We start from the raw sequence: 72,089 nt of genomic DNA, 5'->3' as shown, positions 1-72,089 counted from the left end.
GATACAAGCTATTTTTTTCATTGCAACAGATCTGTAATGGCTTCACTTCACAGCACTAATGGGAATGTTCATGAAGGGAGGTGAAGCAAATGATAGTTAATTACTCATTGTCTGAAAATAAAGAGTATTACATTTGTATTGTAATATATTTAGTAACTTTCATCCAAAAAATAGGACAAGCATTTGAAGCTGTACAGATGTGTTGCTAGGGCAGAGATTTATGGTTAGATATTATACTTTTTCTGCTGTGAGATAAATCCTCTGTTGTGGGGACTGTTGAGCTATTTTAAACCTGCAAGTGCTTTAGCCTGACAGACAGAACACAGCCCGGCATCCTCATTAAAATTCTACACCTCAAGGTGTCTTAATCTACTGATAAGGCAAAGCTCATAATCCATTGAAGGAGATTGTAGGGCTAAAAGTCCCATTTACTGTTGAGGAACCATCTCCTTTACTGTTTCCTGTTTTCTTCCTTTTTTCACTTTTAAAGTTTGACTTTCCAAACTTCGTATTGAAGTGGATCACACCCAGGATTTTCAACAAGGGGTTCGAAAATGTACAGCATATGTGTGTGTGTGTGTGTATTATCGAATATGATTGGCTGATAAGAGTGTGATATTCAAGCGATACTGGAACTCCAATATTGAGAAAATCGCCTTTAAAGTTGTCCAAATGAAGTTTTTAGCAATGCATATTACTAATAAAAAATTAAGCTTTGATATATTTATGGTAGGAAATTTACAAAAGATCTTTATGGAACGTGATCTTTACTTAATATTCTAATGATTTTTGGCTAACAGAAAACTTTTTTTTACTTATACAATGTATTTTTGGCTATTGCTACAAATATACCCGTGCTACTTATGACTGGTTTTGTGGTCCAGGGTCACATGTGTGGTTTGTTAACAAAAATAACATCTATTTAAAAATTTGCTTCGTCATTTTCAGAAATGTGAGCTCCAGGCCATCAGCAGCCGTTCAGCGCTCATGAACCTGCTGAGAGGAGCCTCAGCCAGATCTTCTGAAATTTGCCGTTGGTTCTGATGTCTCTAGTTAACATGAGATATAATTTGTTTTAGTTAAATGTAATGTGCAGTCTTTGGTCTCGTGAATCTATTATTTGTTCCATTTTAAAGATATTTTTAAATGACTATTACATTAACAATTTAATACATAAATTCACAGCATTTTTTACATTATTGGTCTGTGGGTTTTCTAAAAGTCTGGCTGAGGTCTCAGAAATGTTTTACTTGCACATCTTTACATTAATGTTTTTGCATCTAATCTCACAAATCAACAGCTGTTAACAAGATACACAACACCCCTCTCCTATAATACCGTTCACGTCTATTGGAAGCAAAACGGTGCTGTGAAATCATAATCGCATCAAATGCAGAACAGGTGTAACCAAGGACCCATATGTCAGCTATCCTGACATCTGCAGAAAATTATCATAGCCATTCTTTCATGCACACGATATCCATGAGATGTTTTGACAGCTGTCTAAGCCCACCTCCACACATCATCAATGGACCATGCAATGAAATTTACCAGATAATTTATCAGAACTCAACACCAAGTAACTCAAGTGGTTAAGTGTTTTAAAAATCAGCCTGTGAACATCATTGCTATTCCTTCAACTGTTTATAACTGTGGATTTAAAAATGTATGATAGTGTGAAAATATGTTAATGTTTTATGACTCAAATGACCACAAAAGATGTCTGAGACAATCAAGTGTTTCTACACAAAAACATATACATATGTATAAGAGTGGACTAGATGGTTTCGGCTCTGAAATGTACTGTAAAATGAAATTTGTGAGGCCCTTAATTTAATTAACAACTACAGATGTCCAAACGTGACTGTGCATTTGGGGGATAAGTAAGGTATTGCTTGTTAAAAGAAAACTATGTAATCTAAAAACTTTTTTGCACTTTGATCACTTATCAGCAGAGAGATGTCAGGAGTCTACGTGTAATTGCAAATTGCGAGAAAAAAAAAAAAAAAAAAAAACGTTGAAAAGTGACAGGCTCTCACACTAAAGATCTGAGACTGGGTAAGAGGAAGATATATAGACAGCCTGCAGCTGATAATATATCACATTCTCCCAGAACATTTCTCAGCTAGTTAGCTCACATACTTACAGTACTATGTCAAAGTGCTTCATCTTACTAACAGTTCATTTGATGAGAGGCTGATTTTAAAGCTTTATGGGTTGGTATGTCGTGACAATACATTTTGTAATACTGCATACTCTGGTTTTGATGAACAGCTCCATGCATTTAGAAATTTATAGCATTATAAAGCTGTAAACTTCACACTGGAGCACTTGTGGTTTTGATAATGTATACTCTTGTTAATGAATAGAAGGTTGTGAATTCATTTCACAGCATACAGAAGAGACTTTAAGACTATATATAAAATTGGTCGTTTTCTATAAATGTCACATATATTATAAACCTATATCAAAACCTATATTAAAACATATATGTTTATATAGGTTATTTCCGTGTGGGTAAATTCCATAACATGCCAATTACATGTGATACCAATTTCACGTGTTCGCACATAAGTTTTTTGCATCTTTTTTTTTTTAGTTAGTTCTTAGTTATTGCCTTGATAATAGAAAATATGAGCTAGGCATCATGTATGACAGTTGCCAAAGTGAGATATGAGCTAAAATGACCAGATCCTGCTATGAGCTATATAGGAGACATATCTTGTATGTACATATAGGGCTTTTTTGTGGATATAAAGAAGCAATACAGGAGACCTATATGGCCTATATATGCACATATATGCACCTCAATTTTGCCTATATGTGGCATATATACGCATATATGCAGCATATATATTATCATATATGTGCATATATACTGCATATAGGTTTCATATATGCGCATATATCCTCATATAGGTTCTTTCCATGTGGGATTCTGTCCATACTATATACTGGTGTGTTTTTGCATTAAAATGCTGGTGTGTTTGATGTCCAGTGTGCACATTGATGAAAAATTGTGAATCGTGACCACAAGAATCAATTTGAAAAGAATCGTGAGGTACCGTAAGATTCCTACCCCTAATACTTAACCCCCTGGCATGGGAATTTTACCTGGGGAACCCTGCCAAAAACCTATTTTACCACCCAAAACACGATTTTTCCTGGGGCACCCTTCACTGAAACACAACGGGGCTAGTTTTTAGTAGCAATTGGGTGGGTTTTGTTATGAAAACCTGGCAACCCTGTGAATCTGGTTCATTTGCATCTGAACAATCTATGACTATTATGATGTCATGCATTGGAACACACTAGAGTGCTGTTGTAGTCTTTAGTTCTTGTGTACGACTATAGTGAACAAAGTCTTCCCATGAAGGTAAATCTCTATAGAGATGCAAAAAATAATCATTTGCTTCTGTTTAAATTAAACACAAAAACATATTTTCATATGTTTCAATGTAAAATCAAAATGTGGTTCATTGAAATACACTATAAAATCCATGTATTTCTGATACTGGTCTTCTGTTTCTTTCTATGCTTTACTATCTTCATCTACGTGGCACTGTTTGAGCCCTTACCGTGGTAAATGTGGATCATGTGACAACATTAAAGTAACAAGGTATGTTCAGTAGCCCATGAGTTTAGTACAATATAAAATCAGAATGCTTTTCATCTGTATACACTACAAAATCAGTGTTTTTCTGATACTGGTCTTCTATGTTTCTTTCTATGCTTGACTCTCTTCATCTATATGTCACTGTTTGAGGCCTTATCATGGTAAATGTGGATCAGGTGACAACATGATATTAACAAGGTATGTTCAGTAACCCAAATATTTATTACAATATAAAATCGTAATGTTTTTCAATTGTATATTTCTGATTGTGGTCTTCTATGCTTCTATGCTTGACTGTCTTCAACTACATGCCACTGTTTGAGGCCTTAAATGATAAATGTGGACCATGTTATAACATGATATTAACAAGGTATGTTCAATAATCCAAATGTTCATTACTATATAAAATCAGAACACATTTAATTTGTATAGAAATCCATATATTTCTGATACTGGTCTTCTGTTTCTTTCTGCTTGACTCTCTTCATCTTCATGTCACTGTTTGAGCCCTTACCATGGTAAATGTGGGTCAGGTGACAACATGAATTAAACAAGGGAAGTTCAATGATTTAAATGTTCGTTAAAATATAAAATCACAATGTTTTTCATTTCTATACACACACACAAAAAAAAAAAGTAAAAGAAAAAAATCAATGTATTTCTGATACTGGTCTTCTGTGTTTCTTTCTATGCTTGACTCTCTGTATCTACTTGCCACTGTTTGAGGCCTTACCGTGGTAAATGTGGGTCAGGTGACAACATGAAATTAAGGTATGTTTAGTAACAAATATTTATTACAGTATAAAATTATAATGATTTTTCAATTGTATACATGTCCATGTATTTCTGATACTGGTCTTCTTTCTGTACTTGACTTATTTATTTACATGCCACTGTTTGAGGCCTTACCATGGTAAATGTGGACCATGTGACAACATTGAATTAACAAGGTATGTTCAATAACCCAAATGTCTAGTACAATATAAAATCAGAATACTTTTCATTTGTATACACTACAAAGTCAGTGTTTTTTTCTGATACTGGTCTTCTGTTTCTTTCTGCTTGACTCTCTTCATCTACATGTCACTGTCTGAGGCCTTACCGTGGTAAATGTGGGTCAGGTGACAACATGAAATTAAGGTATGTTTAGTAACAAATATTTATTACAGTATAAAATTATAATGATTTTTCAATTGTATACATGTCCATGTATTTCTGATACTGGTCTTCTTTTTGTACTTGACTTATTTATTTACATGCCACTGTTTGAGGCCTTACCATTATAAATGTGGACCATGTGACAACATGATATTAAAAAGGTATGTTCAGTAAATCAAATGTTCATTACAATAAAAAATCAGAATGTGTTTGATTTGTCAGTTGACAACATGAAATGAGCAAAGAATGTTCAATAACCTTGATATTTATTACAATAAAAAAAAAAAAAGTAAGGTGTTTAATTTGTGTACAAATCAGTGTATTTCTGATACTGGTCTTTTGTGTTTCTTTCAATGCTCGACTCTCCTAATCTACATGCAACTGTTGAGGCCTTACCATGGTCAATGTGGACCATGTGACAACATTGAATTAACAAGGTATGTTCAATAACCCAAATGTCTACAATATAAAATCAGAATACTTTTCATTTGTATACACTACAAAGTCAATGTTTTTTTCTGATACTGGTCTTCTGTTTCTTTCTGCTTGACTCTCTTCATCTACATGTCACTGTTTGAGTCCTTACCATGGTAAATGTGGGTGAGGTGACAACATGAAATTAACAAGAGAGGTTCAATAATTTAAATGTTTGTTAAAATATAAAATCAGAATGTTTTTCATTTGTATACACTATAAAATCAGTGTATTTCTGATACTAGTCTTCTATGTTACTTTTTATACTTGACTCTCTTTATCTGCATGCCACTGTTTGAGGCCTTACCATGGCAAAAGTCAGGTGACAACATGAAGTTAATGAGGTAAGTCCAATAACTCTAATGTTTATTACAGTATAAAAACTATGTTTTTCATCTGCATACATGTCAATGTAGTTCTGGCACTGATTTTCTATGTGTCTCTCTCCTATCAATTTACAACTTAAACTGTTTAACTGTGATCTGCATACAACATATTGTAGTATCTTTGTATTTAGTAGGTTGACACATACTGTACATTTATCAGAGGTGTTATAGCTAAAGTGCTTGTAAAATTAAATGTGTAGCTCATAAAATGTTTAGCTTGAATGCAATGTTCTATATGTTTGTTTGTTTGTTTGTTTGTTTGTTTAATTTAATTTGCTTTTAAATTTTAAGATAAAAGCATATGCCAGATATATAAACGAAAGGACCTACACTCTTAAAAATAAAGGTTCTTCACAGTGATGCCATAGAAGAACCATCTTTGATTCCACAAAGAACCAGTCAAAAGTTCTTTAAAGAACCATCTCTTTCTTATCTTCTTTTATGATCTGAAGAACCTTCTTTCGCCACAAAGAACCTTTTGCGAAGCAGGAAGGTTCTTCAGATGTTAAAGGTTCTTTATGAAATCATTTAGAGAAAAAAGATTCTTCTATGGCATCGTGAAGCACTGTTATTTTTAAGAGTGTTTGTGGAAACCATTTAACAGTATATTAAGTATAAAATTAGTGCATGAAAATAGAGCACTCTGAATACATTATGAAAGTGTGCTATGTGCATTTTAATGCAATTTTTTTCACCTGGGTGATGTACTAAAAAATCAATTTAAGAGCTAATTAGTATTATATCTAGTACATTAGCAATAGCATATAAAAGTCTACTAAGATTGAACAAATTTTGAAAGCATTCAAAGCACACTTTTAAGAAATACATTATTAGATAATTCCACGCAAATATCAAACTTACCATGGAAAAAAAAGTTTTTACCAATGGTTTTTACTATACTGATAGCACAGATGCCAACATTTGGTGGTTCATATACCCACGTAAGGTCTCTCTTAAAGTTTTTAAAGTGCATGATTTTCCATAGTCTGGTAAGTGCCATTTTCAGGCTTGTCACATCCGTAAAAGTACATATTCCTCATGAATAGGCACATCAATATTAAAATAAAGTAACAATTATATGTTCTGTGAAGAGCCATCGCTTCTCTATTTGTTGGGTATTATTGCGTCTGGTTTGTGCATTTTAATTCACCGAAATCCTACAAATTATGTAGTCCTTTTTTGTCACATCCATAACCCATGGTTATTTCCCTTTTTTAACAAAAAAATTATAGACTGCATAGACTGATATTTTTCTGATGTTTAGACTAAACTCAAGTGTTTATTTAAATATAAACAGATGGTTCGGTGTATTGATAACACATTTATTTTCTAAGTATTTATATGTCACATCCATAATGCAAAATGTCACATCCATAATGTAGGATTTGCTCTATTACAACTCCTCTGTATATTTTTGCAGTATACTTTAAAAATACTTTATACATTAAAAATCTTTAAGTATTAGTACTATATTTTTTCAAGTGCACTGAAGTACTACTGAAGTAGAAATATAGTTAGTGTATTTATAGTGTTTCATGTTTACAATTTTATTTAGTTGGCATTGAATTAAATGTCATGCATTTGGCAGATGCTTTTATCAAAAGTGGCTTAAACTGCATTGAAGTTACACTACATTTTATTTCAAATTTTAGTCCTTGCTTTTCTGTAAAAATCAAACCCATCATTATATGGTGTAACTCACACTGAGCCCTGCCCCATGCTAGGGATGGCCTTGATATAAATAATATTTCACTCATTTTAGAACGTAAGTTCAGGATCACATCGTTCAGGATCATTCTGGCCCAATTTAACCCCAGCTTCCAACCACAGCGCATGACATCTGTTAATGAAGGTTTTACAAGCTGCTTCTTTAATCGTACACATGTTAGCACTAACTTGGTTACAGTCTCAACCCTCCAAGCTCACTGCTTTTTGTTTATGATAATAAGGTGCAATGCTGCATTTTGCACCACAACACAAGACATTACTAAGAACAGTAACACCCATGGTGAAACTTCAAAGAGGCTTTATATTACTCTTCAGCTCATATGTCTCAACAGAAACGCTGCTATGTTTAGATATGTGCAACTAATTTTATTTAGTAGAACAACAGCCACATTAAAGGTGTAAACAGACCATAACCGAGTGAGGTCTTTGTTCACAGGGCTATGTGTCACACTGAACTTTATAAAGCATAACCAATTGTTCGCTGACTGAACCTTTTATTTCATTAGAAGTGTATAATGTCAGCCACTATATAATTTGTAACACACAGTAGTCCCCGGGTAAGTTTGATTTGTTGTTGCCCCAAGCCTTGTTAGTGTTGCCATTCATTTTACAAAGACATTTCTTGCCACCTCTCCGCCCTTATACAATATTCCTCTATGCACTTCATAGCATCTGCAGAGACAGTGACCGTGAGGCCAACTTTATATAAGTGGATTATTTCAAGATAAAATCTTAATTAAACCTGACAACAATAAACTGTGATTCTCACACCAGAGTTCCCCTATGCCCCACAGCACACGATCAGCTATCAACTCCTTAATGATCTTTGTTCTGAACTAATGAGCAATTATATAACTGTTTTCTATTAGTAAATTTAGAATAACGTGATTTTTAACAGCAGCTAATACATTTTATCAACAAAACCTCCAGTGACATATGCATAATAGATGTTCTGAAACAAGCTAAGAAAGTTTGGGCGTATATAAGGCTGAGGTTGCCTTAGACTTTAAAAGAGGAGTCCACTTTCAAAACAACAGTTTACAAATAATGTACTCACCCCCTTGTCATCCAAGATGTTCATGTCTTTCTGTCTTTAGTCGTAAAGAAATTGTGGTTTTTGAGGAAAGCATTTCAGGATTTTCTTCATATGATGGACTTCAGTTGTGCCCCCCGATTTTGAACTTCCGAAATGTAGTTTAAATGCAGCTTCAAAGGGCTCTAAAAAATCCCAGCTGAGGAAGAAGGGTCTTATCGAGCGAAATGATCGATCATTTTTCCGAAAAATAAATACGTGTATACTTTTTAAGCACAAAAGCCCGCGTAGCACAGGCTCTCGGATGCATGTCCACGGGTCGTTCTTGAACGATTCGTTCATTTTGAACGAATCTTTAATGTGACTCGCGAAGAACGAGTCGTCTCGGGGAGTGATTCGTTCAGTCGCGCATGCGCAACATCCTGTTAGGTTCTGTACTGGAATTAGTTCACCTGTTTCAAGTCTTCGGGTTTTTCGAGTCTTTCTTTCATCTTATGGGGCTGTCACGTGATGCTGATTTTGCTATAATTAACGAAATGACTCGAAAAAAGATTCATTCATTTGCTGAACAAGGAAGGTCTCAAAGGTCTGAGTCGGTAAAATGATCCAAACTTCCCATCACTACTACGAATCACATCTAAGTTCATCGTCTGTGTACTCTGGCTAAAAAAGGTAGAGTATGGCGAAAAACTCCATCTTATTTTCTCCTACAACTTCAGAATCATCGACACATTGTACCTTTTTGTTTGTAAACAGTGTTTGACTTACTTGCACTTTCTTAGTCTTTGCACGTTCGCTTTCTGTAGATCCGCTTACGTTCCGCGTGACCTTTCGACATGATTCAATAGTACGTTGTGAACACGCATCCCAGAACCTGTGCTACACAAGCTTTTGTGCTTAAAAAGTATACAAATTTTTATTTTCTGAAAAAAATTACGGATCATTTCGCTAGATAAGACCCTTTTTCCTTAGCTGGGATCGTTTAGAGCCCTTTGAAGCTGCATTTAAACGACGTTTCAGAAGTTCAAAATCGGAGGCGCAATTAAAGTCTATTATATGAAGAAAAATCCTGAAATGCTTTCCTCAAAAACAATCATTTCTTTACGACTGAAAACAGAAAGACATGAACATCTTGGATGACAAGGGGGTGAGTAAATTATTTGTAAATTGTTGTTTTGGAAGTGGACTTCTCCTTTAACATCAAAATGACGGACATGGTCGTAAAAAATTCCGTTATAATCTATCATTACCCGTCATTTTAATTTTCAGATTTTAATTATAACACATTTAATTGCTTTTATTTTTGTTCACATTTTCATTTTTCAATTCATTGAACCTACAGGACGATATAGGCCTTTGCATTTATTTTGAAGAGAACAGTGTAACTTTTCATGTTCAACAACACACCCTGGAGCAATTTTAATATATTCTCATTTTTATGAACCAATATCAAGTAGTAAATCCCAATCGATCTTTTTGTTTACTTTTCAGTTGATGAATGACAGTACATAGTGCACCTCCCATCCAATAAGTCATAATAGGCTAAGCTTTGTGTTACTTTTGATATGAAACAAAGTCTCAGATTTTAAATTCTGTCCATTTCATTCGGAGAGATTTTTTCCATCAATGATGGACAATTTTCGGTTATCGCAACCTCTGATATAAGGAATATGTTGGGTTCGATGTGAAAAGCTCTTTTGTTATCATAAAACCTGCAAAAGAAATAAGTTATTGACTTGCTTGCCTCTATGCTGCTAACTATTAAAATTACTGTTCAAAAGTTTGAAATCAGTACAATTTTTTCAGTGTTCTTGAAAGGAGTCTGTTATGCTCACTTATGTTTAATTCATTTGATAAAATACAGTAAAAACAATTAAAATATATATATATATATATATATAAAGCATGATTACTCCTGTCTTCAGTGTCACAGTGTCACATCCTGATTTGCTGCTTAAGAAACATTTCTTATTAATATAAATGTTGAAATCAATATTGCTTAATATGCTTGTCATACATTTCAGGATTCTTTGATGAACAGAAAATTCAAAAGAACAGCCTTTATTTGAAATAGATTTTTTGTAAAGTGGTAGTGAATGAATGGTAGTGTAATGACGTTGTCAGGTTATCAAGCATAGTCAACTTAAGATTATTTAAACACTGGGAAAGTGTATATTTCACATTGTACACAAATGTCTCTGACACTGCAGAAACAATGGAACAATTCATACAAGACTAACTAACACAAACAAAGAGTTCAATAACAGAAATCAAAAACTCTGGCAGAGTCAAACTACTCTTACTCCATAAAATTATATTTATAAACAACACAGACCCTCTGAAACACTTACAGGCATACCAATTCAAAAATGTGCATTAAAACATTAAGCTCTCTTTTCCAATCAGGAGTTTGCAGTCAAGAAACACTGTATGAATAAAACATTTGTTTGGATGAGTGAGGTTTCACTGGATGTTTCTTCACATTTTCCAAGACATAATGACAATCAAGGCTTTTACCAAACACTTGTTTAAATCTGATGAATATGAAACTGAATCACAGAAGCCATTAAATTATTCAAACCTTCTTTTTCATTGTTTGTCTGTTTTATGCTATCATACATTCAATAAATGTAAGCAACATTAGTTGTTACTACAACAGAATGTGGCCAAAATAAGGGTCATCACTCAGCACAACTCAATCAGTTCAGCCTCTCACAGAACAACAGTGATTAAAGTGCCAATTCTACATGTTATACAGTATATAATCCTTATGTTGCTGTACACAAAAACTATTTGCTCTGGAACAAATAACAGAATGATGAGTTGCCTGTTAGATTTACCCAAAATGAATTATATCTCATGTTCAACCACTATAGAGACATCAGAGCCAGCAGCAAATTCCAGAAGATCTGGCCAAGGTGAGGCTGGTCTCACACCCTAGAGCTCATATCTCCGGAAATGTTGAAGCAAATTTTCAAATAGACGTTATCTTTATTAACAAACCACATATTTGAAGTTTACACAAGTACATTCTCACATAAAAACCCTTAAAGGAGAAGTTCACTTCCAGAACACAGTTGTAAAGAAATTATGTTTTTTGAGGACAACATTTTAGGATTTCTCTCCATGTTCTATGGTGCCCCCAAGTTTGAACTTCCAAAATGCAGTTTAAATGTGGCTTCAAAGGGCTCTAAACAATCCCAGCCATTTATTTTCTTCAAAATCATCCTACATTGCTGTTTTACTTTTTTTTGTAAAGGCCGTTTGATCTTCTTTGCATGTTCACCTTGTAAACACTGGGTCAGTTACTTCTGCAGCGATGTAGGAAGTTTTGAAGTTAGAAGAGAAAATGAGATGGGAGTTTTTCGACATGCCCTTAAATGTCTTGAAACCAGAATATACAGAGTTCATGCAGAGCTAGGCAAGACAAGCATTTGAGGTTAAAAAGTATATAAATTGTCAATTTTTCTAAAAAAATAGCCGATTGTTTCGCTAGATAAGACCCTTTTAGAAGCATTTAGAGACCTTTGAAGCTGCATTTAAACTGCATTTTGGCAGTTCAAACTCAGGGGCACCATAGAAGTCCACTATATGGAGATAATTCCTGAAATGTTTTCCTCAGAAAAAATAATTTCTTTACAACCGAAGAAAGAAAGACATGAACATCTTGGATGGCAAGGGGGTGAGTAAATTATCTGTAAATTTTTGTTCTGGAACTGAGCTTCTCCTTCAAAACTACATTGCATGACACAAAAACAGCACTATTTATTAAATTACACTCTTAAAAATAAAGGTGCTTTAAAAGGTTCTTCACAGTGATGCCATAGAAGAACCATTTTTGGTTCCACAAAGAACCATTCAGTCAAAGGTTCTTTAAAGAACCATCTCTTTCTTGCCTTTTTACAATCTGAAGAACCTTTATTCGCCATAAAGAACCTTTTGTGAAACAGAAAGGTTCTTCAGATGCATCTGAATTGCATCATTTTTTGTCTAAATGGTTCCATAAAGAACCTTTAACATGTTAAAGGTTCTTTATGGAACCATTTGGACAAAAAAAAGATTCTTCTATGGCATCGCGAAGCACCTTTTTTTTTAAGAGTGTATAGTGGATTTGGGTGCCCGCTATGACAGCATCACCACAAATGGAGAGATATAAACGGTGAAACAATTGGAGTTCTGATATCACTAGAATATCACACTCCTCTCAGCCAATCAGATTCAAGGACCAGAAAAACCTGTTGTATACAGTAAGTACTAATAAACAGCCAATACGCTAGTAATATGCATGCTAGCAAGCAACTATTTAATAGTGATAATTGGTCCCTAAACTGAAGTGTTACAGATTTGTCTAAATCTAACTCCAGGATCTTCAGAATTTCTTCACTTATTTAGCGGTGACTCTGAGCGCTTATGTCCTAAAAAAGCTTGTTTTGCCTTATGGCATGCATGTCAGGGAAATGATAAATTAGCTTTGCAATGCTACTTCTTAACCATTGTGTCCCTTGCTATCTTATCTCCGCACAGGCTATTTGAGACTTGTAGCTTACGAATGTGTTGAAATTAATCATTTTCTTATCAATGCTCATAAAACACTTTGTCCCAGCTGCGGGCTCGTAGCCAGGAGGGCCTGTTTGCAAATAGCTGCGCTGTGATCATCTTTAGCCTTTGTTCAAAGGTTCAGTGAATACATGGCAGCGTTTTTAGTCCGCACGTCTTATTAATGAAGCGCGCTAAAAGATATCTGGAGTAAAACTAAAGATTCCACTGAGGAAGTTTGAATCTAGGACATACACAGAGGATGTGCTAGAGGGTTATTTCACTGATAAATGCTAATTTCTTGCCTTGATGAATGTCCACCCTCCCCGCTATGTGTATTTACACATTTACTTTGGGTTTGTGCATCTCTCTCTTTTAACTTGGTGAAGGCTTCAGAAGGAGCACAGTACACATTCATCATCAGGGCTGAGGGAGGCTCTCTGGACGGCTCCTGACCTCTCCTTCGGCCTGTGTTTTGAAGCTCTGTAGCTCAGCTTCAGCAGAGGGGCAGAACTCGGTCTCTGTTTGATACACAGTTAATCGACTCCCAGGTCTCTAGCATTCCCTGGCCCGCGCTCATTCCCACACTCTCAGTCCAGTTCATCTGGACAGCTCCACTTCATCCTTTAAGCAGTACGTAAATCATCCTGTCAGTGCAGACATGTTAAGCCAAGCCCACACTACAAGGCTGAAGCTTACCACCCTTTTATGTTTTAAAAGGTTACTTCATCCAAAAATGTAAAATTTTCCATATGCTGTTTTTTTTAGGACAAATTTATGGAGTATCTTTTAAATGTGAAAAAAATATTTCACCCAAAAATCATAATTTGTCTAGAGTTTACTCACCCTCAGACCATCCAAGATGCATATTCGTTTGTTTTTTTATCAGAACAGTTTCTGAGAAATTTAGTATTACAACATTTGCAGTGAATGGGTGCCATCAGTATGAGTGTTCAAACACCTGATAAAAACATCATAGTAATTCACAAGTAACCCACCCAGCTCCAGTCCATAATTTAACATAATTTAAAGCGAACAGCTGCATTTTTTTAAGAAAACAAATCCATCATTAAGATGAAAAAGCTCACTGGAGAGAAATCAGGAGAGAACAAATATGTTGGTTGAATTTGATATGAGAGGACAACAGAGGACAGAGATTTTCACTAGAGAAAGCGGTATGGATTATAGACTCTCATTTTTTGTCAGAAGTGATGATTTAACATTAAAATGCCTTAATGATGGATGTTTATTAGAAACACGCAGGTTTTTGCTCCACAAGATGTTAAATGATTAACTGGAGTCATGTGGATTACATATGTGGACTATTGTAAAGATTTATCAGCCGTTTAAACTCTTATTATGAAAGCCACCCATTCATTGCATAAGTAATGCAAAACATATTAACTTCTGTTACCAAATGAGAGGTTACTGTAAAATGTTATTGAAGCAATACAGATATGTTCGTATTTCTATTTCCTTCCCTTTTAATGTGGTTTCAAGGCCTTCGGTGGGAATTCATGTGCTGTTGAGCCAGGTGTTTTGAAAAAGGAGTGCAATTACTTCTGAGTAATTAACTGATTTACTGAAGTACATTTTGTTAAAATCAGCACGAAATGCAGCTTCATCCTATTTATTGTGTAAATGCATGTTGAAGACCTGATACTGAACAATTCATCCATCTGTACGTTACGTCATAACTGGATCTTCCAGTGACTTTTCCAAAATCACTTGTGTCAAACCCACCTCTCCACAACTTTTTTCAATAATGTGTTATACTCAGATATACAGTTGTGCTCATAAGTTTACATACCACTTGCAGAATATGCAAAATGTTATTAATTTTAACAAAATACAAGGGACCATGAAAATTGCATGTTATTTTGTATTTAGTACTGTCCTGAACAAATGACCATATACTCCACAAGACAAAATAAGTGAATTCTTAAAAATTACCCTGTTCAAAAGTTTAAATACCCTTGAATTGTAATACTGTCTGTTGTTTCCTGGGTGATCCACGACTGTTTTTGTGTTTAGTGATAGTTGTTCTTATACTTATTTGAACAATGCCTGTTATATGGTATTTTGAGCACTTCGTAGGTCGTTTTGCTTCTTTAGGACAAATTGCTGGATGTATTCCCCACCTGTAAGTCGCTTTGGATAAAAGTACAATGCCTTGTACTTATTTGAACAATGCCTGTTATATGGTATTTTGAGCACTTCGTAGGTCGTTTTGCTTCTTTAGGACAAATCGCTGGATGTATTCCCCACCTGTAAGTCGCTTTGGATAAAAGCGTCTGCTAAATGAATAAATGTAAATGTAAATGTAAATGTTGTTCATGAGTCCCTTGTTTGTCCTGAGCAGTTCAACTGCCTGCTGTTCTTAAGAAAAATCCTCCAGCTCCTGCACATTCTTTAGTTTTCCAGCATCTTCTGCGTATGTGAACTTTTTCCAAAATTGACTGTATGATTTTGAGATCCATCATTTCACACTGAGGACAACTGAAAAACTGGTACACAGCTATTAAAAAAGGTGAAAATGTTTACTGATGCAACTTTTGAAGAGCATGATGATTTTTTTTTTTTTTTTAGATCATATTTTTTTCATTTAGTACTGCACTTCAAAAGATACATATATACTTACATGTTTCCCAGAAGACAAAGTAAGTATAATTTACCCTGATCATCTATTTCAAAGAGTTTCCACCCCTGGCTCTTAATGCTGTGTGTTTCCTTCTTAAGCATCAGAAAATGTTTTCACCTTTTTTGTAATAGTTGCTTATGAGTCCCTCAGTTGTTCTCAGTGTGAAAAGATGGATTTCAAAATCATACAGTCACTGATGGAAAGAGTTCACATATGCAGAAAACCAAAGAATGTGCAGGAGCTGGAAATGTTTTTTTTTAAAACAGCAAGCAGTTGAACTGCACAGGACAAACAAAGGACTCATGAACAACTATCACAAAACATAAAAACAGTCATGGATTACCTAGGAAACAACACACAGTATTAAGATTCAAAGGTATGTAAACTTTTGAACAGGGTCATGAATTTTATGAATTCAGATATTATTTTGTCTTGTGGAGTGTATATAAACATATGTTATGTGACATAGCTTTTTCAGGACATTACTAGAAACAAAATAATGTGCAATTTTCCTTCATATTTTGTTAAAATTACTAATATTTTGCATATTCTGCAAGTGGTATGTAAACTCGTCCGCACAACTGTATTGCAAAACAGAAGAACAGATTTGTTGCTATTCTTAAATTCAGTGCAAGTATTTTTTTTTTACGTATTAGGTAGGTTTGAGATATTGCAGTGATATTGTGGTTCAGCGAATAAGAAATGTTCATTTTCTTTTTCAAATAAGACTGAAATAGAGCTAAAACAAAAACAAATCCATACATTACACTAATACCTTCAAGCTGTGTTTTCAGGATTCTCATGTCAATACTGCAGCTCCACAGTCCATTCACTAACAGCCTGATACATGCTGTACACATCATCAAAAAAATACTTTCTCAATCTGGTTAACTTGATGTTCCACAGTAATCTATACCGGTTGGCTGATTTGGTTAAACTTCTTCTGTAGATTCATACAACGCATTTTATCTTTTTTATTTATATATTATTATATTTTTACAGCTCATCCTGTCTATATGTGCAGTTTTGGCCAAAATAAGCTGCAGTCAGGATCAGACCTTATGACCTTTAGTCAAATATATGGCTAAATGAAACTAACACTTCACTGAGAACAGACCACACACAATTCTATTGACTAGCAAGAACAAAATGAGTTTTTGTTAATATACTTGCTTCTATTTTGAATTAGAGCAACATTTATTATGCATACCCTCATTTCTCCTGATGAGAGTGTCAGGCTACAGTCAGGCATTGTGAAATTAAATCCTTCACAACTATATTCCACAAGAAAATACCTTTTAGCTTTTAGCTTTGCAGAAGTTTACAGTTACATTTATGCCAAAAAAGTTGCCTATATATACAACTGTTAATTAATCAGATATTTGTTACTGAGTAAATGCTGAAAGAAAAGTTGATTATAATTAAAATATATCTGTAGCATTTACTAATCTGCTGTTTAATTGCACTTAATTGTTAGATGCCTACCAGATGTATTTTCATCTTATTACAAATTTGTAGTACTACTTCATCTGTTAGTAGTACAGTTATTTGTAATGAGAAATATACAGTATTTTTAAATAAATAAATAAATAAATAAATAAAATGAAGCTTCTGTAACCACCCCCTCTTTTTCACTGCTGTGCACACAACAAAGAAGGATCCGGAACATTGATTAGTAGCCTCTAATTATCCAAAGGCATCACAATCCACATGAGACCTGAGGGAGTGCACCTCGTGTCTTCATAGTCTTTTTTACCTCCTTTTTTGGTATGGAAATTTTGTTCTTCAGTTCCAAAAAGTGGTCCCAGCCTCCCTCAACCACCTCTTTTAATTGGAATCCAGTCTATGAATATTTTCAGCGTAGCATGAAATAGACTACAAAGTATGTCATTTTTCAGTACTATCTTTTGTAATTTTTCAGACAGCACTTTAATTAAGGTCATCAACAGATGGAATAATGAGCAAACAAGCTGCTGGTTGATTTTGTCGGTTTTTATCTTATTAGCTGTAGAATGTAATACTTACCTTGCTTCTCCAATTAACTGGCGATCCAAACAACATGTTTGGCTTATTAAGTCTTTTGCTGTGTAAATTTTTAGCATTGCTGTATTTTGCACAGCCAAGGCCAAAATAGAAAAAAACGGTTGTGGTAGTTTGTATACTCAAGCGTTTCAACCGTGACATCATGCTGTGCGAAAAGCTGCCTTGTGTGACCTTGATTTATAGGCCACGAACGGAATACATTGTAAAGCCAACAAGACAAAACCTGTAATGGCTTCCCTGCTGAAGATGAACAACTGGAATTGTTCCCATCCTGGTTATTGAATGGTCTTGGGGGCAAGCAGCTCGTCAGGCCTGCTGTCAGGCTTCTCTCTCTCTCTCTCTCTCTCTCTCTCCCTTTTTCAAATAAATAGGATTTTGTTATTGTGAAGATGTAAAAGATTCACCTTTACATTTAATTAAATTAGTCTGTCTATCTATCTATCTATACTCTGTCACTATAACTATTTCTCTATACAAATTGTATAGAAAAAGATATAGTGAAAAAAAAAAGAAAAAGAAATAGTGTGAGGGAAAAAAATATAGAAAATACACAAAAAAAGCTGAGGCAGCAAAAAGACTGCAAGAAATAATGTAAGCAAGCAAGCAAGAAAGAAAAAAATAAATAAGCCAATACATGTGGGTGTCAAAACAAATGTTCCTGCATGAACTTTTGTAAATATATTTTACTTCTTGCACAAAACATTGAGATTTCAGCAAATACCGAATTATTTGTCAAATGCGGCAATCTTTGAACAGCACATTACTGTTCTACCAAATAATCATCGGAAACAAACTGTGACATTTTTTTGAAATGTGCTATTTGTATTTTAAGGCATATAAGACATCCACTGCAGGTATCATTATCGTACTTCTTTTAAACCCTGAATATTCAAAGTAATGTTCCTTTGGATTTTTCAAAAGGAAATGGTGGACTGTTTTTGGATAAAAGGGCCGACTCATCTCTGTAATCACCGTCTGGTGTGACAGACTTTCTCAACAGGGTAGCCAGAAAGAGTCAGGGACATTCAACCACATCCATACCTACTGAGCCCCTTCCTTATGGATCATTACTTGCACGCACTGCAACAATTTAACACGTTTCCCAATTAGTTCCCAATAATGTGACTGCACTGCCATGCATATGCCATGCCTACATTGTCTATGCGATGCTTTTCATCTGGCAGATTGGACTCATATGCTGCAGAACTAACCATAAATATAAATGAGGAAAAAGGAGTTTTTACTAGGACAGTGCTTTGATGGCCTGTTTGCTGGCATCCTTTGTGTTGATTTCACTCTTAACCTGCTGCCCACAGGAATCATCTTAGCGCTGCGCTGAGGTGATTGATGATGTGGAGTCAACAGCTGTCATCATTATCTCTTGCAGGGACATATGCACAGATATTTAACCTACAAAGATGTTTTCATCAATAAAAAGGTTAGAAATTCAGCTTGCTTAAAAAACATATTCTAGTAAATAGTATAATAAAATATATAAAGAATATTATGCATGACAAACCATGCATGCAAGTTGCAATGTGTGTTGGCAGTGTGTGTACATGGCCAACCTATAATGATAAAAATATACCTATCTATTTTTTTTTCTTTAATTCCCATAAATCATAAGAAGTGTCACAGAACAAGCCATTGTCACATTTTACAGACCCTGTCCACGAATGTTGACAGACACTGCCGTATTAGCAGAGACCCCGCCCTGATTGAGAAATGTTTTCTTAAAGCGTTAAAAGTTATTCAGTCTAGAGCAGTAATTTTCTGTTTTTATTTTGTGGTTTGAGTCATATTAACAGTATAGACAGCAGTATACGTACTGTATATTATGCTGCTGTCACTTAATAGCTACACAAATCTAATATAAACATGCAATTTATTTACCAGCTGTTTACCTTTACAGATATAACCGATCATATGTGTTTATGTTTTTAACTTATGTTTTTAACAGAAATGTGTATATTTGGCAGTTTAACCACAATATGACATTGAGAGCATAGTTTAGTACTCACATGCCATGTGACAGTCGCTTTCTGTGCGCGTTCTTTGGATGTGTGCATTTAGAAAACCAGTGTGTTTCTGCTTCCACTCAAAATAGGCATTTTTAATTGATAATAAAATGATAATTAAATGATAATAATAAATGATCTGTGGGGTATTTTGTGTTGAAACTTATAGGAGACATTCTTGGGGCACCTGAGAATATTACATGTTATAAAAAGGGGAATAACAGGTGCCCTTTAAAAAAATAAATGAATACTGATTACTGATATTCAGTAAAAAATGCATTAAACATTCAAAAATGAGAGTAAGAGTATATATATATATATATATATATATATATATATATATGTTACAAGTTACAAAAGATTTCCATTTTAAATAAATGCTGCTGTTTTGAACTTCCTAGTCAAAGAATCCTTAATAAAGCATACAAAAACACAAAGTACACAAAAAAAATAAAAAATATTACGCAGCACAACTGTTTTTGACGTTTGTAACAAGAAAGAAAAAAATCTGCATATTAGAATGATTTTTGAAAGGGTCATGTGACGCTGACGACTGAAGTAATAATTCTGAAAGTTCAGCTTTGCCATCACAAGAATAAATTGCAGTTTAAAATATATTAAAATAGAAAATACTTTGTTGATAGAAAAATTGAAAAAGTGTTAACATCCTAAACTGATCCATAATAAACCCTTCAATAAATGTAGTCAGGCCGATTTATTAAAATATATTTTCGACTTGAATTAAATCAGTTTATTTAGATGTTACAGCATGACAATTTTTTTACTGTGCACTTTATGAAAGAGTTGAGGTTTGATTATGTACCTCTAAACTAATGTGTTCTTGATTACTTTCAGTCCACAAAGGAGCAATTTTAAACCCATCCTGTTCTCCTGAATTTCATATGCATAAGTACTATTTAAATCACTCTGAATTTGCATTAAATAGTTAAACTGTGAAACTCAGCTTGAAAACAACTGCAGTCCTTGATTTTCAAGTCAGAAACTGACATATTAACATACATTCAGAGCTCCATGTGGAGACTTTTGAAAAAGAAAAAAAAAGAGAGAGAGAGAAATAGCCTTGTGCCATGGTGAGCTGTTACTCCTCCTACAGTCTGTAAGGGCATATTTTGAATGCACAGAGTAAAAACCGAAGGCACTGACCGTTCTAAGACAAGCATGGCTGAATTTGGACAACTAAACCTGACTGCTGTAAGCTTCCATTAACTCTGTAGGTGAGCATATTATTTCTCTTGTAAAATGGCTTGCGCCTGGAGAGACAGAACAAAATCACATTAGGGGACAAAATCTCCCTCTGTGGCATGAAACATCAACACACACCGTCTGTAAAGTAGTGAGATGGAGGAATGCGTTTTCAGCCAGATTCCTCAGATTTGTTGAGATTGTCATAACAGTCATTCATAGCAAACTAAATTTGTTTTTTGGCAACCAGCAGCACAGATCAGATTTTACATTGCTATTGCAAAGGTAAGTGATGTTATCAGTCACTGTCTGGTTTAGGGCTGTCCGTCCTACTCTAAAAGCAAACCATGCTGCATTCAGAATGCCACAGGGAGCAACATCAGCAGTTCCGGTCAATAAAAACCAAATCCAGCACTTTCCCCGTGGCACATCTCTCTGCAACCAAACATTCCGTGTAGCAGTAACAAATTGTTTTGCTAAATTGTTTTGCCTAATTAAACATTTACATGTAATAACAAGTCTAAAGTCATCAATCACTGAAAGTTGTGTTGAAAACAGTGTTGCTATGGAAATGGTGCAGAGTGCCAGGCTTTGCATAGATACACAGTACATATTGATGCAATTAATGTGGAATAATTAATGCCATCAAAAGCCAGTGGTAATTAAACGAATGTTCTGAAAAATACTATAATTCTTACACTTGGCTGTGATAGTGAAATTATGACAAATCAAACAATTCTTTTTTCTTTTTTTAATAAATCTTTGTATCCTTGTTGAGTTTGACCAGCAACATAGTAAATTGTTTTTGTTTTAACATTTTGCAGAGGTAAAATGAATGAAATCCTTCAAATTGTGAAAAAACAAACAAACAAAACAATATAATTTACATTTTCTAACACAAAATCTGGTAATTAGAAGTGCGGCACTAGTCACTTGATGTCACATGGACTATTTTAACAATGTCCTTACTACCTTTCAGGGCACTAAACATGGTAATTACGTTGCTGTCTATACAGGGTCAGAAAGCTCTCGGATTTCATTAAAGGGGTCATCAGATGCCCATTTTCCACAAGTTGATATGATTATTTAGGGTCTTAATGAAAAGTCTCTAATATACTTTGATTAAAAATTCTCAATGGTTTTGTAAAACAACACCCTTTTTACCTTGCCAAAATTAGCTCTGCAAAAATCATCTCATTCTAAGGGGTTGTTCCTTTAAATGCAAATGAGCTCTGCTCACCCCGCCCCTCTCTTCTCTCTGTGGAAACACGGTCTTGTTTACATTAGTCGCATTTAGCCACGTTTAGCCGCTAAACTTCCTAACTACCACGTTATAAGGAAAGGCGATCACAAAGATTCATAAAAAAAACGCTTATACTCACTTCTGCTGTAAGTGAAGCTGGATCATGAATGATTCGCACGAACATAGACGGATATATGTAGATCGGGAGCCGCATTCCCTTCACAAACAAACGTAATCTACTGGATCTTCAGCGGCTCAGATGTCGGGAGTAAATGACGACCACTATGTTCATTATTACATCCAGCAACACAACACCTCAATCGCTCAATCGGAGATATTCTTGTCCAACTTACATCCCTGCTCTTGCATCAAAACATGGAAAGTTACTGGACTGTGACAGCTGGTCTAAGGTAAGAGCTCATGTCAATCAACTATTGTGGGAGCGGCCTCTGTTGGTGTGACGGCACACCGACAGGCATCTGAGAACGGCTCGATTTGAAAAAGGGGATATTATTTTTACAGATTTATTAAAAACCACTGCATGGGTTTTTATCATTATAGGGTAGATTTGTACATACACTGACAACACACATTAATGTTCAAACAACATGTAAAAGTGAACTTAGCATCCGATGACCCCTTTAAAAAATATCTTAATTTATGTTCTGAAGGTGAACGAAGGTCTTACAGGTTTGGAACGACATGAGGGTGAGTAATTATTGACAGAATTTGCATTTCTGAGTGAACTATGCCTTTAAGCAGCACAACCATTTTCAACATTGATAATAAGAAGAAATGTTTTGATTTTCACCAGAAGAAAAAGTGAGGGACAGATCAGGTGGAAACAGGTCCTTAGGGTAGGGTGTGGGTGTTCATGTGGAAACCCACAGTCCAAATCACTCAAAAGGCCAACATATTTTACATAATCACAGAATATTTACTAAGCGCATTATACAAGCTCTTTAGCCCACTGGTTAAAGTCGTATTTATCAAAATGCATTTATGCTGCACTTTGAAATATTTTAAATGAGTTGCCAATATTAATTCCCAGCTTATGTGACTCGTGTTATGCAACATGTTTTCACTCCCAACTCGTCACATATTGACGCTTGGTCAGGAGCCTTTGGCGTCACTTTTTGATGCTCAGGGTACTCCTTCAGCTTCATTATTCGACACACAGGGTCCTCCATTGTTTTAAATAAGAAGCTCTTTGCGTCAATATGCCGCCAATTTTATCGTCATGATCAAATGATATACTGAAACAACTGAAAACAATGGAGGACCCTGCATGTCGAAGCATGTCGAAAAATGACGCTAAAAGGGTACCTTGTGCGTTAAAGTATGGCACTAAAGGGGTACCTTCAGCGTCAAAAAGCAACGCCAAGGGTCCTGACCAAGCGTCAATATGTGACGAGTTGGGAGTGAGAACGTGTTGCAAAAACCATGCAAATTTGATTTCTTAATTGAATTGGTTATTCTGGTGCAATTCACTGTCAGAATAATTCATAAAAATGTTTTGAAGAAAAACTATTTATTTTGTTTATAAACCTGTAATGATACCAATAAAAATGCAATTTCTCATAATGATGACAAATTTGCCATTCTACGGAAATTTGTGAAGTGTTAAATCTCTTAATTCACCTAATTGGAGACACGTTACTGTGAAATATTGTCAGCAGAGAAAACCGATTTCCTTGTGTTTAATGGAATTAGCTGAAGATGAAATCCTCTAACAAAGGCCAAGTGTAAAGAGAGGCGGAAAAGATTGGGGAGAGGTTAAGAACATTTTAGCGCTAGCTTTCAATACAGTCAGTTTTCTGGCTTTGTGTAATTATTTTAAATGGTAGTTCACCCAACAAAGTTCTTTTATCATTTACTCATGCTCAACTAATTTCAAACCTGTATGTCTTTCTTCTGAGAAACAAAGGAAGATGTTCTGAGAAACGATATTATTTCATTCATACCTTGGAAGTCAGTAGTAACCAAAACTGTTTGGTTACCAACATTCTTTAAAAATATCTTTTAAGTTCCACAGAAGAAAGTCATTCAAGTTTGCAAAGACATTAAGATAAGTAAATGATGATCATTTTTAGGGATGTGCCTGAAGTGTTCAGATAGAAAATTACATGCACTACAGAATCCATTAAGGGAATAAATAGGAGATGGGAATAGGAAAATATAAATATTTCAATGCTTTCTCTCGCAAATATATTTTTGGGTAATTATGCTGTATATTAATTGCGGGCATCAGGGATCCACTATTAATATGCGGGGCATTGAAATCACTTTTTACTATTACTTTCGAGATTCGCCATCACGCACAAGTTAGCTCCTGGAATTGCAGTGACACAATTTGCAAAGAGGACGATTTAAAAAAAAAAAAACATCATAAAGCACGAAATAACAGTTAAAAGAAAAACTGTTAAAAGTTAACATGTGCAGATGATTCATTTCTGCATTAAGAAATGAGTCTTGCTTTCATGTGACACTGGACTAGTCAGATCATTTTGAACGATTTGTTCCATAAAAAACAGTCTGGAGGCTTTTTGGACAGTTCCACAGATGGAGGACGTTAAGGCTCTTACTGTTTCTTGGAAGAGAAAACAAAGAATTACACTATGTTCTGACCTAAAGGTTAAACTTGCATGCTTTTCAGCTTTTAGGTAACAGCACATCTGGAGACAGAGACATTTACATGCGTAGAACACACATTCCATAAAGAGAAAAACAGGAATGTTAGAGACAATGTACAGTAATCTTCCCCAAAACTAACCTTTCATTAAACAGTCCATGCACTGGTGCCGTTTAGCCTATAGCAGCCCCTATTATGAGAGGTCTGGACGTGACGCATGGCTGAAGATCTTCAGGTGCTCTATCAAATAATGAGTAATGCGCTTTGAGAGCATAATGGTTTATGCCCAGTGTTTTTCCTCTTTAGTTTGGGGCAAATCGCTCCAGTCTGATAAATGGTATGACATCTTACAAGGATAAAAACAGAAAGATATTAATGGAACCTCACCTTTTAACGATTTCTGATCATATATTATGTTCGGTTTATATGGATACACATTTCTTTGTGTTGACACTGGTATTTTCTGCCACATAAAAGGCAATGTATTATAAGTAAGACTGTGTATGTTATAAGGAATATTCTGGGTTCAAAACAAGTTAAGTTCAAACAACAGCACTTGACATAATGTTTATTAGCACAAAAATGATTTCAAAAATATATATTTTTTTAATAATAATCTTTTCCATTTAAAGTTCAAAAGTTTGAAGTCAGTAAAGTTTTAATGTTTCTCCTGTTTAAAAAAATAATAATAATTAATTTAAAATAGGCTGGTTAGGTATGTTTTAAAGCACTTTTACTCAGCAAGAATGCATTCATTCATTCATCCATATCGGTATATTGGAATGACTTGTAAAGGAAGTGACTTCTAATATATATGCAGAATTCAGATGCAAAAAACTTCTGTGTGAGATTTTTTCCTTTTAAATAAGCATGTTTTAATCAGCATTAAAATAAGCATGTTTAATCATAACATTGGACATTTTTGAAAATAAGGCATTCAATAACTGACTAATAACCTTTTAATTGCCATTAAAGTGAAATTACTGAACCAAGACATAGGAACCGCATAAAAATCCTTGTTTAACTGGAAAAAAAAAAAAAAAAAAAAAAATGCATAAAATTCTCAGACAGACTTGCACCTGAGGGTTTTGCATCTGAATATACAAAAATTATGTAGTAGAGCATACAAAAGACACCTTTTTGAGTTGCAACTCATTATTTAGTTAAAAGTAGTTAATTTGTAAAACAGTAATTCCAAACTGTGATACAATATTCAGTTCATCATTTTAATAGTAACAGTTGAAAAAGTTGAGTACAGTAAACAGTAAAAAAAAACATTAACAATTGTAAACAACAGAAATAAAATAGATCAAATGCAAACAATAACCTAATAAACACAATAACAATAAACATAATAAATAAATGATACATTGTGTCTCAACTGTACCCCGCTGACCACCTTAAAGATTTCTCTAGATGACCTTGCATGACACAAAGTCATGCAATATGTCTGTTTTCAGAGCACAGATTAAGGTTTACTAAAATGTAAGTAAACTCTAACAGTCATGCAAGGATGAGATGCTATTCAATGTGGAAAGGATTTGTGGTAAAGTAAAAAACTTAACTTAGAAAAAAACTTTTGCCGATATCGTCGGACTGGTGAAGCGCATGTACTCCAAACAAAAGAACACAGATACCAAAACTTATTGTTGTGACCTTCATTTACTAGATTATTTTGGCTGAACAGACGCAAGTGAGCGTCACATCACCAGGCGCAATGCCGAGTGTCGGTTGGAGTGGTGTAAAGCGTGCCGCTATTGATCTCAGAAGCAGTGAAAACACGTTCTTCAGAGTGATGAATCACGCTTTACCATCTGGCAGTCTGACGGAATATGGATTTGGCCAATGCCAGAAGAACCCTACCTGCTCGAATCTACTCAGCCAACTCTAAAGTTTGGTAGCATAGAACACCACCAAAGATCTAGTGGAAAGTCTGTTATAGGAGGACCAACTCCCTATTAATGTCCTTTAAAATTTAAATGCTCAATAAGGGTGATGTCAGGTGTTCACATCCTGTCAAATTAACGTCTAAATTAACTAGATTTTAAATGAATGACACAAATGTTATGCTATAAAACATGCTGTACTCTCAGAAACTGTGTACCTTATAAATTGTCACAGGTCTGAGAATTGACCTGAAATTGAAGACTGGCATCTTATCTCTCTTTACTTGTCATGGATGGTTAAACCATCTCGGAGAAATGGGTCTTACCCAATGATAAAAAAAAAAAGACATTTTCACAGTGTGAGCTCAACACAAAGACCAAAATAGATGGTATCTGAGCTGGCACAAAATTACAGAGGTGAGATTTATTTATTTGAGTGTTTGCAGACAGTATTGAAGCAGTCTGAAACTGGCAGCCTTGTCACACCAGTAAATGAATGTTTTTAGATACCTCAGTACAACAATAGAGAGGAACTTCCATTTACTTATAAATCTGAGGTAGTTAACAACTGCAATTAAACGTGCATAAAAGTAGGTATGCAGGTTTCTTCAGCAATATGTTATAATAACGTTTTAAAACATTTTGGGCTATAATGATTTTTATTATTATTATTTTTTTTTTAAATATAACATATGGACATATGGATAAATTAACAATTGTAAGTATACTGTAAATACATCTGAAAACAGAAGAACGGTGTCCTCTGTAGCCGAAGTCTTGTTCCATGTGGATTTAAAAAAAAAAAAAAAAAGTTATAAGCAATGAATCAAACTAGACTGACTACATAAAGGACTATTTGTGAGTGAATGTCGTGTCGAGCCACCTATAGAGTGAATAATACATTTTTATAGAAGCACAAACATTCATTTCACAACCAGCTTAAAAAAAGTGCAAACATACTTGAAGAAACTTATATATGATCAGTTTCTATGAGAAATGAATATTACGTTGAACCTTCAGTTAGCAAGCTTTAATTTTCCAAAAGCATGAAAGACTGTAAAAAAAAAAAAAAAAAGCAGGAAAGTTTCATTATAAGTAAAGAGGACCGCTTACAGCCCACTGGCAGCAATTATGTACATCCCCAGTGACAGGTGATTTCATGGAGCTGTAGTTAATCTTATTTGCAGTGGGGTGCAATTGAAAAAGCCCAAGTAAATCCTTTAATTGGCTCTGTTTGTTAGTCTAGTTTCAGTTAGGCAGAAAGCCTATGTTTGTTATCGATATAAAAGCTTATCTCATCCACTGAGGAATGAAGAGCAATTACTGGAGGTGTGATGAGTCTGGCATTCAAGCACTGGATACTCTAGATTCCCACAATCACGTGTTCAGTAACGAACAACTTTTTCTGAAAAGTTTCATTGTAGAAAAGTGTTTGTGTGTGTTGCATGTGATACCATGATACTTTTCCCCCCAAAAGAACAGCATTTATTAGAAATAAAGATATTTTGTAGCATATCTTTATTGTCACTTCTGCATCAGTTTAAAGCATCATTGCTGAATAGAAGTATTCATTTGATTTTTAAGGTGGAGTCAGACATATGCAACAGATAACATATAAACAAACTGCTTTTATTCACCTGACAAATATTGTTTAATATGCATGAACCAACCTGACTACACTGTAAACATGACAGTGGTGTTAATGGTAAAACACTTAAAAGGCTACAGTAAAAACCAATAATGGGTTAACGGTAAGCTCCCTGTACTATATACAGTTTTTTTTTTTTTTTTTTTTGTGTGCATTAGTGTTGTATGTTACATCTAATGTTGTTAAATTGATGTTTATTGCATTATTTCAGTTTCATGTGTGTTACTATGATGGTGTTTAGTGTTTGTGTGAATACCACTGTGCATCATCATGCGACTTTCTCTTCACCACCTGCTTTTGGTGGTTACCAGAGTAGGTTAAACCGGGTACAGTTGGTACACTTATTAACATCCATAAGTAGGTCATATTTGCCACAATCAGCTCATAAACACAAGTAGCTTTTTGTTGCAACTGTACCCATGTCAAGTACAGTTGGAAAAGTACCCAGGTACAGTTGAGATGCCCATCCGTAATGTTGGAAAGCTGTTTCATTCAGTATTTTATTTTATTATTTGTTTAGTTAAAAGAAGTTAATTTGTAAAACAGTAATTCCAAACAGTGATACAATATTTAATTTCAGTTCATTTTAATAGTAACAGTTGAAAAAGTACAGTAAACAGTAAACAAAAACATTAACAATTGTAAACAACAGAAATAAAATAGATCAAATGCAAACAATAACCTAATAAACACAATAACAAAAAACATAATAAATAAATGATACATTGTGTCTCAACTGTACCCCGCTGACCACCTCAAAGATTTCTCTAGATGACCTTGCATGACACAAAGTCATGCAATATGTCAGTTTTCAGAGCACAGATTAAGGTTTACTAAAATGTAAGTTAACTCTAACAGTCATGCAAGGATGAGATGCTATTCAATGTGGAAAGGATTTGTAGTAAAGTAAAAAACTTAACTTGGTGAAGCGCATGTACTTCAAATTTTGCATGATCGAAGAGGGCGCTAATACGCATGTGCGAAGCAAATATCACAGATCAGACTTGTTGTGCACACAATTTATTTAAGGTGTTTCAAATGTACCCCTGTACCAACTGTACCCGGTCTACTAGGGTGGGGTTTATCCAGCTGCCCCGCCCCCTTTTTAAAACGGTCAATCTGCTCGGGCCAGAGCCGTTGAGCTCGGTAAAGCTGCATTTGACAGCCACATTCTAATAGATTAATGCCTAGATTCAATATTAAACTCTTACTAAAACTAAATAGTGATCATAATCATGCTAAGGCTGTGTAGACCGGAGCCAAAATCCGGAGAAGACTGTGCGCGCTGCTGCGGTTCATGTGACACAATGCAAACCAGACCTCATTGGCCCCAATCGAAAGCATATGTTCACTGTCTGAATCGTTTCCTGTTGCCTACATTGTGCACTACATGCCACTCACCATATAGAAAATACTAACACTGTGAACAGTTGACCTCAGCTGCAACTTCAGTGTCTATTTATAGTGTAGGATGGTGGGACACTTTGGAATCTAGATTTGATTGGACAGAAAGTTTTGATGAGAAGCTGAAGTGCAGGATGATCTCATCTAAATCGTTGATTCATGGCGGAAGTGTTGTTGTTTTGGAGCACACTAGCTTATAAATAAACTTAAGGCTAACATATTCATACTAAAAGCCAAAAAACTTTCATTTTGATTTCATTGAGACTTTAAGTGTAGATCTGGTGTAGGCTAGCATTCCAAGTAGACACTGGCTGTAAAGTACATATAAACAAAAAAGATGAAATGTGAGACTACAATCATTTTTCTATTTATACAGTAATAATTTGACAGGAATACAATGCAATGCAAACCTAAATTTTATGCAGGAAGTTTCCCATCAGTCAAGAGTCTCTCAGAACAGAACACAGAATGACCGTTGACAAATGCATCCAGGATTAACTGCTTTGGCACAGATTACCCAACATTGGGTTACACTGACCTCACTGTGTGACAGCATTTGTACTGACAGCAAAAACGGCCAAGTAGCTGGGTAAAAATATTAAAATAATTCAATAAAATGACGGAAACTGGCTGAACCCAGCATGTGAGATGATAGATAGATAGATAGATAGATAGATAGATAGATAGCAGCTGGGCTAAAAACAATCCGAATAGGGTTATTTTTAACCCTATGTTTTTCAGAGTGCATGTTTTCAGCATTCATTGCCTTTGTCAATCTCCCATGTGCCTTTTTTAAGACTTTTTGTACTATGGAAAACCACAATCCGACATATTTAGCAATCATCTCTGCTGATCATGTCACTCTGATAAAGGCCTTTAGCAAATCGAAACACACACACAAACACATTCAGACGCAGGTGAAAACAAACCCTTTGCCTGTGTTTTGATATTCTTAAGTAATCACCATGGCTACAAATCAGGTGAGCGAAAATATCAGCCGTGGGCCGCCATAGCGAGGCGATAACAGAGATTGATAACGGCTTTACCGTCGCAGGTCTGGGTCCCTGATCTACAACGCCAAGACCTGTGGGATGAAGACACACACAAGCGAGGACCCAAGCTGGCGGGCGGCCGCAGTAATTGAGAGGAGATGTATTTATAGAGTGGCCTGCTCAGCATCCAGTGCCGTCTGTAAATCTGCAGGGAGCTAAAAGGAAAAATGTCACAACCCAAGGACAGGACCAGGCAGAGGGGTGTCCTGAACAGTGCCAGCAGGTAATAGGAGTGTCAGTTTTCCCCCACACTGCCTTCACAGGGGAAGAGAACATAAGTAGAATGAAGCTGGGTGAGAGAGGGGGAAAAATGGAATAAGTGTTTATTCAGCTTTTTGGCAGGTAAACAAAATGTGCTGCATGTGGTAACGTTCCAATTAACTGGCTTTATTTAAGAATTTAATATGACTGAATAAAACTGACTGCATTATAGTTACACCAAGTCCTTAACGGTCAGAAAGAGTTCAAATAAACTCACATTTTCACTTTTGACAATATAATAGATCAAAATTCATTTTTAAAATAGCCCAAAATTTTCTAAGACATTGGTAAGACTATCCAGGCTGTACTTCTCATATACTGGTACATTTTGTGCCCATGTTGCTATATATTATATGACATTTTGGATGATTAATTGCTGAAACACTTCCACTCTCTTTTCCTACTTTGAGCATAAGGATAGAAATCCTGAGAGATTTATTGACTAAGGCTTATGGAGCTGCTTTTAGCCATTATGAAGCCGAAATATGTGGAAACTTTTAAAGTCAGCATGAAACAGAAAGTGCAAACATCTTTTCTTCCCTATTGTGATGAACATCCGATTGAAACAGCTTCTCAAATGAGAAAAATTAAAATATTGGATGGGACTTGAAATTGACCCTTCACAAAAACCCACTATTCTTAGTTACTGTTCCTATGTTCGACAAACAATACCTCTCTGACACTACACATCATGTTCTCACATAGTGAAAAATACATCGCGGAACAAAGAGGAAACTAGGAACGGATTACTTCTGGTATGAAACAAGGTCTCAGCTTTAAAATGATGTCATTTTTTAGTTTTGTGGCTCTTAGTTTGTGACAGATCACTGTCTTGCCTTATTAGATCAACTGACACATGAACGGATCGTCTTTTCTTCTTTACTTAAAGCACAGAAAAAAACATGAATGAACATCAGAACGTAGTTTATTTCAACCGCAGAAAGACGTCAATACACACAAATGTTAAAGTTTAAGTCTACCCAAGTTAATCTACTCTCCTGTCTGATTTGTTTGTCGGACAGAATGGCAGATTTGCGTTATGATTGTTCAGATCCCCTGTCAATTAAGTTTGCCAAGGGTAATTTGATTAGACTGTTGTTTTATTCACTGTAAAAAAACAATTTGTTGAGTCAACTTAAAATTTGTTACCCCGCTGTCTTAAAATTTTAAGCTCAGTCAACTCAAAGTTTAATCAACTTGAAATGTTAAGTTGTACTAAGTGACAACTTAGACATTTGAGTTGATTCAACTTAAAATGTTCAGGGAGCTGGGTAACAAACCCAGCTTTTAAGTTTAACAAGCCAAATTTTTAGTCTAGTCAACTCAAATATTTAAGTTGTCACTTAGTACAACTTAACATTTCAAGTTGACTAAACTTATCTAAGCTGACTGAACTTAAAATTTTAAGGCAGCAGGGTAACAATTATTTTAAGTTGACTCAACAAATTGTTTTTTACAGTGTTCTGTTAAATGACTGAAACACCTACAAATGCATATTCAATAAGGTCAGGTACAAAAAATAACTGTCCACGCCTTTTCAGCGCAAATTCTTCACTGCACATCTGTAGTCAATCCTGACAGTATATTTTAATGCCAAAAGACGGTTTGCGCTGATGCAAGCTGTTAGTAAATCTGGTCTATAAGTATTTTAACTGTTTTGTTCAATAAAACCATATGATTACTGGCTTTTGATTTTTTTATCTGAACCAGTTATTATTGCCTCATTGTTATTATACATGTATTAAGTCATTTTGAAGTCTATTGTTCGTTTAGATCTATTTTTATTCCTACAAAAATAAATAAATAAATACCCAATTAATCGTCAGAATAATCAACTGATTACTTCACATTACCAAAATAATTGTTAGTGACAGCCCCATTTTGTTGAAATATTTTAATATTTATCTGTAATGCACACTGAGTTGCATTCAAAGGCAGACATTTTGAGATGACATGACCAGCCAAATAACACTTCTTGGTCAGTAACACCCCCCTGCTCTTCTTTATGGAATAATCATGACTACTTTTTCACATTTCTACCCATCAATAACTAAAGACCACATTCATATCGGCCAAAGAAACAAACAAAAATGACTGAATGCACTCTCAATGAAAAAGAAAGAGAGGAAGGAAGAATAAAAGCTTGAGTGCTGCATTAGGGAGCGAAACAAAACTCAGTACCTCAGGTAAACCCTATAATCTTATTTTCCAGGAGCAGCTAAGCATTTAAAACACAAATGCCAAAAATATTAAAGCTGGAATAAAGTACTGAAGTGTTGCTTGCCCCAGTAATCTGTACTTGAGAATAAATCCTCTCATTATGTCCTTTTTAACTTCCCAACTTGTCTCATAATAGTTTCAAAAGCATGTCTTTGAGGGCTGTCATATCTGCTCCCGCTCCTGAATCTAGTTCACCTTTATTTTTCTCGCCTGCCCTGCTTACAGAAACTTCCTTGAGGATATAATTTATTCTCTTAGCCTTCACTAAGCAGCTAGTTTCAAAGCCCAGCTTTGTTTTCAGCTAACATATGATTAATTAGCATTGTATAGCAGCAAATTCACCCTTCGGCTGGCTAAGACAGATTGGGAACCGACACTTGAGAATTTCATTGTTTGTGATTCAGAAATTTGGGTATTAACCGTTACAGAGGAAAAAAGGGGTTGGGAGCAGTCTCATAAGAAAAGGGGACTGCATGTCTATGTTAGCTAGAGGGAAAGCCTTAATGTATTGTCACTGGACTGTTCAAAGAACACTTGTTTTCTGTGGTTTACAGTATAACAAATTAGTCCTGAGATCTGTGACCTCTCTGGGCTTACAAGTATTTAAAAAAAAGCTCTGTACAACAATAACTTTTACTTACAGTGGATATATCGCTCTCTTGTGCTTGCTTGTGCTTGTAAAGCTGTCAAACCTATCAGGACAAACCGTTCTGTAAAACAACATTTGTAATATCTTCTTGAAAAGGCTGCTGAAAACTAAAATATAAGAAAGAACGTTTAAAGTAATGATTTTTATTGGTAATGGAGCCTGCTATAAAAGAAAGAAAAACAGGATGCCCAATACACAAATCACAGAGATACAGAGATGCAAAAACCAGGGCCCGTGGAACAAAGTTGTCCTGTGATGACCTTAGATTTTGGCCTGTTATGCCATATCACAAGATGAAAAAAAATGGGAAAAAAACAAAAATGTCACTGCAGAATCTCTCTCTCGCTCACTTTAACTGAAATATGAATAATCTAAGTGAATTTGATTTAAAAATCAATCAGTCAATCAATAAAATTCTTAGAAAAAGTTTGGGCACTGCTGATGTAATCAGAACTATATTAAAGGGTTTTAGCAGCTTTGATGAAAGTAAATCTGAGGGGAACACAATGCATCAGTACTGTCTCTAAAAGTAAATGTCTATGGAGAACAGAGAACAGTTTGAAAATGTAATTTCCAACAAATCTCAATTACTTTTTAATTAATTGGAAAAAAAAAATGGGTTGAATATTCCTACTCTCAAACAATAGAATACGGATATGGAATTTTTACTGTACTTTCTAATCACACCGTAATGTTCGTCCTCAGTATTTTAGTCTGTTTTCCAATGCAAATTGTCTAAAAATTCTATAATCAAGATACATTTACTATGACAGAAGAAATGAAGCCTTGTTTTCTGAGAAAATGATCAAAATGAAGTGAGTTTATAATTAATAGAATAACAAATATTTTCCAATGGGCTCTAAGTAAAAAAAATAATAATAATAACTTAGGGAAAACAAGTGTTCATTCCCCACTGACAGATATTTGTCCTTATTTTAAACATTTCTTCATTATACATTTGCATGTCTAATATATCTTGATTTAAAGGGATAGTTCACCCAAAAATCAAAAATTAAAATAAACCCATTATTTACTCACCCTCCAGGCATCCTAGGTGTATATAACTTCCAGTCAGAGTTATATTAAAAATTATCCTTGCACCTTCAAGCTTTAGAATGGCAATACGTGGGTGTTTCTCTTCATCAGTCCAAAACAAGTTCAATAAAGTGCATCCATCCATAATAAAAAGTCACATGGCTCTGGAGGGTGAATAAAGCCCTTCTGTAAGTCAAGTCACCTTTATTCGTGAGCATCACTTTAATCTAGCTTGCACCAACTGATTGTACACGAAAGCCCTTCGGGGCAGACAGCGTAAGAGGTCAATGTTGTGCATGTGACCAAACGCGAACGTGTCATTAAGATAAGGTAAACACAGCACCGGTCATGGATTAGTAGTTCAAAACAAGGATTTGTAAACAAATCTTCGATATAAACCAAGAGAAGGCTGGTTTTCCTTTGCTAACGTAAGAAAACTTTGCTTCCTTTGCTCCTGTAAACAAATGTCGGTTTGTGCGAGACTCAAGCTAGATTAAAGTGATTCTTACATTTTAAATATGGATATTTGTCTTACAAAAATGCATTGTTTTGCTACAGGACGCCTTTATTTACCCCCCACAGCCATGTGAGGCACTTTTTATTATGGATGGATGCACCTTATTGGACTTATTTTGGACTGATGAAGAGAAACACCCACCCATGCCATTCTAAAGCTAGGAAGTGCCAGGATACATTTTAATATAACTCTGATTGGATTCGTCTGAAAGAAGGAAGTCATATACACCTAAGATGCCTGGAGGGTAAGTAAATAACAGGATAATTTTTGGGTGAACTATCCCGTAAAGGATGGATAGACTTGTATTGGAAAACAATAGTATTAAGGAAGATTTTTTTAATGCAACATTAAATGCCCAAACTTGTGAATTTAAGACTTTCTGCTCTGATTTAAGACCTTTCCAGGCCTCAATTTGTGGAAGAGTCAATGTACACTTTTTAAGGCTAGCAGAAACCCTGATACTGGTTACATTCATTTTATTATAATTATTAGGGATGTGACGAGATCTCTGACAAAACAGTTTGTCAGAACCACTAGTAAATTACGTTATTTTGTTTAGTTTCCTAACATTTTTTCCTCCAGAATCTTGAGAGAATCATGGTCTCCAATTTATTAAAAACAACTAGGATTCTCAATTTATCCAGAATCGTGAAGCTCTTGTTTAAATGTTGTTTATTACTGCATATAATTCATTAAAATGGAAGTTTAATTTCATAAAGTTCAAAATGCACCTTCATTTTTTTGCATTTTGTTTTTTTCAGTTGAATAAAAGACTTTTTTTCCCTATATATTTCATCATTGAGGATTTCTTAAGAAAAGTTTAAAAATCTTGTCTCGTCTCGTTCTCGTGAACCCAGTCTCGTGTCTCGTTTCGTCTCGTGGGATAAGTGTCTCATCACACCCCTAATAATTATTATTTGGTATTTGTTGATAATATACTATATAAATTAGCTATGTATGGCCATTTCCCTATTCTTTCCATTTAGATTAACATTGCTTTGACCTAGCACTCACTTAATCTGTATTCTATTATTTCAATTTAGTAGTTTATTTGTAGAATTCAAAACTATTGTATTAAACTGCTTTAAGCAGTTTTGTCTTTCAGCAAAGGGAGGCTAAAGTGAGTCAAAAGCAAAAGAGGTCTGTCAGGAAGAGTCAGGCCAGTGAATACTGATGCCTCATATTTGAGCTTCAGGCAACTGTCACAATCTCACTTGAGTCTGAATGGCAGTTCAAAATTTTTGTTTACCAAATCATTCAAGCCCACAGGTCTTTGCTCTGCAGGTATCTGCCTCACTTCCACAGACACACACACACACACACACACACACATATATGCACAAATCCCTCCAAACTTCAGAGTAATCCCAGAGGACAACTGTATTGCTACGGTTTTTAATTCTTGAATTGAAACATTGATACTGAATATGCATAAAGCTGTGAAGTAAATAACCAGAAGCCATGTTAAATATTCAAATATTACAGTCCCTCACAGAGGATAGCCACTCTAAGGAAGCTCTGTCTTTTTTATTCCTACAGACAGCATAATGAGACCATTGTGATATAGCCAGTCAAGGTCAAACACAAATAGAAATCCAAAAATATTCAGGAGGCAGGTGTCTCCTTGTTCCTCTAATGAGAACTCATGTTCTTCTGAGATAGAATCAGGTTAGACACAGAGACCTTATCCCAAAAACAAAGTAAAAAATAAAAAAAATAAAAAAATCATACGGCATGGGAGAGTAAAGTGGCATTGTATAAATATTTATCTGCCATAATGAGTGACTCAGAACTTTGTAAAAGGTCAGTAAAGTGCTTGAATTTGACTGAGGCATTGGAAAACACCAATATGTTAATCAAATACTTAAAACATTCCCTGAAAAGAAAACTGTGAAATATTTAGTGCAACGTCCTCTACATTCTAGTAGTCCAACATAATCTCATGAGAATTACACAGTGTTTGGCCATACATCAATAACATCATTTTCCCACCACCCGCACTGCGTTTAATTTTTATGCATAGAAATAAAAACTATTTAGTTCACTTGGACAACAGAATCTACAGTTATGAATCTGTGACTTTGTCATGTTAATAGAGTAAGGAGAGATGTCTGACAAGACTATGGTGGAGGATTTGGTGTCATTTGGCAATATTTATTTTTAATGGGGCTACATCTAGAATTAAGAAACCCTTGCTATTAGTGACACCAGTGGCTGTAAAGTGAACTGCAGCCAGCAACTTATTTACTTGTGCTTGCACGCGTGTACACATGACATACAAGAGATTTAACGTGATTCATATTCACTGTAAAGTTGTAAATAACGTAGCAGCAATATACTGTTAACAAACATCCAGATGCCATTCACACTGCTAAGAGAGACATTTAGATGAATATGACCAGATGTGCTCTGCGATTTCCTCTCAAAAACAAAATTAACGCACAATAAATATAGCAGTGGTGAGAAATGAGCAGTTAAGAAAGCATCTGATCATAGTGATAAGGATATTTGCACAAGCTCTGCAATTCACTGGCATTTTGTTGACAGATGAGATAATTAAAATTACACTTTTATGATAGTTTGAAAATAAAGTATATTTGAGAATATATGACAACGTATAGATCTGGCTATGTGAAACTATAGTTTAAAATAATCCATTTTCTTTGCATGACACATTGACATAACTGTGTCAATTTTTAGGCATTCGTTTCATGTGTCTCACACGTAAACATTGCATACTTTTGAGATTCCTGGCAAAAACGTCCCATGTCCTTCACATAAAAATCAGTCTACATCATACCGTAGGTCTCCAACCCTGCTCCGGGGGACCCACTGTCCTGCAAAGTTTCTTTCCAACCTGCTTGTAACTTTTCAAGTGATCCTGAAGACCAGGTGCTCCGATCAGGATTTTTGAGGCCGATCACCGATCGCCGATCACAGGAAGCAGTATCTGCCGATCTGATCACCAAAACCGATCTTTTTAAAGCCTCCTATTAATCATGTAGAATTATTTATAGAGATACTTCAGTCAGGAGTTTTAGACACTTATTCAGGGAAGTTTTTTTTTTAATTTGAGGGGTGGAGGGGAGCATTTTTTAGACTTTTTAATATATATTTATATATATATATATATATATATATATATATATATATATATATATATATATATATATGTATGTATCTCACATATATGTTTGATCATGTAGTGCATTTTTGTTTTTAGAATTGTGCAATTATTGCACAATAGCTTACACAAAGCACAAGTCTGATTTCCACAAACACATTTATCCATTATTTTGATTTCGAATCCAAACATTGTTATTGAAAATACTTTTTCAGCATATTTACCGGAAACAATGCGCTGTCACTTTAATTCTGAGCGTTCAGAGACGAAGGAAACGATGTTGCAGACGCACCGCTCCTGGAACGCACTACTAGACCGTAACCGTGTGCAGCTTGAACGCTTTAATTTGTTAGTAAAAATACGCACTGCAAACGGAGGTATGTGAACGTGGCGTTATGTGTTTACGCTTCAAGTGTGCATGAGCACCCAGTCTCCAGGAGAGTGGTTAAACACTGGAAGAAATAAAAAAGAAATGCAGTTCAGAAACTTTAGCGACAATGCGACACTGATTCTGTTGTGCAAGTAACAATTCATCAGCTTTAGATCGGTTTATGAGATCGGCCTTTTTAGAGACCGCCGATCAATCGGAGCACCCCTACTTTAGACCTTGATTAGCTGGTTCAGGTCAGTGACCCAAGTCTGCAGTTTTCCCACGGAACTGAGCTACTTTTAACACTGTTGTCGCGGCTTGTTTTTCATGTCCGCGGTTGAAGTGACCCCAATAATGTTATATTTAGCCCTTGGAATACAAACTGCACTAGGGGAACCCCCTTTTTACCCCTAAATCGATCCCTCATTTTAATTAAATCAAAACAAGGGAATTAATTAGTACAACGTGGCCATGTTTTAATAAAACTAGGGAATGAATTAAGTCACAGAAACAAATTCTTAATTTGTGGCCACAATAAATATTTTTGCATGCATGACATGTACAGGGCTACATACTGTAGGTCAGCAGCATTTTTTGTTATCTGCGTTTTATATAATTGAGTTTTTCATTGTACTGTTTTATAAGCATTTGTCCTATTCATAGAAAGGGAAAGATGTAGAAATCTAATGTTAAAGATCAAAGTAAGCGGTACAGATCCTGAGCATCACTGACAAGTTTATCTTGTAAAATGTGCTATATAATGATAACACTGATGTTTTCACAAGTTTATTAATTAGTAGGAAAATGTCCTCACTGTGGCATTCCTAGTATCTGCGTACTGAAAATGTTATCAAAATTAGTGTAATTGAAAACATCATTACTGTCAATCTAAACATATAAAATATGTGTACATTTAGTTTAAAAATATAAAGGAAATGACACTGGGTTATCAGATTAGTAGTAGTGAAACACATTAACTGCACTTGGGTCGATGTTGTGGGCCTTTATCAAGTTATTGCTGGCTGCATGGTTGCTGCTACAACTGCCAGGTAAATGCAACTTTAATACAGCATGGCAGAAAATGTCAATATATTATTGATCGAATTTTGGCCGATGTGAGTGATGTCCACTGCAAATTATCTATGAAATACTTCCAAGCATTATGCAGTATAGGTGATTCAGCCTGAGAAACCATATGCACTTTAGGAATGCTTAAAGTAGTGGTCGCTCATGCAGCACAGGGTCAAAAGTAAGTACAGAACAGCCAGCTCTCTTGGGCACTGCATGAAGTCTGGTATACACATACACTATAGTTTTAAGGGTAAGGCTAAGAGAGAGACACGCTGGTAAACTGCAAACATTTTATGCTAAATTCTCTGCTAAAAAAAACCCATCTCATTTTCTCCTCCAACTTGAAAATCATCCTACATCACTGCTTCACCTTTTTTTTGTTTTGTTTTGTTTTGTTTTAAAAAAGGGGGCGTTTGACCTTGCACGTTCACCTTGTAAACACTGGGTCAGTACTTCTGCAGCGATAGGACAATTTTGAAGTTGGAGGAGAAAATGGAGATGGGAGTTTTTCAAAATACCCAAACTCTATTGAACCGGAATGCACAAAGTTCACACAGAGCTAGACAAGACTAGCATTTGAGGTTAAAAAGTACATAAATATATAAATATATAAATATATATATATATATATATATATTTTTTTTTTTTTTTTTTTTTTTTTTTTTTTTCAGAAAATGACTGATCATTTCACTACATAAGACCCTTGTTCCTCGGCTGGGACCGTTTAAAGCCTTTTGAAGCTGCATTGAAACTGCATTTTGGAAGTTAAAAATCGCAGGCACCACAGAAGTCCACTATAGATCATTTCTGAAATGTTTTCCTCAAAAACCATAATTTCTTTACGACTGCAAAAAGAAAGACATTTTGGATGACAATGGGGTGAATACATTATCTGTAAATTTTTGTCCTGGAAGTGGTCGACTTCTTTAAGGGACCCAAAAATCAAAATCATTTATTGATAGATGTAAATATGCAATGTTTACATTTTAGATCAGGGGTGCCCAAACTGTCCTGGAGGGTCGGAGTCCTGCAGAGGTTAGCTTCAACTTGCCTCGACACACCTGATGGGAAGTTTTTAGTATGCTTTGTAAGAGCTTGATTAGCTGGTACAGGTGTGCCCAGTTGGGGTTGGAGCTAAACTCTGCCCTCCAGGAGTTTGGGCACCCTTGTTTTAGATGTTTCAGTACATCTAAATTGTATGTTTCAGCTTCTATCAAAATATTCAAAAATGTATGTTTTGTGCCTGTAGACAAATAGTGGTTATGTTTTTTTAAGGTTCTTGTTTACAGTAATTTATAATTACAAGCATAACCTAGGCCAGTAAAATTACTGAAGACTTTGTGTAGAACTTGACAGGAATGATGTTTTATTCAAGAAAATATTGTGCAAATAAACCAAAAATGCTCAATTTGTGTATGAGCCTTGAAAATACACAACGTCACTTGAAATATTCTCACAGACTCACAGTCCTTGAATTTGATATAGCCATGTCTGAGTAAACCAGATAGGTTACATTGAAAGTGAAACCTTTTCCGTTCTGAAAAAATAAACAGTTTTGTCCCTGAACTGAAAAAGAGAAATCTTATGACAGGCTGTCACATCAACAAATATGCTTTACGCAGAATGCGTCGCTGCATGACCCAAGGGTCTGGGGGTTGTAGAGGAGGACAGGTGTGACAAATGCTTTGGCAGAACAATAGTTACTGTAGCAAGGGGAGCTGCTAGCCTAATGCATTTGGAAGATTTGTAACCATTATGTGTTGAGCCCAGATTCTTGTCTAGGGTCCAGGGGCATTACCATCAGAGCTCTGCAACCACAGGCTGGTCTGCTCTCATTTCACACAGTGTGAAGAAGTGGGTAGCTGACGCATAACATGTCTATCTTCAGCCCTAAAACTAGTCACGGTTTCATCATGGTAGCATTTTTGCCTTAACAATTTCATTTCATATGGTCCTGCAGTAAGACAAATGCATTTTATAAAAGTACAAATATTACCAAATAACAAACTGCATAAATAATACTTAGCAAAAATACTCATAAATGTCACATCACAGCATGTATACTTCACCAGCTGAAGCCCATTATATGGAGAAAAATCCTAAATGTTTTTCCTCAAAAACCTTAATTTCTTTTCAACTGAAGAAAGAAAGACATGAACATCTTGGATGACAAAAGGGTGAGTAAATTATCAAGAAATTTTTATTCTGGAAGTGAACTAAGCCTTTAAAGGAAGGGTAAACACTGGCAGTGCTTGTACAAGATAGAGGAATTTAATGGAATGTTTGGGTTTCAATCAAGATGCCGAACTTGCAGAGTTTCCTCTCGACAGGTAAGCGATCGGTTGTTTAAAAACACGCTTTATTTTTCTAATGCCGCTAGATGAGACTAGTAGCGCTAGAGCTGCATACTTCACCTGTAACTACGTTACTTAATAAAGGGAGAATTAGTTCTCTGGCAGGTTGCATCACCCTGTTAACAGCTTGCAGTGTAAACTGTTAAGGCACCCCCACAGCATTATAATGAGACAGAGCTCCAAACTGTGATTCAGCCATTGCAACACTTTGATTTCTTTTCCTTTTTCAGCAATTCAAAGTTAGATTGGGATCAGCGTCATGTTATACGACCCAATTTCAGCTGAGCTGTAGTGGTCACAGATGGCCTCATATTCGTCTCTAGAATACTTTAGTATAAAAGAGGCTCGTGGTTGACTCAAAGGCTTGCAAGCTGTTCAGGTCCTGTGGGTGCAAAAGATACCTAAATCATCACTTCTCCACCACTGTGCTTGAAGGGCGGTAAGAGGTGTTAGTGGTGATACACTGCATGATTGTGCATAATGACCACACACCTCTACTTGGCTAGGTTTTATTCTCCTTTTTGAGAACAGGTTTTCTCTTTGCTAGTGCCCTTTGTACACCATACATTTTCAGTACTTTTCTGTTCATACTACCAGGCACATTAAACATGTACATGGTAACCAACTCCTGTAGATACCCAAATATAGTTCTGTCATGACAACTCTCAGAGGGATTGGCAAGGTAACGTACATGACAATGTTAATGCGTTTGGTCTTGACAGAACAGATCTGCTGTGCTGCTGCGGCAGAGCAGGTGCCGGCACTTGCTACTGCCAATACATCCACAACATGCTGCTGTAAGCATGTAAGAAATACTGCTGCTGCACATACAACATACATGAAAAAACCCTGTATATCATGCATAAGTCACCCCGTAGTAGAGGTCTACATTCCCGCAGCTCTCCAGCAGGAACCATGGGACCTGACCAGATATCTTGCAGTGGATAAATTTCCGAATAAAACGCGGTAGCGGTGTGGTCATTTGAACGGGAACAGACAGTCTAACAATATACCATTCCCAACATTTGTTCAGAACCGCATATCTGATTTTTTTTTTCTCTCTCTCTCTCTGCAACACTTTTTGTACTGTGTTTTCAGCAAAATGTTAAACAAATTGTATTTTGACAAGACAAATTCAAATAAGAAATAAAATTTTTATACAACCTGCATTTTTTTTTTCTCCACAACACTTTTTCCTACTTTGTTGACAGACAAATGTTAAACGAATTGTATCTTGACAAGAGGAATAAAAATAAGAAATACAATTTTTGTACAACCTACATTTTTATTTTTTGCTCTGCAACACTTTTTTCCTACTGTGTTGACAGTAAATTTTGTATCTTGACAAGACTAATTAAATAACAAATACAATTTTTTGCTGACTAGTATTTGTTATTTCTCTCTTACAGTAGCGAAAATTTAAATGTAAGATTCCGGGAACCAGATAGGTGAACAACAGGTGAACAAAAAGTTAATATATAGCTAGTCGGAGCGGGTGGGTGCAGAATATAACCCAGCGGGAACGGGTCTGAAAAAACAATGCCGCACAGACCTCTACCCCGTAGCAGATCTATACAGGTGGAGCTGGGGAAGGTGGAGGGTTTCTGAAGCACGCTGCAAATGCTACAGCGAGCACTAGTCATATATTTGATGTTAATGTTGATCATGCCAGAACTTTGTAGTTGTCCTTTGTTGTAATTCTTATCACTTCAGGGGAAACATGGAGATTTTGTTCTCTACTTACAAATTATCCTGATTTATTATCGACTATAAATTGTCTGGAAAGGCCTCATGAGCCAAAATGATGAGCAACAATGTTTGCCTCTTGGATTTAACACCTTTAATTAAGCAGGATAAATACCACAATACCACTTATTTTCCACAATCGTGTACTATCAGGGTCAGCACTGCCTAAATTAGTATCAGTGTGTTGTACTATGTGTGCCAATACATATGGACAGATATGGATGTGTGCAGTGGTGGTTCTACCCATTATAAATGGCAGTTACTGTTGACAGCAAGGATATTTTTATATCTTAATATGATTTTAAATGAAATAGACCTGATTTTTTCTGTTTGACAGTGGTGCTCACAGTGACGGTTGTTACGTTTCACTCTTTATTTAAAATTTCACATATAGTATTTTGTATTTTATTAATATAGCTCTGCAGAGTTACATAGCAGTATTGGCAGTACATCACTTAACATCCTTGCACAATCACGTAATGCCACTTAAGATTTCCCATGGCAATTGTTAGCACTCGCTAACATCTGTTCATAATATATCACCTCAAGACTTTTCTGTGAAAATTTGCATTATATCTATTCTAAATAGTATTTAAAATTAGAATTAATGTGTCCTAAATCGTAGTATGTTAAAATAAGGAGCCCAAAGGTATCTGGATGGTTTACTATTTCCAGAGGAAATTCGAAGTGCAGATCAATCCATGCCACTCTAACAGCTAATATTACCCACAACCCACTGCGTGTTGATATGTGAGGCCGACGGATCAGAAGTTTCCATTCTCCTAAAAACGATCTGTTGACTTCCTGGTTCTGTTAAGCACCTCCCTCAGAAATATGCAATGGATTCAGATTGGTTAGCTGGCCCAGTGTGTTCTGATTCGCTGACTGAATATCTCCCTTTGCACTGAACTTTGAGCGTCATAACTTTGCAGATGTTTTTCTCAAAAAGGGACATTACACACTAACTAAAGTTAAAAAGTGTAATCAAGGACCCCTTTAATAATCAATATCTAACCTGATTTAAAAAAAAGAAAAAAAAAAAAAAAGAAAAAAGTAATGCTATTCGTATTATATTCATCTGCAACAACTTTCTGAATCTTCATAAAGATATGGTTGGTCATTAACTTTCAAATGCATCATTAAGCAAACAAATATCACTGGCCCTAACTGGTTTTTAAAACAATTACAACAGTTCACGGAAGTCAGTTTCAAATGTGAATTTTAATAATATTTAATGTACTGTATTGAGTTTTCACAGGTGTTTTGTCCATATTTTGAATTACACATTGCAGTGTATTGTGTAGTGTTGTGTTTTAGGGTTTAAGGAAATGTCTGTAAACTTACATAATGTCCTGACAGAAAATGACCAGTACCTTTTCCATTTTTCAGTAGATTTTTTTTTTTTTTTCAACTTTAATCCTTAGTAAGGTGTTGCAGTAACACACCTGAACACTGCACACCACAAAAAGTCTGCACTTATTTAAGAAGGTAGAACATCCCTAATCATCTCAAATTATGTGCATTTAATTTTCAACACCTAGCTGCTAATTACCTTCTTAATGTCTTTAGAAGCAGTAAAGGACTGCTTAATTTTTCCCACATCGTTTCTTTACTCTGTCCTTTTTTGTTAAATAAATAATGAAAACGGTGACATCTGTTGTGTGTTGTCTCTTATTCGAGGCTACATTTCTGTAATTATGAATTACCAGACAATAGTTGATTTATGGTCTTACAAACAAAACCACTGAAATGAAACAGAATAAGCTCTCTTTTTCACCTGTGCCAAGTCCAAACTTCTATTACATGAAACTGGAGCACTGCTAGCTGTGTGGATATTGCGAGTAAATCATATTAGTGTGAGTTGGTGTTGTGCCAGACCGAGTCGAGGATTGAACCCAAGAGATATCCGCAGCCTGCCTGACCAAACCATCACACATCTGTTAATGAAAGCCTTCATTTAATAAACGAGTGAAATGATACTCAAAGGCTGGGTGAGAGAAGATACTTAAAGCTGTGTGCTGTAAACAGATTACGAAATTGTTTATTTTGTGTGTAGTCAGATCCTCCTAAAATGTTTGGTCATCTTTCTCAAAGAGTGGACTGAACTGAACACCAACCAAGGGACAGTGTTTGTGCCAAATAAAATCTTCCCAGAGAAAAATGAACTACTGTTATATGTAGCAGAAATTCTCTTGTCTCTCGTATGTAATCATGCCATACTGTCCTAGTTAAACATGCAGAATAGTCAGAGCAGGGGGTCATTTTGACCAAACTGCATCTATGTAGGATAAATTGCTTTAACCAGTCTAAAGTGGTTATAGCTAGTTTCAAGTTGATTTTTAACTGGAACATCAACTAATCCAGCTGTTTAACCCTTTAACTGTCACTCCCATTTTTTAAAACAGACATAAAAATGCACTATCCAGACTTAAATTTGTATAATTCATGAATGAAAACATTTTGTAATATGATTTTGATGAACATTTTCCATGGTAATGCAATGTCTGATTTTAAAATGCATTTCAAAGGGTGAATTTTAAGTTTTTAAGTTTTTAAGTTTTAAATTTTAAGTTTTGAACTGATATATAATTTCTTGTGATGTCTATTGCATGATAGGGGAAAAGGCAATGAAGAAAGTCTTTTGTGACAAAGGTCAGAACTCATGTTACGATTTTTTAAGTTGTACTCCTGACATATGTGACCCTGGATCACAAAACCAGTCATAAGGGTCGTTTTTTCAAAATTGAGATTTATACATCATATGAAAGCTGAATACATAAGCTTTCCATTGATGTATGGTTTGCTAGGACAATATTTGGCCAAGATACAACTATTTAAAAATCAGGAATCTGAGGGTGAAAAAAATCCAAATATTGAGAAAAATAAGTTTTAATACATTTGCAGTAGGAATTTTACAGAATATCTTCATGGAACATGATCTTTACTTAATTTCCTAATGATTTTTGCCATAAAAGAAAAATCAATCATTTTGACCCATACAATGTATTTTTGGCTATTGCTAATATAAACATATTAAATTGTCAATTTGTTTAGAAAATGACCAATTGTTTCACTAGATTAGACCCTTCTTCCTCTGCTGGGATCATTTAGAGCCATTTGAAGCTGCATTTAAACTACATTTTGGAAGTTCAAACTTGGGGGCCCCATTGAAGTCCATTATATTATATATGAATGAAATTGCATGATATTTTGAAAGAAGGACTACATTTCGTTTGTACATAAACACATACATGATAAGTGCATTACCAATGTTACATTTATTGCACATTACAGTTATCTCCCCTACTCTATCCTGTAGTGAAGCATTTCTTGATCAAAATAGCACACATAATTGCCTACATATCTGCCTCTTTCATCTTTCATACCCTTTTTGTAAGGGATTTCCAACAGAGAAAGATGCGTGAGCGGGAATTATTATCCCTAGCTATAGGAGTTCAGATGAGGAATTAGTTGCTTAACCAGGTTTGAGCCTTAAGCAAACGCTTTAAATCCATATTACATCTCAAGCTTACTGCTTTACAGTCTAAGTCTCTGTCCTGCTTGCTCTCTCTCATCTTATCCAGAAAACATTGCTGCCTCACAAACCTTTCCACTTCGTTAGATGCACTATTCATTAAAGGTGTATGAGGCGTTCCATTCATCTTATTGGTACAGACACATTAGGAAGGCCTCAACTAAATTCACACGCTTTCCTACCCTGCAACATGTGTCTTATCGACTGTGCTTTGGAGGAAGTATCCATAAGTGCAGCATTCCTGTCTTCAAATCACTATTTTGGCTGAAGAACTGTAGAGATGCTTCACAATGAGAACAGAATGTGATCATCATCTAACAAGCAGCATAAATCTCAAGAGTACATAGTTTCAAGCATATGTCATATTACTATTAATTCTTTTTTTTTTCCTCCACTCAGTATTTTCTCTATTTTCCCAAAGGTTCTTCAGAGAATTCTTCTGGAAAAACATTTGGGGCCAGTTGCATAAACACAGCCATTATGTTAAGACTGTCTCTTAAGAACTAGTCAGACCAAGTTAGCCAAGGAATAATCAGTTTTACTTTTCACGCTTAATTAGACCATTAATCTTAGGTTTATATGCAGCTGGCTTAAAAAAAACAAAACAGCTATGACCAATCTCAAAGAAAAAAAATGTTACACTAGCAGTTTAAGTAACAGTCCCCTGATCTTTCTGCTACTGAGATTCCAGAAACTTCAATTCCTTAAAAGGACAGCTAGACAGAATTATTACTATTATTATTTAAATAAACAAACAAACTTTAGAATAGGGAACACATATTCACTGTTAACTAGGAGTTTTCCCTCAGTTATCTCCACATTTGCTGCTTATTAATAGTTAGTAGGGTAGTTGTTAAGTTTAGGTATGGGGTAGGATTAAGACATCTAGAATATGGTCATGCAGAATAAAGCATTAATATGAGCTTTATAAGTACTAATAAAGAGCCAATATGCTAGTAATATGCATGCTAATAATAGTGTTAACTAGAATTAAAAAAAAAGAAAAAGTAAAGCGATACCAAATTATGATGGTGTTCTAGTGTCTTTTATTTTTTTATTTTTTTTTTTTAAACGGAGAATACAAGATTAAAGTTGTGCTATTTCTAGAATAAAGATGACATTACAAGAATAAAGTCTCAAAATATTATAACTTGAATCTCGTAAATGCTACAAATTAATTCTCAAAATTTTGATTATATTCTCAAAACATTTTGACTTTATTCTCATAATTTCAGCTTTATTTTTTTCAATATTTCGACTTCATTCTCGTAATATTTTGACTTCATTTCCTGTAATTTCGACTTTATTTTCAAGATATTTCGACTTTATTCTCGTAATATTACGACTTTAATCTCGTAATCATAGATTTTTTTTAAATTTTTTAACGTGGCACTAAAACCCTGTCATACCAAATAAATAAATAAACAAATAACACTCTCAATCACCTAGAACACTCTAGCAACCTCCTAGCAATTTAGCAGCCTTTGTCAAGGCAACATCAAACTTTATCTTGGCAATATGTTTACAGCAACTGTAATGTGTCAAATTATTCTTTCTAAATAGACTTCAAAATTCTACAAATTCAGTAAAGCACAGGTGTAAACATTCCTCCACTGTATTATATTTGTTATATCATCTGGTTCAATCTTTCTTGAAGCTGCCATGGCAATTATCACCTGAGTTTGATAAATTATTCATTTGAGCTTCATACACTTTGCCTCCTCCTGTATAGTCATTTGACTTCATTTCCTTCTATTGCAGGTTGTGTCTTCAGGCTCCATGGTGTCAAATAATTTTGACAGGCAATGGTAAATGGTTTCATTTTGTTGGCCTTCTTATAAATGCACTAGGCTCGACTCCATCTACAACTTCTGAAATTCCCGCTGTTTTATGCTTCAAGGCTGTGTGTCGTTTCTGATTCCTCTTTATGTGCAGGAAAGGCAATATTTCTAGGGCGGGCTCTCCCTTCTGTTTTGCCCATAGACTTTTCAATCAATCAAAAGCAGGCTTTTTTTTCCCACTGAAGTGTTCAATAATTCATCGGATGCTGGCTTAGGGCCATGGCTGATGTTCGGAAGAAGAATTGCAATGAAGAGAAGGAGGAGACGAGTGGATTGCATTTTGGGCAAATTTGCAGGCCGCAGACAATTAAATGTTGCTAACAGGGGTCTCACCGTGTTCGCAGAATCAGGTTTCAAGAAAAAATTTTCAGGCGGCCTCATATAAGTCAGTTTTCAGTCTGTGTATTATTTTTTTTTTCATCAAGATCTTCAAACCAATAAATGGAAGTAAAAACAGAGAACAGGACCCATCTAATATAGCCCAATCCAAATGTACTGATAACTAAATCAGTTTATTGAACACAATCACAAAGCCTACTCAAAATTAATCTCTGACTGGGTTTATTGTGTGACTGAGAAACTGCACCATAGAGTGTACCTATGCATCACTGCAGCTAAAAAGCAGTATATCAGCAGCTTCAGCAGTCTGTGCAACCCTAATGACAAAGTCAAGGGAGGAAATCGGAAAAGTGAGACACTCCCAGATGCTGTTTAAGCAGTTCTGCTGAGATTTGAGGACTCATCTGGGGCAACGCTTGCCAACGATAACAATCTTGCATGTCCAATTAACAGCGCTGCACAATAAAAAGTCATGTTGTGGCAACTATTCTGTGCTTAGACTGGTTTTGAATGGTGCATGCAAAAATGTGCTTTTCCCAGTTGTTCAAAAAGCACCAGTGTGCTGAAAAGAGCGAAAAAGAGAAAGTGTTTAGCTAGTCTAGGCTCACAGGTTTTTATACTAACTCTGTATTACAGGGATGTGCCAATCATAAAATTGTGCAAATAAAAATGCAATTGCACAAAAATTCTGGTTGTTATACACTTCCCTCCAAAAGTTTGGTAACGCCCTAGAAAAGTGGGGTTTTGGACAATATTGGCATTAATCCTTTTAATCCTTTTTTAAAAATCGTACATTTTCGATTCATCAAAATATCCACCATTAGCAGCTATTATAACTCTGCATAATCTTGGCCTAAATTCATTGTATTCTAAACTTAATTAGCAATCAATTGTTGAAGCTATTAAGGTGTGCTGACCCAAAAATCTTTTGAAAACCTGGGCCAAGTTTAAACCAGTAACCGGGCGTCACAGCTGGCAAAGGGGCATGTCTGACTTTGACTATATTGCCATTATTGCTGGTCTTCAATGATAATGTCAAGTTAATTTAATGTATTTGCCCCCAAAAAAGATAAGGATTTATGCTGATATCGTCCACAACCACAATTTGCCAGGGGTGTTTCCAAACTTTTGGAGGGCAGTGTATATCCTGATTTTATATTTAACTTTTTCATATTATGAAATACGCTTTGGCAATAACTACCACAATAAGTCAAAAGTCTAAAAATGTGTGAATATAATAATTACATTTTTCTGTATATACACGAAGATAATTTTAGGTTTAGATTCAACGCGACAAGCTTCTCCCTGGCTGCAACTTTTTAATAAAATATGTTTAAATAACCCACGTACAATCTGTTGCACTTTAACACTTTCTTTCCAAGTGCAACTAGATTAAAAATCCTTATGATGTTGTTAAACAGTTGTTAAATGCTCAACAAATTCTTTAAGTACTTAAACTCCCTAACATGAATAACATAACATAAATCCAACTCTTAAAAAGGCCAAACTCAACAGCGAATACAATTACCAATCTATAATAAAAATAACCTGACAAAAGAGCTGACACCCAATAAAATATGTAGCAGTATGCAAACCCTAATAAACTGATTAATTACAATGAGCATGATTAAAGTTACTAAGAGCATAATGAAAGTCCTAATAATCACCACCACAATTCAAAAAAAAAAAAAAAAAAAAAAAAAACACACACACAAATACTCAGTTGATTTAGAGTGCTAAATGCTGGCATGTTTATTTGACTGGATTCCTCAGTCTCTCTTTATTTTATTGCAGAATGGCTTTAGTCTTTAAATTTATGAAGCCACAACCAAAAATCAGCCACAGCCAAAAATGTAATAAAAGTTAGAATATATTGAACAAATCAGACTCAAGGATGCAGCCATGTTGGCAGCAAGTACTGATATGTTGCCAGTGTTGAGATCACTGACAAGTTTGCTTAAAAACATTTCTGAGAATTTAATGCATTTTCATTGAAATGTGGCGTACTGTCAAACTGTTTGCAATCTGGACTAAACCAAACAATGCATATTTAAATGGTCTCGTTGGCACCATTGAAACACAGTTGGTATCATTTGTTTCTGAAAATGAAATGGAATTGAATTTTTCTTGAATCCATGGATAGAAGCAGCAAAACTTTGGAAATATCAAGTCTCTCTCTTTAAATCAATGTGCTCAATGTGTCTTTTACCTTCACTGTGTATATTTTGATTATGATGTGTTGTAAATAAAATACAAATAACCCTTTGTCTGTCAGGTGTGAATCACTAAATATTCATGGCCATTGTCACTCTCTTGCATACAGCCTTTCTAACACAAAACATGTCTTACAAAATTTAAATCAATATATTGTTTTCTGTGAACGAGTGAACAGGATGATTTTGATGTTGAACTAAAAACTCTAGTCCACCACATCCAGTCCCCCTCCCCATCCTATGATTTGCTTGCCAAACTATTTGTGACTTAAGTAGAACTGATATATTTGTAGCAAAAGTCAAAAATGTGTTATTAATTTTCCTTTTATGCCAAAAATCATTAGGATATTAAGTAAAGATCATGTTCAATGAAGATATTTTGTTAATTCCCTGCCATAAATGTATCAAAACTGATTAGTACTCTGCACTGCTAAGACCTTTTCTCAATATTTAGAATATTTTGCACCCTCAGATTCCAGATTTTCAAATAGTTGTATCTCAGCCAAATATTGTTCTATTCTAACAAACCATACAGCAATGAAAAACTTAATAAATCAAAGTTTAGTCCAGGGTCACATTTGTATGTTACATAATATTGTAAAATAAGCCAATTTTTTTTTTTAATACACTTTTACTAATGTCATCATAGCATGGAAGAGAAAGTCATAAATGATTTCAGACGCAGTTTTATAATTCATGATTTCTATCCTCACTTTTTCCTATCTTTTTAAAATAACCCTTCACAGGAACAGTCTGAGTTGCTCATTGTTCTGACTAAAATTAGATGAGTTCATGAATCGTTTAGACAATTCATGGCTCCCAGGAGAATAATCACTTTAATACACCTGCCCCACTGCTCAGGTGACAGTGACCTTTGGTTCTCCTTTTCTCAGGAAGATCTGAGGTTGATGTGAAAGAAGGGAATGAAAGTGCCAGGAAATGACTTGGCTTCATGCATGTTATGACACTTTCAGGGGGGGTGAACTGTAGATGAACTGTAAATTTAATTTAAATGTGCATAATGAGCTTAATTTGCCCTTAAGCTGCCGCATAATTTGACACCAACACTTGTTCGTAAAAACAACCTATGCAGTAATGCCAGACTGGATGAGTTTGATAGAATTCATTTGGGAAAAAATGTGTTCTTAGGTGAACAAAATTTCACTTGTGATGATTCTGTAGAGTTAAAAGATATTAAACTCCTGTAATTTATGCAACTAATACAGAGTAAATCTCTCTCAACACTCAATTATTCATTATCAGGTCAGTCAAAACTTGTTCAGTTCTGTTCACACTCACAGGATTGCCACATCCACCATGATTAGCAAGTATTTATCTTTTTTTTAATTATATGCAAAATAAATATCACCTAATCAATCTGAACCGTGCTACAAATATAACAAATAAATAATTCTAATCTTAATTTGACACTAAAAAATGTAATCTGTGGTTTTCTACTTTTAAATGACTAGATATAGAGGGTTTAAAGATACTAGAGGACACCAGTGCTTTCAGCTTTCAGCACTCTCAAAATCAGATTGTTTTACTTTTCCCATGGTTAGTGGTCATGCAGAGAGCACATGGAAGCACTGCTCCTCTCTAGTTTGATGGATGTGCACCGAGGCCTAACACAGAATAAATGTACATCAAATGCATTCCTTTCTCCATTACAGTTGTTTCACAAACTTTACCAGAGCATATAAAGTTTTACGACTGAGTAAAAAGACAGGGCTGTTTCTTTATGTTGTTCATTCTTTCCTTCGGTTATGGTTTGTAGGGTTGTCACAATTCAAAATGGCCATTTCAATATAAAATAATATAATTTAATAATATAAAATAAAAATAAGATGTAATATATATATATATATATATATATATATATATATTCCTTTTTTTATTAAAGTAATTTTGTTGCATTTTTGTTATTTTATAGTACTTTATATAGTTTTTATTCATTTTATTTCAGTAGTTTTTTTTAGTACATCAAGTTAAACTAAATGAAAAAGATATTTTTTTTTTTTTTTTTTTTTTTGCCATTTTTGTATTTAAAATATTGTATTTAAACCAATTTAAACCAAAAACCACCAGAGTTATTTAACTCTACTTGTTACACACTTGTGAGCATTTTCTGAGGGCTGTAAAACTTCAAACTAATCTAGCAACACTAGACCTTAAATAATCACATTAGTGAGCAGTATAATCATTTCACTTGACATCCATCAGTAATCAAAACTGGGAAAACATAAGCATAATTAACAAAGACCCCACAGCAACAGCCATCAAACTAATTCATGAGATCACTCAATACATCCCTGAAGCATAAGCACACCTCAGCAAGATCACCTGATTAGTCAAACATCATTTTATCCTTTAAAGAATCATAACTCAAGGGCTTTCAGTGTCATAGTCGTGTGACATTAGACCTTCACTCTCCTGTTAATTTCCTCTCAGCGCTGTCTAATCCTGCAATCCCGGTTCCCCAGTGGAATAATAACAAATTACATTACACCTCTCAAACAATTCAAGTCATTACTGTCGATTTAGTACTTGCTCACATTCAAGGGTTTGTTTTCCAGAAACACACATCAACATAATTGCCTTTTAAGTGTTTATAAAAATAAAGTGGTGGACTGCTATGCTTGTTGAATTGTTGTGTTTGAACACAAAGGCCTGCTGTATTTCTCAGTATCAAATGGAAACAATGAAACGGGACCATGTTATAACACAATACAGCGCTACCTTCTCCATTCAAATTTGTAGCTTTGGGGGGGAGTCTGAGTTTTTCATGTGGAGAGACAAAGAAATTGAATTAGGCTCCCGAAGTCTCATGCAAGAACAACCACTGGTGCTTGTAGAAAGCTCAAAACATAATTTCCGTTAACACCTGATGCACCCTCTCGGAGACGGACAGGTATGCTGTTTACATTTACTGCATGGTTACTGTTAAAATGTGAACTTGTACACACTGTTATTATAAAATAAAAAAGACTGTTCCCTGTAACAGGCCTATATTGATTTTAACCAGAACACAAACAAAACACGCAAAATCAAAATAGGGTTTAGGAGATTTAGATCAAAATAAACAAGCATATTAGCCTACCTGCTCAAATTATCCTAACTCCGGTTGTGTTCACTCCAAAAGGCCAAGTGTCCGAGTACTACAGCACGTCTTTTAGTCCAAAATGTGGATATGTAAAGAAAATCATAACTCATGTACATTTCCACTAAACTATGTAGACAGGGTTGCCAACTCTCACACATTCTTCCCATGTAAATCTCACGCCAAACTGGCAACCCTGCTTGTGATTTTAAACACAGTTTCAGCTTTCAAATGTTGTAAGTTTTAATACTAAATTCAAACGATAAATACCGTTTTGGAGCATTTAATGTGACGTAAATCGTAAAATGTAGCGCTTCTGAAACACAGCTGCGACAAGCTTTGATCTCGCCAGCGTCACGTGATTCACGGAGCTCTCAAAACAAACCAACATTGACAGTACATTTGAATGTGTTTAAGTAAGATAGAGACGACGGCTTCCCTATACAGGTATTTGCAGCAGTTTTGGTAAACATTACAGCATATTATTCATTGATTTTTACGTCGATGACATTTACAGTTTAATTTTATTTTGGAGAGTGATGGAGAGGCAACCCTTACGAAAACTGAACATGGTTTTACTACAAATAAGATATATTTGCTACTATAGTTAAACCATGGTAACGACTAATTAACCATAGTATTGCTACACTAACCATAGTTTAACCATATGTAGTAAAACTGTGGTTATACAAATGGTAATCAATGCGCCAAAAAACATGGTTACTACACTTTTACTATAATAACACCATGGTCAATTTTCGCAAGGGTTAATATGGTTTTCTTGTATTTAACCCTCAGGTATTGCTTACTTATAATGTGACCATACAGCTATTAACTATTATACCATAACTATTTTTCAGTTAAATAAATGTATTGTAAAAATCTATATTTTAGTTTAATAATTTTTAATATGTTAAGGAGATCATTTAGTCATACCTGCAGGTCATACCTGCTTAAGTTTTTCATTTGACTAAATATTTAGAAATTATTAAACACTATATTTTTAAATGCGCAGTTTCAAAAGTTAATAACTTACATCCTTTTTTTAATGATACTCGTATAAGTACACACAATGAACGCAAGAAAATACTGAATTTAGTTTAAAATGTTGCTAAAAAAAGCATTCAAATGCATTTTTATCCCCTTATATGTATAGTATATACATATAAATAGATATGGAGTCAAGACTGCCACCAACCGCCCCCCAACCCAACCCCCCATTCCAAAACAAAACAAAAAAAAAAATCTCACTCCAAGCTGAACTTAAAAGTTGGCAACCCTGTGTATCGCATGTCATTTAGCAGTGCGGCGCTGTCTTATACATTTCCATTGATACACAAAGCCAGAGGCTGTGTTGCCAACTAATTTTCACGGGAGGTTGCTGAAGTTGCTAAATGATGTTGTGATGTCATTGTGCGATGACTTCATTATGTAATTACGATGCAAAAATGTGTCACTACATCATTATATTTTATATAAGTTAATGTAGATTTGTTTGTAAAATACTGTAAAACACTGTAAATACATTACATAATATTAAAGTATAAGTAACTGTATTTTAAATACAACATTGAATTATTAAACACATACACATTTTTGAACCATTAGAATTGTTATTTTTATTAGCTAATAAACTAGTACAACTATACATTCTGAACAGTTATAAGTTGTAAGTAGTGTATTAGTAGTTAGTTAGTATGCTATACTTTTAGTCTGTAAAAATAGGGCACAATCTACTATGGTAGTATGAAGGATTTTTCCATATTGATTTTTCACAAGTTTTGTACCTGCATTTTAAATTACCCACTGTATTTTGTGTTTTTTGGTTACAGGGTTACAATGGATAATGGATAACAGATAATGTCCTGAAAAAATTACTAGTACCTTTTCCATTTTCTCAATATTTCTCTTACAGTGTACTAACTGATTGACAATCACAGGTACAAGCTAAGGTATATCATAAATGAACAATTATTAAATTATTTAATTATTATTATTAAATTGGAACAATTGCAAATAGCAGCTTTGGTTTTCTCGTTTTGTGTAATTTAGATGGAAATTGTGTGCCTTTTTATTGTTTGTGTCACTTAAAACTCAACTCAAAAGTTGGCAAATAAATTTTAAAACTTGCTAAATTTGTTGCTAGGTGCTTTTGGAAGAAAAAGTTGCTTAGGTAGTCTGAAAAGTTGCTTAAAAAAAGTTGGCAACACTGGCCAGAGGCCGCTCTTGATGGAACCTAGATGGAAATGATGACAAATGCGGATACCCGTCCCCCCTTTACCACATATAGCAGGATGTTTGTAATAATAGCTATACCTTTATAAATATAATATGTAAGATAAAAATATAAGGTTTGTAATAAAAGCATATTTCCTCCTTTCACATTCATGTAAACCAATTTAAATTCAAAATAAAGAATGTCACACCAAGTGTTTACTGTTTAAGAGCAATTCCAAAACAGATGCTAAGAGGTTTTAGGTTTCTCTAAACTAGGGGTTCCCAACCACATTCCTGGAGCATCTCCAACACTCCAGGAATGTGGTTGGGAACTATTGCTCTAAACCAGGCATTCTCAACTCTGGCTTTCGAGGTCCACTTTTCTGCAGAGTTTAGCTCCAGCCCTAATCAAACACACCTGAACAAGCTAGATCTTCAGGATCACTAGAAAGTTGAGGCAGGCAATTGAGTTTGATCAGGGTTGGAGCTAAACTCTGCAGGGAACGTGGACCTTGAGGGAGTTGAAAGCCCCTGCTATAAACAACAAATCTTTCTTTAGTCTTTTTAAAGAGCACTTATCTTGATAAAATCCATGAACCACTTTAAATGTAATTTCTTTTTCTTTGTTACAATTTATACAACATTTTTGAGGTGAGGTTCAAACTCTCTTCCAGGAAATATAATTCATGAAACCATTACAATCAGAAATGTATGATATCATAAGATACAATATATGAAGAGTACAGATGCAAAAGCCTCTAAGTACATCTGCCATACACATTTTGACAGATGAAACATGAAGCCAATAAATGTGAGTTTATTACAGTATATGGCTTGTTTGTGTTTTTCAAGATATCAACATAGACTTGGGTGATTTAAGTTTGTGAATTTATTTTACATGTCCTTTAAGTCTCTCCATTCAAAATGTATATGTCTTAGATAATGTTTATAAATCTCATAGTTTTACATTTATCTTCCTCAGACATAAACAGAATATAGTTTGACTTTCAATCTATTTTGTTTTCAGACAGATACGACATACAGTATTTTATGCAAATAAAAAAAATTGCTTATCACATTCCAAAAAATATGACTTTATGATAAATATGATTTCTTTATGACCTAATAGACTTCAATTCTTTATATCAGGTCAAAATCTCAGGTCAAAATTTAATTCGATTTTTTTTTTTTTTTTTGTCTTAAAGAAATGTCTTAAAAATTAAGTGTCCATTTTATGGCAGCAGTAGTCTATAAGAGTTCATGAACTGCAAACATTTTAGCACATCTTATTCACGTCTATGCTTAAAAAGGAGGTTGGGGTAAAATCAGGTGAAACGTAAAATAAAATCCAAAAATGAATAACCCACTTTAATGTAAAGACTTATTTACAGAACATGTTTGTTTTTTTTTAGCCACATGTGTGCCCCTCTCCCAGGCACCAGTAGTTGAGTAAGTTCAAGTGATTGCTTGAATTCTCAGCATGATTGAGGTTATGGGTTCACAGACATGATCACTCACAATAAACCAACTCTGCAGCACCACCCATTTAATGGCTAAGTAAATTGTGTTTAACTTTTAATTTTCTTTCCACTAGATATTAATTTACAATAAAAGTGCCATAATATTTTAATGTCCTCGGCTGCAAGGTCAGCGCAGACACTACAACGTAATTAAGATAAAATTAATAGAAGGCATTTATGACTTAATTTGCTGCTGTTTAATTGAAAAATATGGCCAGATTTTATCCTCTAGTACCACACCACTGAACTAATTATTTGACTTGCATGAAGGGGGGAAAATACCTGTTCACTTCTCTTCTCCCCTTAATCTATATTTTGAGTAGTTTCATTTCTAGCTTCCACAAATTGTTGTGTAATCTGTTCACTTTGTAATGTTCATTACAAATGCATCCCATTAATCAAGAGCTGACTTTCATACTATATGTTGTGGTTTTATGGCCTAGAGAAAGCGCTCCAAGCGAGTCCTTATTCTACGTTTTAGTGAAAATATGGAAACTCTGTGAGAAATGGGCATCTGGGGGATATTACAGCGAAACCGCAGAGCTATATGACAGAGTTGGTTACTGAGGATCTGAACAGTGCAGTTTTGCCCAAACGATTCTTCTTTATAATATATCAGCTTGTTTTGACCTTGGTGTGGATACACAGATAAGTCCAAAGAAAAAAAATCTCCAGAGGAGAGAAGTCAGAGGAAATCTACAGCCACTGCTGGCCATAAATTTATCACAACGTGAAGCGAGGAAGATCAATTATTTAGTCCGTTAGACAAGGCCACAATGAATAAAAGGACGAGGAGAAGAAACACATTGTGAGGGTAGATCAGCTTGAGAAGAAAAATGTTAAAAGAATAAACAACTATGTTGGGGACAAATGAATGAGACGCTGCTAGCCAGAAATAAGATCAATACAAACTTGAAACTTTGAAGGAGAGCACATGCTGTTTGTGTGATGACACACGTCTAACATAGTGCATATTGTTATACGACTTGCAGTGTTTCATTATTACAGGGAGTGCTAACAATGTCTTCGCCTTTTTCGTTAATAGGCAATCAGAAGACTATCTACAGCGGCTGAATCTCTCAAACTCGTTGCACGCCCAAAACACCCAGTTTACTGACACATTCTGTAGGCGGTTCAAATTGGGGGGGCTGACATAATTAGTGTAAAGGTTTGACTCCAAATTCATCTCTATCTCAAACCAGAAAGGAAGTGAGTAGCGCTCCACAGGCTGCTTTTTGATGGGCCCGAGGTTATAAAAATGTCATTTCTACCCCACAAGGTGGCTTGCGGGGAGCCATGATGACAATTAATTCTCCTTCTGGTTATGACAGTGACAAAATACCGCCTGCTTCAAGCTTCATCCCCATTTGGAATGGAAATAAGCTTTCCTCTCGTTTGCTACAAGAAAAATGATCCTCTATATTTATCTTATAACTTATCTTTCCTGGGGAATTATAGGAAAGTGGGTCATGTGATGAGTTGATTAACCATTTGACGCCTTTGTACGGGTTATTGTGACATACATATTACAAAAACATGGGTTAAATGATTTATTTTCTTTGTCTGTGTTAGTTAGCAGCTATGAAATGTGTGTGTGTGTGTGTACCTGCCTCAAACTGGCACCTAGTAGCATTCAATAACACAAAACTGCATCTGATATTCTTCCTGTCAGATTGGATTCCAGGATATGGGTTTGGAACAGCATTTCAAGTTTTGTATGTCAGATAAATTAGCTTAGAAAGAAAACCAAACATTTTTTCTGTATTCCCACAACACAGGGTAATTGATTGGTGCATCCCAAATTGGTCTGTATCAGGAGATGGGAGGTATGCCAGCCGTCACACTCAATCAACCTCTCTGCATCTGCAAATGTCAAAAGAAACATGAGGTGAATGGAAATGCCTGGAAGACAAAAACCTATACCGCTAACCTACATAAGTGAAACGACTGGAGTGCCGTGACCCAAAAATGGGATTTGTTTTGATAGACAGCGGGATTGTAAATAATAAACTGCAACTACATCAAACTGTGTATATTTGGTATAGCACAATTAGACTTGTGAATTTTCAAAAGGGAGAACTTGCTTCCCATTTAAACTGTAATTTATATCATTACAACTCAGGATTTTAGCATTGTAATGGATAAGACAATGGATAAGGTCTTGGTGGAATAGATCTGCCATGCTGTTGCTTATTACTGTTGTTATAGATTATTGCTGCTGCTGCAAAGCAAGTATAGGAACTTGCTACTGCTAATACATATGCCAGTACGGTGCTGTGAGTTTTTAAGATATACTGCTGCTGCACAAGTAGCATATACAGTTTAATGGGGCAGTTGTGGCCTAACGGTTAGAAAGACTTGTAACCTGAAGGTGGGTTTGAGTCTCAGGTTTCGGCAGGGATTTTAGGTGGAGTGAGTGAATGTACAGCGCTCTTTCCACCCTCAACACCACGACTGAGGTGAGTCCCTTGAGCAAGTCACCGAACCCCCAACTGCTCCCAGGGTGCTGCAGCAATATGGCTGTTCACGGTGTGTGTGTGTGTTCACTACTGTGTGTGTGCACTTGGATGGGTTAAATGCAGAGCACAAATTCCAAGTATGGATCGCCATATAGCCACACATCACATCCTTTCCTTTATAATAACTCGTAGCAGATAGATACAGGTTGAGCTGGGGCTGTGAAGTGCGCTGTAAAATGCTTCAGTGAATGCTAACCAGACATTTGATTGTAAAGCAGCAAGCTCATTGGCTGTGTATGCAACAAACCAATCAGCTTGTGCCAAGTAGTTTAACGCTGTGAATGTCATCATTTTGCGTTAACAACCCATTAGCCAAGAGATTCATGATAGAACTTGATATTAACGTGAAAGGTAGTGTGTCCATTCAAATTCATTGATCTGTCACTTATTAACTGATCAAAACTGAGCACAATTGTCACTTATTAGTATGGGTAATATGAATATACTGTTTAGCACAGCTATATTTATTTCATGTGTTGGACTAGTGAATCACACTCCTTCTGTTTATGCATTTATAAACTTGACAGTTTTTGTATTCAGCCTATGTAATTTTCATAATTTTGCATATTCAGGCCTATGTGGTTTATTGCAATGCTCAAAGGACTAAGAAAATGTTCCTTTTAGTAGATGCTTAAAGGGTACATTATCCAAAATGAACATTCTGTCATCATTTACTCACCCTCATGTCATTCCAAACCTGTATGAGCAAACCTGTATATTTGTGGAAAACATTGAAAAAAACAAAAACAAAAAAAGATTTTCTTAAAATATCTTTTACGTTCCAAAGAGGAAATAAAGTCATACAGGTTTGAAACAACATGAGGGTAATGTTGGGGTAATGAGTAGGTAATGAGGGTAAATGATGACAGAACTTGTGAACTATCCCTTCAAGTTTCTGTAACAGCTTGTGCACTTACTCCATGATGGTAAATGTCTGTTAGTTTCAAAACAAATACTTTGGGTTTTCTTAATGCAACATTCATTAACATTGTTCTCATGTTGTTTGCTGATTTTGACCAGTGCATATCTCACTATGGAGTAATTAAGCACTTCACACTGATACATAATTATCATAAAGATGGATGATATGACAGCAGTGGGTAAAACAATTTCTACAAAATTGTCTTAGATGTGATTATCCAACAGTCTGTCTGATGGAATCTGTGATGTGTTTGTTTTTATTGATAGTAACTTAAAATTTGTTGATGCTTATGAATTAAACAGACATAGCGTTATTTAATATAGCTATTCAAATGATTCATTAACATGAAATTATCTTACTTAAGATTAAAATGTTAATTATTTGTTTCCAATAAATTAATTGCAAAATTACACTTTTTAGAATTAACTGAAAGCCTTTCAAATAGTAAGCAAGCAACCTCTTTATAATGCATGCTCCTTCATTTCAATTAAAAACAAAATTCATTCACGATTAATTACGGTAATCAGAGCAATATACACCCCCAAATGTATTTTTTCCCAGTGCCGCCTGAATAATTACACACTAACATTTGGTATTGTTTTAATTATGCATTCTGCTGAGATTTGCGCTTTGTAAATAAAGCAATAATTCTACTCTGTTCTATTTTCTTTCATTTTCCTCCCAGCTATCTCAGTTCCCAGAACAATTGGGAGTTATGTTGCCTCCTCTCAATTTCCTGTTAACCTCTGTCGGCTGCCACTATGCCAGTCATCATAAGTATCCTTAGTATCGTCAGTCGCCCCTTTCTCTTTTCTTTTATCTTAAAGCAGGTGAGCTCTGCCCCCAATTTTTACTCTTCTGTCCCCAGCCTCCTTCATGCACTCCTGTACTCGAGAGGCTGTGTTAACAGATTGCCAATAAGCTGCGTGTCAAGCTCCTGCGACACATGTCCCCTGGTCAGAGTAATGGTTCACCCCATGGGAGACGAGCTCTTACCCATCACAGAGACCTCACTGTTTCATTGTCAGCTCTCTCTAAGACTATTCAGTGTGATGAGGGGTCACAAGTTAAATGGCTCTTTATGGGATAGAAATCTCCACTAGGAGTAGGAAGGTTTTGACTGGTGACTTGTTAAGAGTGGTTAATAGTACCAGCAAACAGAGTTCAGATGCGAGTTAAAATTGGTATTGGTCAGTAAATAAAACAGTTACTCACCATTGGCTGATAACTTTATTCAGAACTGTGATGTACTGCAAAACGATGGGACAATTGTAAATAAATTTTGCTTTTTGAAAGTTTTTGCTATGTTATTAAATGTATAAATAAAGGTAATGTTTCACCTGCAGTCTGTCGAGGTTCATATCATGCAGCGTAAATTGCAATTTGGCATCAAAGTTAGCTATATACAGTATCCTCTGTTAATATTGGCACCATTGGTAATGTAACGTGGACGCTGAGGCGGTGTTAGAATCCAGTTGCAGAAGTTTATTGAAAACAACAGCAAACATACACGATGAAACGGGCAGAGGGTCAGTAACCGGAAAATCAGTCCAAAACATAAACGTAATCCAAACAGCAGAGTGAAAACACAGGCAGTGGGTCGAATACCGAGAAGACAGTCCAATACAGCAACCAAATCCGACAGGGGTAATCCGTAAACTCAAGAACCAGAAACAAAGCAAGACAGCAACAGGTAATCCAACAGAGTAATTGACAACGCTCGGTAAGGCAGGTTCAACTGGCAATACTTCGCGAAGTATAGAGCACATGGTCAGTCTTTATATAGTCCCAAACAGGAAGCAGCAGTAGAAGCAGCAGAGGGAGCGTGCAGGCAGTCCTAGGGTGAGAGCTCCCTCTGCTGGCTTGGCGTTACAGGTAAATATGAGCAAAGGTAGCTATGAAAATAAATTTGCATTGTTTATACCTTTGATCTTTCATTTAAAATAATCACCAATTTCAAACCTTTTATTGAAGTGAAACAGTTGAAACTGGGGGGAAAATCTCATCATGAAATAAATGTTTTTCTCTAGTTCACGTTGGTCATAAATATTGGCACCCAATTTTTGCTACCTACTTTTCTCAAGATAACTGCTCTGAGTTTTTTCCTATAATGCCTAAAGAGTTTGGAGAACACCTGACAAGAGATCAGAGACCATTTCTTCATGCAGAATCACTCCAGATCCTTCATATTCACAGCTTCTTTTCTTTATAAGCTTCATTTTGTGCTCAGTGACACATTTGTTCTGTTGATTTTGATGTTTGTTTTGGATCATTGTCTTGATGGAAGATCCAACATTTGTAACAGAGGGAGTCAGGTTTATGTTTTTTATCTATTGGTATTTGCTATGATGCCATGTGTCTGAACAAGATGTCCAGGACCTCTGGCAGAAAAATTGGCCAACAACATTAAAGATCCAGCAGTATATTTAACCGTGGACATGGGGTATTTTTTATCCCTGTTTGCACCAAATCCATCTGGTGGGTTTGCTGTGTTTTTTTTTTTTTTTTAGTTTCATCTGACCATAGGAGCCATTCTGGTTTGAAGTTCCAGTCATGTCTGAATATGTTGGAGTTTTGTTTTTGTATTTTTTCTTGAAACTCTCCTGAACAATATGTGGTGATGTAGGGCTGTTTTTTTTTTGTTTGTTTGTTTGTTTTTTTTTTTTGGCTTTCTGACCCCAAGACTCAACTAATATCTGCAATTTCTGCTGTGATCAATAGAGAGTCTTTGGCCACTTAAACTCTCTTCCTCACTGTACATTAGGACAATATAGAAACACGTCCTCTTCTAGGCAGGTTTGTATCATCTTTAGTGTATTGGAACTTCTTAATTATTGGACTGATAGTGGAAATGGGGATTTTCATGGTTTAGCTCATTTCTTACAGCCACTTTCTATTTTGTGAAGCTCAACAATCTTTGGTCTATTCAATCTATATTCTTTGGTTTTACTCCTTGTGATGGATATGTTCTCATATTTATAATCCTGTAGAACAGGAAGTCATGGCTGGACATTTTCATGCTCCTAGTAAATGTAAATATGAATGGGGATATATTTCAGAGATATTTTACTCATAAGAATTTCTATGGGGTGCCAATAATTGTGGGCAACATGCACTGGAGAAAAACATTTATTTCATAGTGTAACTGTCCCCACACTTTTAATTGTTTGGAATGAAAAATCAAAAAGATAAACAATGCAGATTTATTTTCACAACCACCTTTCCTCATATTAACCAAGGGTGCCAATATTAGTGGAGGGCACTGTGTGTGTATACACACTACAGCACAGAATAAACACAAAAATGAAGGGGTGACATCATCATAGTGTAAAAATAAACAACATTACTCTTGATCCCCACACCCACCACATGTGTATAAAAATTTTATTGAAACTAAGGCAAATACCATAAATCATCCCAAAACTGGACAACTGTAGAATAAAAAAATATTAATAAAGTTACTGACATAACATGGGTTAAAGGGGTCATCGGATGCCCATTTTCCACAAGTTGATATGATTCTTTAGGGTCTTAATGAAAACTCTATAATATACTTTGGTTAAAAATTCTCAATGGTAGTGTAAAACAACACCTTTTTTACCTTGCCAAAATCGGCTCTGAAAAAATCATCCTGTTCTGGTCGAGGCTGCTTTAAATGCAAATGAGCTCTGCTCGCCCCGCCCCTCTCTTCTCTCTGTGGAGTGACAAGCCTGTTTATTTCAGCTGCGTTTAGCCACGTTTAGCCGCTAAACTTGCTAACTAGCACGTTATTAGGAAAGGTAATTGCAGAGATTCATAAAAAAAAACCTTATACTCACTTCTGCTGTAAGTGAAGCTGGATCACAAATGATTTGCGCGAACATAGACGCATTTATGTAGATCAGGAGGCACATTCCCTTCACAAACAAACTTAATCCACTGCATCTTCAGCAGCTCAGATGTTGGGAGTAAATGACGATCACTATGTTCATTATTATATCCAGCAACACAACACCTCAATCTGAGATATTCTTGTCTAACTTACATCCCTGATCCAGCATCGAAACAATGAAGGTGGACTGTTACAGCTGATCTGAGGTAAGACGCTCATGTCAATCAACTATCATGGGAGCGGCCTCTGTCGGTGTGACGCCACACCGACAGAGCATCTAAGAATGGCTCGCTTTGAAAAAGGGGTTATTATTTTTTCAGATTAATTAAAAACCACTGCATGGATTGTTATCATTATAGGGTAGATTTGTACATACACTGCCATCACACATTAATGTTCAAACAACATGTAAAAGTGAACTTAGCATCCGATGACCCCTTTAAAAAAATCATGATCATGAAACAAAATCACATTTAACTACCTAGGGTCAAAAATGACCCCAAACATCCCCAGTGTACACGCTAAATGTAAATGTAAACCTGTTTTTCTTCCTCATATTGCCTCTTGTGGCTGTATTCTTTACCTCCTTTCCAGCTCTGAAGAAATGGCTGAAGCCCCTCTCATCATTCTCAGAGAAATTGATTTTCCCCTGACAAGCTCATAACACTCAGCTTCATCTGATGCAAGGACAGTTAACAGGTAAACTCCACTCCACTCTCCTCTGCAGACCTGAGGCTAGAATGGCAATTAAATAAAAAAGGCCTTTTTTCTTGCGATATTTTATTATGTTTATCTCTTGAAAAGGTGATAGAAAAAACAAGCAACCATCAGCAGCCGTTGCTGGGAACAAAAGCTATTGCTCGACAGATGAAATTGATGGCCTCTTGCTGCTGTCAGATCCAAACCAAATAAACATCCACAGCGTGTTTCGCTCTATTGCATCAATGTTACAGCTTTGTGTTCCAAGTGGTTACAGCATAATCAAAGTCGAGCTGAGAGTGGGCATCATGGGGCACTGCGCACTGCTCTTCTTCAGACAGCAGAATTGGGGGACAACAGGAACTATTGAGTTGCACTTTGAGGTGCACAAAGGAAATAAAGCCAGCTGTGTAAAGCGCATATTGTCAAACAAAGTAAACTGTTGTCTTGACAGGCAAGACACAGGGACCATCACTACCGACTGTTATTCAAACAGTCACACAACTTCCTGTCCTCCCAGTTCTGCTCCATGTAATTAGCTGAGAGCAGCGATGTACTAGATGTCAGTTCTTTTAGCTTGGACGTGGTACTTTTCCCCCCAGGTGCAGTTCTGTTGCTCTGCGGGGCTGGTGCGAATCCAGAGGCTCAGCGCCTTGTAGGATGTCAGAACAAGTTTAGAACAAGTACCTCAAACAGCCTTTCAAATGTAATACTTTAGACAGAGCAATGGACTGCACTGAACAGAGTACACCACGGTCCAAATGTTTGGGGTCAGTTAAAATGTTATTTTACTTTTATGTATTTATTTATTTATTTAGAAAGTTATAAATTAATACTTTTTTCAGCAAGTATGTATTAAACTGTTTAAAAGTGCTTTATTGATTAAAATTGATTAAAAGTGCTTTAACGATGTCTGTAAGATGTCAGTTTTACATACATTCTAAATCAACCCTGATTTCGTGTGGCATGAAAACACATGAATCTGCTTTCTGTCGGCTTATTTAAGTGCACATGTGAGGTACATGACAGAACACCACGTTTAGAAACGCATCTTTAGTGCAGATTCAATCGCATCCAGATAGATTTTGCAGTAAAGACAAAAGGAAATATATTACAAAATGACCAATGACCAAGAAAATTATAAAAATGTGTTCTTATGCAGCAGAATTACAAGTGGTTCAGTCAAAACACTCCATCTGTAACTGCATGAGAGGATAATATGAGCTGTAAGTTTCCCGCTGACAAGTTGCAAGCTCTATTTAACATCACAACTGATAACATATGCAATACTCGGAGTCAGATACGCAAATGATTAGCTACGTTTTGATGTAATTACAGGGAAATAACCTGATTTATTAATAAAGTCATGTAAATGTGCTTTACTTGCGTTGTCAGGTTACTGATGTGCTTGTAAATGGGGAAGACTGGTTATTTTAATAACCTGATATTTGTGAGTTATCAGCTTACTGGTGTGCATGTAAACATTCAATAAAAATCCATGTCATGACCCCTTTAAAAGACACCTATTATGCCCCTTTTTGCAAGATGTAATATTGGTCTTGGGTGCCCCCAGAATGTGTCTGTAAACTTTCAGCTCAAAATACCCCACAGATCATTTATTATAACATCTGGAAAATGTAATTTTTGGGGCATGTCTAAATAAGATGGTGTGTATCACTTTAAATGCAAATGAGCTGCATATTCCCAGTCAGTCTTTAGAAGAGGGTGTAGCATATACATCTCTGCTTTGCATACAGCAATAAAGAGTCGGTAATAGCAAACGGTGTTCAGCCAGAATCAGACAGATGAAGGAGAGACTCTGGCAGAAGAAACACCTATGAGAATGAACCAGGACATCTTGGAATGGTTAATTGATATATTTATGTACTTGTAGAGTTTTCACAGGCCATTTGCAACAACGGATGAGCAGCACACATAAACACAAATACTTTGCTAACGTTCACTATGCACTTTAACGACACACAAGCACAAATGTGGTTAAAGAGTTAGCAAAGCACTAAGCCTTGTACTGCCCTTCATTCACAGAGCAGTCTGGAGTAAAATGATTTGCGCAGACATAAACATATTTAGGTAGATTTTGAGGAGCATTACCTTCAAAAATAAAAGTAGTCCACTGCATCCTCAGTGGCTCAGTTGTTGGGAGAAAATGAAGATTCCTATGTTCAGTCTTACATCCAAACACAGAACAGCGGGATTGTTTACAAGACATTGTTGAGGTTACAGCTGCTCGAGTGTGGAGAAAACGTGTACAGCGTACAACCAAAACAACTCGCTGAGGACAGATACTATGGCACTGCAGGTCTGTCAGTCAGCGGACGTGGATGGGGCCTACACAATGTGATGTCACGCTGCTTTGAGAATCAAAGCCGTCTAGTGAGCCTGATTTGGTTCAATGGGGATTAAAAAATAAGGATTGTATGGATTTTTATCATTGTAGGGTGGTTGTGTACACTGCCAACACACTGCCAACACTGCATAATAGGTGCCTTTTAAGACACACTTTTTGGGTAAACTGTAAACAAACCTACAGTTTGTATAGTATAGTATATAACCTTGTATGATTTAGTTAAATATTCTTCTCCCATAAATTTCAGTCGCAAAAATAACTGTGCCCATGCATTTTCATTGCTATTATTTCACTGCATGAGTTTTGTTTATTAGTGACAAAAGAGCTTGCTTGGATTTAGTGATTAGTGTTGCATTGCGATAAGCGTTTGTAGAGCAGATTTTGGTGTGTTGACATATCATTGATGACTCTTTAAAAGTTGCAGAAGCAACTTTGTATTCTGCTGAAGTACAATATTTTAAAATATAAGCACAATAATGCAAGTTTTTCAGAGAAATAACTGTCTGATTAGGCTCAGTTGATTGATAAGAAATGTGTCCATACCTCGGATTTTTATGATATATCAAATGACTGTGGCATGTGTCGTACTTCTAGTGCATGAAGAAATTTGCATAGTTCACTATAATGGCTGCCAACATTGTGTCACTGTAGATAAATGCTTTTTCTGTTGGCTGTGTCAAAAGGTTGCATCACATTTTTTTTATATTGTTTCACATTAGTCAAACAATGATTTACATTGCTGGAATTATCACTGGCCAAGCTCCCAGGCTTGCATTTGGTTGGCCCTTCACTTTGGCCCTGCATTCTAGGTGACAAATCTCTGTGCTGCTTGGGACGGGCATCTCAAGGTGAAGCTAACAGTGGGAAGGGAGAGCAAGACAGACGTTCAAGTGCACTCAAAGTCCCAGTGAAGGTGAGAGTGCAGGATCAGCCAAGCTTAGGGACCTTACTCTGTGCTTTAACACCAGCTTTATTCATGGTTCACACAATAGGGTGCCATATTGGGAGGTGCCATATTCCACCTTCACCCCGGGAACATCCCAGAAATAACAGCAGGGATATTTCATATGGCTACAGAGTAACAGATTGTCTTTAAAATGGTATTCTGTGGAAAATACTGTGGGTCAAATTTAAGCATAGGCCTATTAGCATGTTTAAGTATTTTTTTTTTTTTTTTACATTTTCTGTCACCAGCATGCAAATTATTCGGTGTTTTGTTTTTGTTTTGTTTTTCTTAATGTCTGCCAGTAGTTTTTTTCAGCACAATCTATGTGAAGTTTTTCTCATGCAGTGAAAATCATCCTCTCCATAATTACAACCTGCCTATCACATCAGATAACCAACAGTGATTTACAGGTGCACATACGTGTAAGGATACAAATGTGTTTATCAAGCCTCAGTTGGTTTAAATTGAGTATGTGAAGGTGAAGATCGCACTCTGCACCATATGGTGTATTTTAATTAGATATGTTCTTAAGCAACAAAATGGAGAATTTTACCAACTTATGCAAAGAAGGAATGAAGGTAAGAGTTTATCTACCAGCTTTGTGATGATTTAGTGGCATGTAGATTAGGGGGAAAAAATCACTACATATAATTATCACATTTTGGTTGCATCAATATTTGTCTCTTCCACATTTTCTGAAAATTACAGTCCTCAAACACATCTACATCATGTATTCCTGCTTGCTCTTACTGGCTGATCCTGTAGTTCTGTCATGTTTAAAGGCGAATTGTGCTGGTCCTTCATGGTATGGCAGTGTGTTTGACATTCATTGTGGAGGTAAAGTACATGATGGAAATGCTGACATGAGTACTTGTATATATCATATCTGTCAGTCAGGCATGACCTCAAGGATCATATCCATCTTCAAAAATCATAGCTGCAAATGCAAATCCAATACGTTATTCATCCTAGAGACATGATATTCACATGTCTGATTTCTCTCTCTCTCTCTCTCTCTCTCTCTGCATTTATTGTACAAGAAATTGGAGACGGAGATGGGGGAAAAGAGATAGGGATAGCATGACAAAGGCCAGAATTTAACATGTGTGTGTGTGTGTGTGTGTAATTACATATATATAAAGAACGTCATAAATATGCCCCAAATTCATACATTTGGCAAATAAAATCTCCATTCTATACTTAACATAGTATAGAATGTGTGACCTGACATGCTTTCTTGCACCCCACAGACATAAAAATGCACTATCCAGACTTACATTTTTATAATTCGTGGATGAAAACATTTTGTGATATGATTTTGATGTACATTTTCTATGGTAATGCAATGTCTGATTTTAAGTTTTGCACTGATATATAATTTCTTATGATTTCTAAGTGATAGGGAAATGGCAATGAAGAAAGTCTTTTGTGACAAAGGTCAGAACTCATGTTATGATGTAGATTTTTTAAGTTGCACTCTTGACATATTAATCTATTACTTTTCCTACATAATTTGTAACACAAAAATATGGTAAAATATCTATTTAGGAGTCTTAGATCTTTCCAACGATGTATAGTTTGTCATGATTAGATTAGGATTTATTTGTAATACGGTGACGTAAACCTAGGCGTCCCACAGAGGGGACGGTGACAGTTAAAGGGTTAAGTTGTTATTGTATGGAACTACTTTGGTCTCTGTAAAAAAAGTGGGAAGCAATGTTTTGCAGTGTTTGGTTTTAAGGCTTCTCAAATAGTTTGCAATATAAAATTGTGTTAGTTTCTGCACAATGACAATGCAAACGGAACTTTGGACTTTATGGTGTAAGTTTGTACAGAAGATTGGTGGTTTTATGTCAGCGAATGGCATTTTGCATAAAGTCAGTGACACACTTGGAGGCTCAGGGAAACCATTTAAGTGGGTTTTGTGCTGAAGATAAGATGTTAATTTGCA

The 72,089-nt window shown here is 35.5% G+C and overlaps 1 long non-coding RNA gene across 1 annotated transcript; it reads right to left on the bottom strand.

The window, feature by feature from the left end:
• Positions 1–59,855: 59,855 nt before the first annotated feature.
• LOC127165985 (uncharacterized) lies at positions 59,856–64,122 on the bottom strand. Its single transcript, XR_007827843.1, has 3 exons — positions 63,595–64,122; positions 63,470–63,504; positions 59,856–60,676 (listed from the first exon to the last, which is right to left on the bottom strand). It is a non-coding gene; the product is annotated as an uncharacterized LOC127165985 (long non-coding RNA).
• Positions 64,123–72,089: the final 7,967 nt, after the last annotated feature.

Source organism: Labeo rohita, chromosome 5 (assembly GCF_022985175.1).
Source record: "Labeo rohita strain BAU-BD-2019 chromosome 5, IGBB_LRoh.1.0, whole genome shotgun sequence".
Taxonomy (NCBI): Eukaryota; Metazoa; Chordata; class Actinopteri; order Cypriniformes; family Cyprinidae; genus Labeo; species Labeo rohita.
This window is presented reverse-complemented; position numbering and strand designations above follow the sequence as displayed.